Genomic DNA, 72089 nt, shown 5'->3' on the forward strand with positions numbered 1-72089 from the left:
AATTTTCAGCCTTTCTGAACAAATCTCCAGGAATGGTCTCCAGAAATATGGTTGATATATATGGCGTAAAGATACTACGACAAATGTTCTGATGCTGTTGTTTTATGCATAAAAAGAGACACAATTTAATCATTTTTGAATGTTTTAGTTTAATACAAATTAATTTCAGGAAATCACCTTAAATCCTGGTCCACAGTGCTTCGGACGCTGCGTATTTTTTCATCACAATAATAGCAAGAACAACAGAAACGCAGATTATTTGTTCAGCCTTAATTAATTACAGCGATATTTCGCAATACTAAATTTCTTTGTTATTTGGCAATATGTACTGCTATATATACATATATCTATATGTGAAAAATATTTTGAAATAGTTATGTACATGGAAATTTAACTTTAAGCTCTTGTACAGTAAATATTGAACAAAATCCATGCATTACGAAATAGTTTTAAACAATATATACATTGGTGATTTTAAGTCCTGATATTAATTTAAATACCCATAACCCCATACTTTGACCGTTTTGACAGTTTGTTCCCCATGGGCGCCCCCATTCAACAGCGTGACGTCACGAGCACTCGTCTGATTTTATTTATGGAATAGATTTAAGGTCAAAGGTAAAGCATACGGGCAATTTAGTTCTTTGCTGAAAGATGGCGTCCACAGCAGGCAGCACGGCCGTTGATACTCAAGTTTCTGGACCACAGAATGGAGGAATATCGCAAAGATTCAGTGATTTTTGTACCTTCTTATACAATTCTGAAGAAGGGAAAGTTCTTGGACGTACAGGGAAAAGTTGGGGTAAGTTTAAACAGTTTTCGCGGCTATAATTAATTTAACCTTTTGCCGGTCAATGTTTTTGGCCACGCTTGGATTACCTGTTAATTGAAATCTTTGCAAATGATCATACACAATTTAAACTACACTTACTATACTATAAGTGTCGCTATTGGAGGCATTCCATAGCTCTATCATTATTATACACCTTTCGTCAAAAAATTACCCCACCACAAACCAGAATATTCGGAATTTCTGTTCATAAATTGTTGTTTTAGAAGTTCGAATTCAACTGTTCATGTTCCTTTATTGTGGTTTAGTGTCTCTTAAAGCGTTGAACTGTTTTTGATGACACTGTTTGGTTGCTTAGGCTCTGAATTTATATTAATTCAGTTAGAAAAGTTAGTTTCACTTTTGGTTGTTTGCCTAGTTAGGAAAATGGAGCTAGCTAGGTCACCTTGAGTTGATGCCCTGAAGCATTTAGTGTTGTAAGTAAAGGTGAGCTCTTAATATCAAGCGTGTCTTCACTTTGAGGTTACTTTATGACTAGAGATTGAAATTTGGTTCTGTGGATGCACATAGACAACACAAGGGATTTAAATGGTTTGGTGACTAGCTTTAAGAACATTTATTAAAATGCAGTTATGATTAAGGGAGCCTGCATTCATATTTCGCTACATTGAGGTGTTCAAATAATAAAACTTATGATTATAGAATGAAAAATTTGTCCTTCTAAATTAATGTCCAGTAATTGAGATGACCAGGAAAGCATTGTACAAGGGCATGACTTTCTGACTCGTGCTAATTTTGACTACATACTTGGGGTCATCTTTTAAGGCTCAGTATAACTATTATCAGTTATCAAAATACAAACTTTTTGATCAAGAAACTGTACCTGCTTTTTTACTACCACTTTAAACATTCATATAAGTTTAGGGATTGTGAACAACAAGGCTATTTTTTCAGTGCAGGGTGCTTAAAAGATGATGTTATTTTTATGTATCTGAAGGACTTTAATTCAGTTGGCCATTTTGAAATTAAAGATCCAAGGATAAACCTGCTCATGATATGCTGTCAAAAATTCTTGATCTCAGACATGTTGACTCTGGCATAATGAACAAAATAAATATAAAAACATGTGACAAGTTATTGAACAAAATACCGGTATGACTAAAATACTTTTGGGCGAAAATAAGATTCTGATATAAATATGAAAATAGGATAAGTTTTGGCGAAAATAACAATGTGACAAAAATTTAGTAATTTGGGCTAAATTAAGTTATTTTCGCAGAAATAAGATTTTGATAAAAAATCTGAACATATGGTTAGTTTTGGCGAATTTTACCAAACTTATTTCACCCCCAAAAAATATTTTATCCTAAAACTAACTACTTTTTGGTCAAAAATGTTATTTTCGTCAAAACTTTCCCTATTTTCAGAGTTTTACCCCCCTCCCCCGACTTTTTTTTTTTATCCAACAACTAACTACATTTTTGTCAAATGTTATTTTCGTCAAATTTGCCAGATTTTTTTTATCAAAATCTTACTTTCGCGAAAATAACTTAATTTTCATAAAAAATAACCTTATTTTCGTATTTTAGTCATACCCCAAATACCATTCACCCAAAAATTTGAAAATTTTGCAAGAAATATTTCTGATCCTTTGTGTTGGGCCAATTGTTTATCTTTCCGCTTGAGGTCACTGTATTAGGTAGATAAGTGTTCTGCTAGAGTAAAGATGACATAACATTATCTAATGATAGTTGCCCCATAGGGGCAAATGGATAAAAGGCTGTCAAAACTGTTGACCTTGTCATTGACTGGTTACCTAATATGTTGCACATTATTTGCTAATACCTTTTAAGTAACCTGTGTTTGCAGTTATTGATGTGCTGTCAAGTATTCAGACTTGAGAAATAAGGATTTGGTGATAACCTTATGCAACAATTTAACAAAAAACATCTCAGCAATGTTAAATTAATTAATCTTATAACTTGATTGTATGGTTTTATGTCACATTTGAATGTGTTCAATAACTAAATACAAATTTATATGCTTAAAGGTTTCCCTTTCAATAAATCAAAAACCTTTGTACCTTAAAGTGATTAAAGTACACAACTTTTTCTATGGTGGATGGATAGCTAAACATTCTATTCAAATTATCAAATACTTATTAAAACCAGTCCTTATTTGTTATTGATTCTGAATTAGATAAAGAGTATTCATGTATGACCTGTTGTAAACAGCTAGTTGAATGAAGATGTAATACATGATAACCCAATTTCTGCTTCAGTTCTTTTTGTCAATTTCAAAATTGTATTAAAAAAGAAGTTTAATGTTATGATTCTTTCAGTAGTATGATTCTAATCATTCATTTTGTCTATTTAACATGGATGCTTTCTATGAAATAATGTCATTATAAGGTGGTGAAGATTTCAGTCAGTTTGATATTTTAAATTAAATTACCACTAATAAATATTCTATGCTTAGCTGCATCTAGCTTGTTCTTTTTCATTGCCATGACAGATATTTCCTTTCTAGCTTGTGTTTTAAATGGTAACTGCATACATAATATACTGCCAGATATGACATGGGGAAATGACTGTTTTCCTTATTCCTGAATAATTGTATTCAGTACTTCTACTCCTAATTAAGCTTGTCCTTAAGGTATACCTTCATTTATTTAAGGTCAATGTGACAGCTATTTAGATTCATTTACCCTAAGGCTTTGCAGTGTTAGACACTAACTGTATTTTGAACTGGAGTCTGTCAAACTACCTATTTACACATTTAAGGAGTCAGAGACATAATGGAGCCCAGGAGTTACAGATCAATAAATGATTATACAGAACATGTGAAATGATTAAATAGAATTTATTCAGTAAGCAATATTTATGTCATGACATGGTTCCCTGCCGGATACATACATAGTAAAATATCAACGACTATAAAGGGCTCATCACTCGCTTCATCCATGATCCTTTTAAATCATTAAGGTTTTACATAATATGTTCTTACTTTAATTACATTCTTACATGTATTTGCATAAGCTGGAGTCTGACTGACTAGCATGCCTCAGCCAAAATTTAAGAGTCTTGGGCTAAATAGCATTCTCTTTTGTTTTGTTTCATCATCTTCTGGGTGTATTACGATATCATATTCATGTAGATTTTAGTGAGCAAAATATATGCATATTTTTTTTTTGCATTGATAGAATTTGATTATGAATAGGAATGCCGTTCTCAGTTTATAATATTTTATGGGAGGCCTGACCAGGTGAAGTGGCATAATGTGCTTATTGCAGTCCATTTTATCTCTTTTATCACCTGAAATTGTCGATAAATTTTAACAAATAATTGAACAGCTATTTCAATAAAAGTTTACGGTTATTGAATTTCCCCGAGCCAGTTGCTGAGCAATTGAGTACCTTGCTCTGGCATGCACTAAGTGAATGTGCCTTTCCCAGAATGTGAAAGTAAATATAGGACCAGAGGTAAATAGTTATGCGCTTCTCGTATTTATAAAAATGTGGCAGTGAATGGATTTTAATTATTGAATATTGAAGTGAAGTGTTAAAATTTCCTGATTTTCAATAGTCCTGCTGTGGCTGCAATTTTGTCTACAGGTTTCCGTATGCGTCCTGGATGAAAGGTCCTAGTGATGCACAGTAGGTTGTCAATGGGGGTCCTTTGCCTAAAATGGTGTCTAGGGTCTAGATGCGTTAAGGAAATAGCTGTAATCACATTATCAAAACTTTTAATGGTAAAAAAATGATGTATGGTAGGGGTTGGTAAGGATGAGATTCTAAAAATAATTATTCTCTGGCCGAAGTATGTATTGCGTACATTTATGGAGATGTCAAACACTTGTGGGGGAATGGCTGTAGGTCAATACTTTCCCATGCAGTTAGTTTACCAGGGATATCAGGTGAAACGATTTACTGCACAACTGGCCAAGTGAAAATCAATCCAATTGATTGGAATTTGTGCCTGTTGCTATTTTTCAGTTAAACATAGTTTTTGTTCATAATGATATCTTATTGTGTAAGGATTATTACAAGAAAATATGTACTCTTGAGCCAGTTAGAGATTAAAAGTTTTGTCAATATGACCATCATGTTTCCATTTTTCTAAAAAAAAATAATTAACTAGCAAAAGCAATTCTAACTTTCAACATATGAAATTGGGATTTGTATTTTCACATTGTAGATAAAAGAATGTGGTAGCTGAATTTTGGCCCAATATTGGGCAGAAAAAAAACTGAAAAAATATGTTATGATATGTGTGATGAATCAAAGTATGCAGTACTCAAGCTGACGAGGACATTTTCATTTTAGTATTGCGAGGGAGGCTTTTTAATGAAAGGTTCATTTCCACTAATTGATTGTGTGCTCAATCAAGATGGCTTGGTTACTTAATTAATGAAATGTTGCTGGATGTTCACAGCATTATGCTACATTCTGCTTGGCAAGAGATAAATTAAGAAAACACCAGATGACAGGAACTGAACTCCCCTTGATTTTTTTTTTTCAATATTGAAACCTCTCATTCAATTTTGTAGTGCGGATAAGTCTTGCACTGGTAAAATGTTAGTGGCTTGCTGAATTCTAGATATTATAAATAAAGCCTTGTTGAAGTAATGATGCCAATAAGTGTTTGATTTTTCCATCTTGTTTATCCGAGTCTATTTTTGATGCTTAATTGTTTTCTATGATTTTTTTTAAAGAACAGACATTAACAATGTTTAAACCAGAGCTAGAAAAGGTATTGCTGGACCGATTTTAGCAGTATATTTGCTGGAACCCTTGTACTGCTTCCTGTTCGGAGAAGTCTCCTAATAATGTTTAATTCAACGGAATGCTATTTGTTCTGGACTCTTGTCTGGCTTTCATTGATGAAATAAGGGTACTCCCCGGTAACACTGTTGCTTGAAGATTAACTGTGTAAGAAGTCTGATGACAGAGAATGCCTTGACCAGATTGTACTTTCACATTTTTTGGAAGGAAAGCCTAGTTGGAAGTAGTTCTGGAAATATCAGCGGTACTTTCATACCAAATACATGAAGATAAAAGATGTTTCTTGCATTCATTGTGGCAATTATTCATACAGAAGTATGTTTCGGATACAGCCCAGCATGGTTAAGTGCTACTGGAAGGCCTGGAAATGAATGAAATCAGGAATGGATACAGCCCAGTATGGGTAAGTGTTACTTGGAGACCTGGAAAGGAATGAAATCAAGAATTTGATACCAACTGAATTTCTTGAATGATTTAGTAAATGGCCAAGGTTAGACGCCCACAACAGCATCAATAAGCTATGACCTATATTGGCCAAGGTTAAAGACCCATAACAGCATCAATAAGCTATGACCTATACATAATTTAAAAGATATTTGAAAAACAGATAAAAATCATTTAAAAAAAACAATATTAACAAAGCTTACCTAAGATTCCTGTCCCCAATATAGTTGCAATTGTGACAAAATCTGAAAAAATACATCACATTATAAACTTAACATTAACTTTTCACATCAAAACAAGGCACAGTTTTTTCCAAAATAGAATATCTTGTACTGGAAAAATAAATAAAAGAATTCTGACATGAAGCAGTTCTCATCATTGACAAAGCTCAGAGTAGGGATCAAATCCTGGACCTTAAGATCCAGTATGTCACTCGGCCATAGGCACACCAGATTCTACATTCAGTACAGAATTTGGTTGGTTCTGTCAGTTGAAAGTGCCTCGTTAGTTTTCAGTTTTTACATAAGGCATTACTACATTGCTGGAAATGTGAGTTCAGGAAACCAAGTCTGATTCACTGGCCAAAGCTGTGTGTTATACAACTTACAAAGCTGTCTTTACAAATATACAATGTTGAATAAAAATCTTTGACCCCTCCCAGATTTTATGACTGGACACAGGGTCCTACAATATCAGTGTACTGGCGCCAGGTCCAGCTTACTTTCTTAGAGACTGTGTACTAGCAGTTGTTGGTCAGAGCTCCATACCAGGCATGTGTACATTAATTGAATCAGAAATAAAACCTTTAAAGCCAAGAGTGCTTGGATCGGGGGTTGGGGGGAGGGGTGCTATTTTCTATCGGGGGTACGTCTTAATAATGGCAATGTTTAAAGTAGTAAGTTACAGTTGTGAGACTTGCATAAGATCTGAGTCGTAAGCTATATATTAAAGTTATCAACATTAAGTCTATTTAGATCTGTCTGATAAACAGGAAAATAATTCTTTTTAATAACTTACAACATTGCAAGTAAACTAAAATCATGGACTTGTGGGGCTTGTTTGTTTCAAGCGTCATCTTTCTGCAAAATTCCTTGAATTAAACCAAAATAGATTGATAAACATTCGCAAACGTCTTCAAAGTATGTTGTGTTTTGTTTTCGTGTCAAAACTCCATGGGCGCAGCCATCTTGGAACTATTTTTCAACTTATGCGCATTAAATGGAATCTTTAGCTTAACAACTGACAATTTGACAAAATTTCAATACATTATTACTAACATCGTCTGAAAATTTCGACAAAGATGGAATTTGTAAATGTCTTTGCTTCCAAGTTCAGTATTCATGCTGGTCTACTTTGCAGCGCATATATATCTGCTGGATGTTGTTTGGTCGTGGCAAAGTCCAAATCGTTGTCGGCGTCAATACTTTTGCTAACTTCTCTTTAAGTACGTAATGTCATCGTAAGATATATATACAGAATGTTAGAGCTTATTATCATTATAATGTTGTATTTATATCAAGTGGATATTATTTTAAATATTTGATAAAACTGCGAATATGTTCATGATTGTAATAGTCGGTGTCAGAAAATATCATAACCTCATGGAATTAGTCCTAGTGGTACTCAAATTTTGAGGGTTTGGAGGAGTTTCTTAAGCAGTTCCCCGTAGCGTTCCGTATTCCGATCCTATGCGACGCTTCTTTACTAGAATACTTCTATAAATTTGTTACTGGAAATATTTATTGCTCCCTTGTTTCCAATGTATTTTCATGCACTCATGTAAGTACACTACCAACTTCCTTGTGTATTTTGCTAATAACACGTTGCCTTCGAGGGAGAGATTGCGTCATTATGTTGAATTGCAGGTATATTCCGCATAAGGAAATACAGTGATAAGCATATCACAGTGTTCATCTGCTACCACCTATCACTTCCGAAAACATGCAAGCAGCATATCAAGGCTAGGCGGCTTACTGTGACATGCAGATATTTTAACAGCTGTTCGGGTACAAAAAAAAGATTGTTAGTTGTACCATGCTTGCAGAATGGGTTTCACTCGATTTTAAGGGAAAACAATCTTATTCTTCACACTTCATAATTAGGTCGCTGGAATATTGAGTGTTTGTTTTAAAGCAATTTTGAAATTGACAACTAAATATATCTGTGAAGAGCTTTCATGTCTTTAGTTAGAGTTTGCACCAGTAGCTCCTTTCATTTTCTTGCGTCTTTGTTGGAAGAGCAGAGGTTATTGTACTTTTTTTGTAAGTGTCAAAACTGATAAAAAAAAAACATAATTGAATTAAAGCTGCACTCTCACAGATATACTGTTTTTACAACTTTTTTTTTTTGTCTTGGAAAGAGCAAATCTTTGCATAAATATTTGCAAACCAATGATAAAAGATTGCTGACAAAAGATCAGATTGCAGATTTCATATTTACGTTCGAAAATTAATGTTTTATGGCTTAAACCGTAACTAATGGTTTCAGAAAAAAGCATAAATTAATTTTTGAAATATATAAATCTGTGATCTAATTTTTTGTCAGCAGTCTTTTATAACTGGTTTCCATGCATTTTCGCAAAAATTGGCTCATTCCGAGATAAAAACTAAAAAAGTTGTCAAAACATTCAATCTATGAGAGTACAGCTTTAAGTTTTCATGTAAAAAGTTGCCATTGCGCAAAGTGTTAGTTAAACTGTGATTTGTTATGTATATATTTTAAATATTAAACAGCATTGTGTTGTTTAACAGCTGTAAACATTAACAAAATTGCAGACTTTTTATTCAGAATGGTCATGCCATTATAAATTGTGCGAAAATATTCCCAGTACTCTGTATTGTGTGTAGTTAATGAGGGTGGATTTGTCAGGAAAATGGTCTGAAGTGTGGCAACATTTCACTAAATTAGGAAAGGATAGTTGTACGAAGGTTAAGTGCAACTTCTATGGAACGGAATTGTCCTATTCAGAGGTAAATACAGGGACAATGACAAATTATTTGAAGCATGTCCACAAATCTCTTAAACAAGAAACCGTAGTATTTGTTAATACAGAACAGTCACTAATAATTCTATAACATGCTGATATATGATAATTTGCTTTATTCCTGAAGTTAAAATAGTGAACAAGAGTTTCGAAATAAATATTATTTAACACTACTTCCCTTGAGAGGACCCCCTGATAAAGATAGATAAAAACAGAAATTTTCAACGTAACAACATGTGAGAATACGGTGTAAATACGAATGAAAAAACAGTAAATAAAAAAAGACATTGGTTTAATTGGCGCAAATATTTATAATATACCTGTAAATAGAACATTCAATTTTGTTAGACTATAAATATATGCAGACTAGAATACTATGAAACATGTTCATATCTACTGTATAATAAACTGCATTGTTTGTTTTTTATGTCCCATGTACATGTTAACAAAATCTGTAAACATGGGAGCTGACTTCTTGCCTAGTTTTCGTGTGGAAAATTTCCTTTAACGTCACTAGCTATTATACACTACATTGTTTTCAATATAGGTACCTTAATAACCATTTATAAATTTACACTTCTTAGCACTGCATATAGGGTTGAAAGGACGCGGGGCAAATTATAGTAATGAAGGCAGTGTGCAAAATGCTTATATCGGAGGGGGTAAAGTGAAAAATAGATTAAAAAGATAACATCCGCAGTATGGAAAAATCATGGCAATCAGCAAAATCGAGAAAAGATGAGTGGTTGGTAGTGTAACATAATTATTATACTGGATAACTTCTACTATTATGGTATGGCTTCATAGTTTTATTGGTACAATCTTTCTTGTTTTCTGTGCTTAGTTAATAATTCCCTTTACTTTCAAATATTTTTCTCACACACAATCTATACAACATGAAGAGTGGAAATTGAATTTTATAAGTACCCCCAGGATGTGTAGTATGAATTAAAAGATGAACTAAAAAATCACTTAACTTCATCAAGACACATTTCGCCATACTGATATATGTGAAAATTGATATGATTTTAGGATTCCTGAGTACATACAACAGCAAGATGGCAGCTTTAACTGAAGTATCTAGCAACAAAATGTTTGGTGGCCTTCAGAAGGTGTTCAGCCATGAAAGGTAAAAGCTGAACAAATTTGTTTCTTTTGTCGAAAATTAGTTCATGGAATTGCAATAACTATCAAATGCATCTGAGTTCAAATTTAAAGTATTTTAAATATTTTTCTTTTAAAAATGAAGGGCAAGGGTTAGAACTAAGCTTAATTTTATGTTAGTCTGAATTCTGCCATATTGTTTTCATTGATAATCATGTAGATTTTCATAGGGCAGTAACCCATGATGCTGTATTGCCTGCCAAAAATCCAAGCTTATAACCGAGTCATGATTAAGAACAATTGTGATAAAATGTTTCCAAAATAAATCTAACTCTCATTGATATATTTGGAACAAAGATTTTATTCCCTATTTGCTAATTCCCATGACAGAGGGGTAAAGCACCTTTCTCACAGAGTTATATGAGGGCCCTGTAAATGATATGATTAGGCCTAAAAACAACACATTTGGTTCAGGTTACTCGACCCTGCCTACGAAATGAACCCTTGCCCTACCTTTTTTAAAGTCAGTTGTTAAAAAAATAAAAATATAACTATTTTGTTTAAGTGTGTGTTTTAATACGTACTTTAACACCTTGAAAGCTTTATACAGAAGATTACTTTAGCACCATTCTCCAATGATGTAAATTACAATCTTATATGAAGTCTAATGAAGAAATAAATAAATAAAAAGCCTACCTACCCTACCTGTTTTTGAAAAAGGATTTAACCCATCCCAACTGGCTTTTTTTTCTTATAATGATATATGAATATATATTGACTTGGTTATTTTTGACAGTTCAGAGTGCAAGTGTGCCATGAAATTTGGCATCTACCTTCCATCCCAAGTGGCGAACAAGAAACTGCCGGTTATATACTGGCTCTCAGGTATTGCGGATTTTTTAATTTGGCATGGTTTCATATTCTTGATTTTTTGCTTACAGACGAGCAGCCAAATTGAATCAGATTTATGTAAGTTTACCATGGGTTATCTTTACCCTAGCTTGCACATTTAAATCATATGATTGGTTCATAATAGTTATTTTAATATATTGACCAATCAATTAACATTTTGGCTTTCTTTTGCATACATGCCATATCCCCCGGCGGGGGGAAAAATCCCCCGGAATTTCGATCCATCCCCCGGTCTCCCGGCGGGAGATAAAAATCCCCCGGAATTTAAAAAAAAAAAACATTTTTTTTTTTTTTTGTTTGAAATTTTACATCAGGCAATAATGACAAAGTGAAACCACAGTATGTGAGTGAAACTCTCCAAAAGGAAACTTTTACAACAAGTGATCAATTAATTTGTAGTAATTATCAAAGGCAAAGAAATATTACCCTTTTGGAAGGAAGAAATTAATAATATTTATTCTATTCTCTTATTGTCTGAAATCATCAAAGCTGATAGAATTAAGCATAAGTTTTTTTTAAAGACTTTGGAGGAAGGTAAATTTAATTTAATTGTCTCGAAAACATATTTTTCCAATGACATATTTTGTTCTGCAAGTGCATTACAGTATGACATGACAGTGTATCATAAAAATATGATAAACCATGACATAAAATAATTCTGTATGATGAAAAAGTTAAGAGGTTTTCAAAGCAAACTATATGTGAATACATTTTTTCATACTTGCGTCTAAAAATACTTTAAAATTTCGCCAACTTAGACCTGCTAAAAAAATCCCCCTGAATACAACCAAAATCCCCCTGAATTTTCAGCCTTTTGAACAAATCCCCCTGAATGGTCTCCAGAAAATATGGCATGTATGCTTTTGACCAAACCAAAAATAAACAGTTTTATACAACTGGCTGGTGGATGCAAATTTTAACCTTCTGAAAATTTATATGAATTTAAGTACATATGCCCAAAATTAAATAATTGCTTCCGGCTGTGATATTGCTGCAACAATGTACCAAATGCTGTATTGCAGTATATGCCCAGCCCTTCACAATTCATCATTTTGATAGAGTTGTACATAATCCATCCACTATATGCCTTTAGGTAGAAACCTTTTTTAATAATAAAGGTTTAATAAAACAAACCAGAATGGATAGCTAAAAATGAACAGATGATTAATTAATACTTATTCTTTGTTACCACCTGAGAGTAACTGAACTGTAACAGAACATGTTAATCTCAGAAGCACTCAAAAATACATCAGTGTATTAAGACCATAAAGGGTTCTTTGAGTTTTATATGTTTAAAGCAGAAAGTCGAGGCAAAGGTGACAATATGATAAAGTTTGTCATAAATGCTCTTATCTTCCAGGGCTGACATGTACAGAGCAGAATTTTGTTACAAAGGCCGGAGCCCAGCGAGTGGCAGCTGAGAAAGGAGTGATCCTCGTTGCCCCGGATACAAGCCCACGTAGGTCTACCGTTACTTTTGGCTAGTTGTCTTGGGGAGAATTATCCGATAAATGGCAGTAAATTACACCAAGAAAGCACTGTCCATTTAATGTGTAAAGCAGTATTGAAAACAGTGGTCTGAGATAATCATCAGTTCAGAGTTGTCTAGGACAGCACTGCGTGGTTACCTAAAACGTTAAAAAAAAAACAAGTTATTACTTTATATTTGATAACTTCTGACATACTTTATTTTAACAATAATTTACTTTTTTGAAAATACAGTTTAATGTTTTTTAATGTTTGAAAAAGCCTTCATATATGCTTGTTAATTTGACAAAATAAAATCTGAAAAGAAGTTATGGAATGACTTAATATGTTTTATGAATAGTAGTCCTGGTCTAAATTGTAAAGCAAATTTAATTTAGCATAACAGCAATAAAAAGGATTATTGGTAGTAATGTGAGTGTAATTGATGTAGGTCTCCGGTATCAAAGTACGAGAGTAGTGGCTGTGAATTACTGTAATAGATACTGGTAAATGATATCAATTGATTGGTAATTCAATATTTTGAAATGATTCAAGTACAATCTACTGGTCGTCAATAGGAGTGAGGTGACAAGCAAAAAAGAACTTAAAATATTTTAAGCTTCAACAGTCTGTAAACTAGAGAACAGAACTAGATCATTATTATCATATTTTTAGACATACCAAAAAAAAATGTTTTCGTTTTCCCGACCTACCATTATTTTTTCTGCAAAACCCTTATATATTTATTGCCATAAGACAATATCTTTCTGACATATTTTGACCTCCTGTTGGGTACAGAGGAATTTTCATTAATGTTTTTACCTGATATATATATTATAAAGTCTTTATAAAATATAAAGGGTAAAACAAATCGAAAGAAACCCCTGTGGTTTGGTACCCATGGGCAATGAAATCAGACACATCTTGTTATTTTTTTTTCTTATCAAAGTGACATTTTTTTGCTTTCTTATTTTGTGTTTACTTTGACTTTTGAGATTTTTTTCCATCATGAATTTGAGGTTATAAAAAGGTGTTTTTAGCTGGTCTGTTTTTACCTTGGTGTCATTAGTGGTGGTGTTGCTGTAGGGCAAAAAATTGACCATTACTTACCGGTAAATTATTAAAATGGTTAACATGTAATATCAATGACCATAACTCTGTCTTTAACCATTGTTGAGTTATGTCCCTTGTTTGGTTGGAAAACAACAACAACAACATATGATATGAGAATTGGTTTTCGCTCCATGGTGAACTTGGTACATACAATATTCTTCAGGAGGTGTAAACATTGAGGGAGAAGATGATTCCTATGATTTTGGGTCTGGTGCTGGATTTTATGTTGACGCTACAGAAGAGAAGTGGAAGACGAACTACCGAATGTATTCCTATATAACAAAAGAGGTATTTGTATAAATGAGAAAGAACATGTGTTATCAGCATGTTTTTCAAAAAAAATGTTGAGGTATTGCCATAGCCTAGGTGTCTTTGTTGTTATGTGGTTATAATGCAATCAACATTGATGATATTTAATAGAAACTAAAATATGTTCGTTTAAGAAAGGCACTTAACTCTGACTAGAATAGTTATTGAATTTTCCCCCTTGTTTGACAACTGACAACCCTATATTTCTAGGTAGTTTCTGCAAGTAATTATTTCGTATCACAGCTTTTAAGATATATGTGTCATATTTTGATAAGGCCTAAAAAAAGTTATGTCTGTTTCCTGTAACATGCTGAAAAAAAGATGGGTCGGTATTGTCAGTATGTTCACCAGGGAAGCAGTTCATATTTCCACTTTGCAAATATATTAACCCAGTGAAAAAGTGAATCAAATAACATTTAGACAATTTATTTTTGGCAAATGTTTTAAACAAAATTTTCAAAATGCATACATTTTGTAGTATTAAAACATGATATTATTGCACAAACTATTTTAAAATAGACTGTGTAATAATATCAAGTTGTATTACAATTATATGTACATGACAACTATAATAAAATAAAATGCTGTTACAACAAGAACTGGCAAGAATCTCCACAAAAGATAGACCCATGGTCTTCGCTGTTCACTGCTTGGACACTTAAACATTAGCTACTGACTCGGCAGCGAACAGTGTAAAATGATAGATTGGACTGGAATATGTTTAAATAGACTAGAATTAGTATCAAAAAAGCTTAGATTTTTATGACTGATCAAAAATTAATACCATTTTCTTTTTTAAACAGTAACACAGCAAAACTAGTAAACATACAGTACCTTCATTAAATAGTTTCCACAACTTATTTTTTTTTAACAATTTCCAGTATTTTAAAAAGATCTGCTGTTAAAGATCCACTGTTCATTCTCTAAGAATCTCAAGCACGATGAAAAATAATCAATATAACTTTTAATAGAAGACCTTGTCTTATTTCCTTTTCTGGACTTCACTGGACTACGGTGGTAACCCAGTGCATCCTTGTCAAATTCCAATATGCACCAGCAATTGTTTAGTTACAACGACATCTTTCTTACTTTAACTTTCAGTTTCACGTTTAACTTTTTTTCCTGAAGTAAACAAAAACATTCAATGTTCCTATTGCCAATATTGCAACATAGTATTTTTCATAAATGGCATAACCATAACAATACAATACTTTTTTGTTTTAGAGCTTAACTATAACACTGACAACGATCTAAGCAGTTCTCCTTTCATTTTCATTAAAATTGACAGGAAGTTAGCGTGCACCTGTTTCCTGCGCTTTTTAGTCCATGTGGTACGAAAAATGTTTATTTTTCTGTCAACTCATTAAAAACTTATAAGAATTCTTTTTTAATAATCGGAGATATAATAAAACAAATTAAAATAATTGAACAAAATATATCTTAATAGCATTGTTGTTTTTCAAAACAATCGCACTTAGTGAAAAAGTGGAAGGTATCCGTTAATTTGCATAATGGGCGGAGTTAATATTACGTCATTGGGTTTGAGTGCTGCTAATATTGAATGGTTACCGTTCAGATTCCAGATCGATAGTCACTTGTCACTTCGGGTGTTAATTGCTCTTGCGGGTTAAACAAACATACAGATCATGCATTGCGGCTCCTTTCAGATGATACTGACTCTCACACCGAAATACCCCGGGTCAAAACTGACGCATACTACAAATGTATGATGCGTCGATTTCGGGTCATTTACGATTTCTGTGCGTCAAAACCCGGGAGCTCGGGTCAATTGCCATTGTTTCAACTTGTCAAACCGGAAACGTTTGTAACTATGCAACGATTCGGACACCACTAAATTATTTAAATTATCGTTGTCATCACAGGCCAGAGAACGCTAAAAATCTGACTTTTCTAATTTTGGGGCATGAAAAAATTGCGGTCGGTGGTAAAAAATTACGGTCGGTCGGGTTACAGGAAACAGACATATTTTTTTTTTTAGGCCTAATTGTCATGTAGAGGTTTATTCATACATTCTTGCAGAATGCTCTCATGTAAAGCAGGACATATACATGTACCTTAAATGCATGATGTATTATGATGTTAACATATTGGTTCACTAAACAAAAATATGAAGATCTGGAGTACATGTATACAAAGATAAGATGGAAATATGAGACAATATTTACTGCAACTATGATATATTTACATGGGTGATGGAAACACATTTAACCTTAAAAATATTCTGTTGAAACTTTATCATATAGTTTTAAATCTGGATGAAAATGAACAGATTTTTCTGTTTTAGCTTCCGGCCATAATCAACAGTAATTTCAACACCGATGCAGACAAGATCTCCATATTTGGACACAGGTTTGCAACTTACATGTGTTTGTAATAGGTAGTTTTACAATGTTATCTTATGTTTTGTTCCATTCAAGTTAAAAAATATGTAAGCAAGTTCCATAACTCTGGCTTTGATAATTGTTGAGTTGCACCCATTATTCAATTCTAAAACACAACAGCAGAGGAGCATTGGAGATTGCTCCACTTCTATATATAGGTACTTTTTATTATTTCATAGTACAAGTTTAGTGGTAGGTGTTGTATCTTTTGATAATTGCCCCTTTTTTACTGAAAATAATAGAGAAAAATTTGTTTGGTTGGTCAATGTTATACCGTAAATGACTGGGTATAAGACGATAGGGGGTATTAGACGCAGGAAATAAAATCTGTGAAAAATCCGAGAAAAAACTTTTAATCTATGTTTTTGGTTAAAAGACGCATAGAAAAAATGTCAAAATCGTCCGGCATTTTCAGCCACCATGTTTGTTGACAGTGACAAAAAAATTTTTTTCGTGAAAATGGCGATGGTTATCTTTAAAACCATACAACCATACTGTCGAGAATGAAGTTATGTTATGCAAAAAATATTTTGACAGTGCCCAACTTTGCTTTTTTATATGTAAGTTTGATTATTGTTTAATTCAATTTATTATTCAAAATAATATTGAATACCGTAATTCACAAGAGTTCGGACACCATAAATTAATTATTTTTTTCGCTCTCCGAATACATAGAAAATTATCATTTTTACATTTTATTTACATGTTTGCTTAACCTGCCTTTTTTCTTCATGTTTGCTTTTTACCACTTATTAATTTATCCGTAGTAATCAATGGTCATAAACTTATTTATTACGCCTATAAGTGTAAATCCTTCATGAAGTTAATTAAAACACCATTTTATATATGCACTGAATTGAATAAACACATTCTATCGGCTTCAGATCAAAGAGTCACACTGTGTGACGTCACATAACTTACAGTTATACCCACGAGGATCTCGTGGAGAGCATGGCCATTGCTATGCAGGATTAATGTATAACTGTACGATTATTGATTCTTACAGTCTATAAGTGAGGTACAAGTTTAAAAGCTTATTGGCAGATCGTTTTACAAACATGCCATGTCGATGTTTTCTTAATCCCTTGATTGCCCTTGTTGTTTGTTTAATCCTCAAATAAATATATCACACTTGCTTTTCAACAGGCAATAAATCGTTTAGGATGGGTAGTAACTAATCAAATTGTCTCAGTGGTGTATACGGTTAGGTAATCTAGCCAGGCATTGTAAAGATAAAAATCAATAATCTTCGTCTGTGAAACTTGGTAACTATGAAAGTTGTGATTGATGCCCTTTGGGTGCCCGAAAATTAGGTACGCAAAATAAATTATTTTGGGAAATAATTATGGGTGTCCAAATATTTAGAGTGTCCGAACTCTTAGGTGAATTACGGTAACTTTAATCGAAAAATATTTTTGTTGAAATTATAAACGTCTTACGATATACCGTATCCCGATCTTCAACTGCCGTTTTAACCCGTATATACTCGATCAATATGACGCGAGTAACATCCCTTTCTACATAAATCTAAACAAACTCTCGGCTTGAAATAGACCTCAGAAAAAAAGTTCAAAAAATTGTTACTGGGTATTATACGCAGGTATTTTTTTGCATCAAAATCTGAGGAAAAAACGTGCGTCTAATACCCAGTCATTTACGGTAATTGTTGATATCAGCTGTGACATGTAAACACTTTGCATATTTGTAGTCTTGTTCGTTTACATGAGGTCATCTGTTTTTCAAAGAATAAGTGTAGTGGTATTGTAATAGCCTTCAAAGTGTCATTGTCTTCATCTTGCCGGTGTTCTGAAATTTTAGCCTCTGCAATATCTCAATAAATCAAAATTTGTTCAACATATTTAAATGAAACTTGGTACACATATAACCAGAAACAATCCACACATGTGTAGCAAGGCCCGTATCTCTGCCAATAATAATTAAGGTTATGCCCCTCTTTAACTGACAAAACAACAAAAGATGAGCAATGTCATCCTCTTGTGGAGCTCTTCTCTTGGACTGTGGTAATACTCATTTGCACATTGCTTACATTTCAGAAACTGGAATTGCAAAACAAATGTAAACTTCCAAGATTTATAATCTTTTTTTTTTATTGGTTCCCATTAAATCCCACATACCTTGTTGTTAATATACGGTATGCTTAAAATAGAAAGTTGTAGTTCTATTCCCTTACTGATGATCTTAGTAATTGTATAGCCATTTGAATTTAAATCCAACATATGTACTTCTTTTGGGTTCATTTCCTGGGTAAAAAGCAGTACTGGTGGCCTTCTAGAGTTCATTTGAAAGTACCCCTGGTTGGCATCAATTCCAAAACCGTGTGGATGTGGTGGACTGCCTTACCACTTGACTGCTCTGACAATCTTTATAAGTCGTCCATTGATTGTCAGTTATCAGCATTTAAAAAAAAGGATGATTGTATCTGACAAAATGAAAGATATCTTTTTATTGCCTCTGAAATGAGACAATTTGTTGAGAAAAATGTAAATATAAAAAAAAAATCACAGGTGATCATCACATATCTTGGATATATACCTTTGATATTGTTTACAAAGTAATAATGTCATTTCAATAAAATTCTAAGAGTTTTACTTGACAAATATCCTTACATAGAAATATAGATATAATGATATTCATTCAAGTAAAACTAAAGGACCATAAATTATTATAGTGTCCGAGCTAAAATTGTTTAAAATCAGTGTTTTTGTTTGTCCCCAAGGTATCAATGTTTGGTAAAGAACTTCTAAATGAACAGATAAATGCATATTTCATATATAGATACTATTTACAATTAATCAGTCATTATTTACAACTGAATCTTGACATTTCCAGTATGGGTGGCCATGGAGCCCTAATCTGTGCTCTGAAAAACCCGGGCAAGTTCAAGTCTGTGAGTGCATTCGCCCCGATATCCAACCCCATCAAGGCTCCATGGGGCATCAAGGCATTCACTGGATACCTGGGACCGGAACAGGCAAAATGGAAGGTTGGTGGAGATATCTAGTACCTATCAATGTTTTCCCACCATCAGTCTGGCGGCTTCACCAAGGGGATTTAGACAAACTGGCAAAATTGTTGTCTAAAGCCCTCCCCAAGAGAACAGAAATTTGTTAAAATACCGGAGGTCTGAGGTGTTGCAAGTATCGGAAATCTTTGAAAACAATCCATACAAGTATATTTCTGTGGTGGCGGACTCCCACCTGTTTGAAATCATTGATGTCTAAAATCCTCTATATACTCACCACAACAAACATGAAGAACTGTTACTTGCCAAACAATTATCGTACATAATAATAAGTTAAACACATTGTGTCAGGATATATAATGAATACTGTGTGTTGTCTTTCAACTACCTATCTAGTTAAGTGGTACAAAGGGCCAAAACTCTGTATTATTGTGGACCAGGGCAAGGGAACTTCTGCTTTGAGGCCCAGCTCTTTTCACAAACAAATTTAGGTTAACTGTGTATTGCTTTTCAGAAATATGATGCTACAACACAAGCTAAGCAGTGCAAGGGGACAGAACTCCATATTTTTTTCAGGATGGGTCAAGGTAGATAACTTTAACAATGAGAACCAGCTCTTCTAACAGACAAATATAGGCTGACTGGGTATTGTCTTTCAGGAGTAGGATGCTACTGAGCTAGCTAAGCAGTACAAGAAACCAGAACTCAATATCCTTGTTAACAAGATCAAGGCAGATAACTTTGACATGGAGGACTGACTCTTTCAACAGACAAATTCACCATTGTATTGTCTTTCAGGAATATGATGCTACTTAGCTAGCCAAGCAGTACAAAGGGCCAGAACTCAATATCCTTGTTATCTAGGGGATATAACTTCAACATTGAGGACCAAATCTTTCAACAGACAAATTCACCACTGTTTTGTCTTTCAGGAATATGATGCTACAGAGTTAGCTAAGCAGTACAAAGGGCCAGAACTCAATATCCTTGTAGACCAGGGACAGGCAGACAACTTCTACACTGAGGGCCAACTACTGCCTGACAACCTGTCTGCTGCCTGTGCTGAGAATAATGTCCCCATTACATTGAGAATACAGGAGGTAAACATTTTAGTTGAAGGGTTTTTTTATGTTGTTTTTTTTATGCTGTGTAAAAAAAGTGGAAGTATCACCGTCATGTTGTCATGTTAAATAATTTGTAAAATACATGTGTCAGACTTAAAATCTGTAAAATGATTTCACTTGAAACTTGATGGACATGAAGCAATGACAATAGGCTTGGTTTTTGGAAATTGCTCTTAAGTTATCTGAGTTAACAGAGAAGGACTGACAAGTGTTTGCCGTATGTAACTGTTTAAAGGTGGCAAGTGTATTTGCTTATGTTCATGAATGAAATAAAACAAAAACAGGTTGAATCATCTATAACATTATTTTAACACGTTTTTCTAGAATTCCATTAATGTGTTATATTTGAGACCATTAAAATTGCATTACTTAAATTAATACTTCTTTCTTTTATTTCCATTTTGACAAAATTTTATTATAAGCTTATTGAATCACTCTCCTGTCTGTTTCCTGGGAAGAAACTGTTAATGGTGTCCATTTTGAGAGGCCGTGAGAAAGCAACACTGGTGGGGTTTGAACCCTCAGCCTCTTGGGTGAACAGACATATATACTACTACACCCAATGGCCCTGTAAAGCTGCACTCTCACAGATTCAATGTTTTACAACTTTTTTTAAATATTTTGTCTAAGAATGAGCCAATTATTGTGTAAAAGCCAGGAAACCAGTGATATAAGACCTCAATTTTTCATAATTTTCATTTGATAATTGATGTTTTATGACTAAAAATGTTACTAGGGCTTTAAGAACTTCCAAGTTTTCGGCAGTTTTCCTTGAGTTCTGTTCCATAGTGAGTTATCTTATATGCCTAATTGAAGGCATTAAGGCCAAAATCAGCTGATTCTGAGACAAAATATTAAAAACAATGTAAAAACCGTCAATCTGTGAAAGTGCAGCTTGAAAATATTATACTGTGATGCAACTACATGTACCAATTCTGGTTTTTCAGGGCTACGACCACAGTTACTTCTTCATTGCCTCATTTGTGGAGGAGCACATCAAGCACCATGTGAAATACCTGACCCAGTGACTAGAACAGCCCGTTGTGTCCAATAAACTATAGAGATATAAACTCAAACCTTAGATAGTATTACAAAATATTCGAAAATGTTGAAATAGATGTTATTGGTATACACCCTTTACCAAAACACTATGTTGAACCTTTTTGGAAAAGAGTATGCTCGATTTAATTGCAACATGATCTTGTATGAATATTATCATTTACTCTAGAAATTCATGTACATTATCATTTTTTTTTAGGAATTCATGTAAGAGAAAGATTAACTGGTTGTTTTTCTATAATGGCATTTATTAAAAACTACTTGAAAAGTGTTATTACTTTTCATAATCAATCTTTATTGTTGTTGAAATCCATATAAAAAGATGGGCACCTGTTTTTAATTGACACCTCCACTAACCAGCCATTCCTTATTCCTCCTGTACCAATTTTCTTTATAAATTACATGTATTAAGTTGACAAGGTTACACCTGTATTATTTAATTATTACATTAAATTCTTCTCTATTTGAAGGTTTTACAATTATAAAAGAAATACACGAATCTTAAATAAGTGATCTGTCACTTGTATTGTTCATAAATTGTGGCCAAACCTGTTTGCATATTAGGATATCTTTTAAATCTGGAATATTAATCAAAGTGGATAGGTATTGTAATGTATGCATGTGATTAATTTTGTATTGTTTTGGATTTAGTGCTGGATATAGTCATTATTAAGTGTACAGTCATGTAGTCACTATTGTATGATTGTTATATGTTTTATAATCATTGCCTTACCCTATCCTTTTTTAGAGTTTGTCTAGCTTCTGTCTAATACTGTGATTTGTAAATGACTGCATTTTGTGATCATGAATGCTAGTTTGCTATTTGTTTCACAATTAACAGAATAAAAGTTAAACAACAAATTGTTTTTATTCCACCTTATCCGGGAGTATTTTTATCATTGGTCCCAGACTGTACAGAACAGTATAATATTGAAGAACTACATAAAAGAATATTTACCTACTAACATGAAGACTACATGCTCATGTGGAAAACATACACACTTAATGTGTCTTGAATCTTGAAATAGTATTTCATTCCTAAACTCCAATTTCTGTGAGTCTTGGGACTACTACTGACAACTCTAAATGTCCCGGCCTATAATTTATAATATATTTAGACTGTGATTAGTAAATGTTTGCACTTAAAAAAGTTAATGCTCTTTCCATGTATATACAGAACATATAAATGAAAAACATGTAACATTTGGGGCTTGCAGATGTCCCAACTTGGTTCTAGAAAGACCCTCTAAAGACACACCCATCTATAAGCTAGAAATGGTGGGCTCATGTTGACTTTAAATATTGCAAGGTGTTTATTCATTTTTAAATGACCAGGTAAATTTTATATGGTATCGACAGATTTTTATATTATTTTTGTAACCGTTTCTCTCATGCCGTTTTGACTAATTGCAAAGCTATACGGTATAGATATTTGTCAACGGAACAGTTCCGGTCAAATCTGTGGAAAGGAAATCGGTTAGTAATTAAAAATTCAACTTGTCAGAAGATTGCAAACTACTAAGAATAAAAGATTAAACAAATAAATGCTTTGTGATTGAATACTCATTTTAGTCTATACTTCAATAAAAATATAAATGGTTTCAAGACAGTGAAACTGTAAACGAGTAAATGATCATAAACAACAGAAAAGGGAGGGGTCTTGTTTTTATTTTTTTGTTTAAATAACAATTGTGCCATCTGAACATACTCGATAAAATTGCTATTCCAGGCAAACAATGATAATTGTGTTGGTAATGAGGGCACTATTTGGTCACAAGGTTTCCAATGTAGATAGTTTTCCAAGAATTTAGAAGATGAAAGGGGGAAATTGGTCGGGTCTCAACTCTGCACTTATTTTATTCTTTTAAGTGCATTTTTTTATAAAAACAAGAATATATATATGATTGAATTGAACTTATTTCATGAGAGAAATCAACTTAACACTTTAGTGGTGTACTCAGTACTGGTTTAACCCAGGAAAATTGTACCCCGTGTATCGGTGCTTTACACCAAGCACGTAAAAGAACCAAGGGGTCTCTTCGAAAAAGAGCTAGGGTATCGCACCCAGACTTCCTTGTATCCCACCACTGTCTCTTCAGCCTGCTGTCCCTTCAGCAAAAACAAAGGACCCCGTTGGAAATAAGTGCTTGCACTTTCACGGGTTATCCTTGACCGCAAGGTCTAAAGAAATACATACATACATACAAACAATGACTTATTAGATAAACTTACATATATAGAATTGGGATGTCAATGTTTATCTTTGCATAGACTTGCGAATGAAAATTATGGAATTATTGTATAGACTAATGTCATAGTTAATGGTTCTTTAAACTGCAATACATGTCCTCAGATGGGTAGTCTAAAATAATAGACATGTTATATGGGATTCTTCCAATCCCTAACGTCTAAACGGGAATGTGCAAAAAACGGGGGTGTTTTAAAAATATTGAAATTGTTTAAAGTGAAGTATTTTATGGTTGAAATTGATCATAAAGAGTTATATTAATATTTTACCATGTAAGTGATATGTTATTTTGCACTAAACAAGCATTTAATGCATTAAAACAAGTTGTTTACCTTTCCAATAAAAGAAAGTTGACTGACACAGAAAACAATTATGCGAAGGGGAACAACTCGATACAATCGTAATAACTCGGCCTCCTCCGACAAAGCTTCGAGATATACCTCGTTATACAATCTTAACAACTCGGCCATGGCCGAAATGTTCCGAGCGACTGAAAACTGTGCCCTGAAGCCTTGCAGGCGCCCTTCATGTATAAATCGTTATGTTTTGACAGAATGAAATGAAGAAAAGCCGTCAAACTCATAATCATAAGTTGGATATTTATTTTTTGTGTACGGAACTAATATAAAATAACATTATCTGGTAATTTTTTTTTTATATTTTATAGACTCTATATGCTTTAACCCGGAATCCTGATCGGAACAACTACCCACTTTTGATACTAAACAATTTGAACGTGAAGGATTTGCCATATCAAAAATCTAAAAAAATCCACCAACGTACAATTATTTGGACTACTCAGATGGGTATTCACATTTGTATATAGACAATTCACATTGCAAAACAATGGAAGAAGTGTTGCTGTAACACTTAACTTTTCAACTTTGTTCAAACAATTACTTTCCAAGTGACTTTCCCCATCCCTAGGGCACACCCTTAAGCCGGTTATGTGACTTGCGGAGTTATCGGCCATGCAGCGTGCCTGAGGGTTAGATTTTTCAGTGGAAAAACATGATTCATATTTTTTCTTGCATATATCTAAAATTATCAATTTGTGGAAAAATGGATGTAGAAAACACACTTTTGTACATTTCACCAATAATTGTGAGCTTTGTTTACTGAGGAACGTCACAAAGCGCAGTAATTTAAAATCATGATATGAAATATTTCCTCTAAAATCATTTTTTTAAGATTATTTATTATCAATATTAATTAAAAGTCTTGCATATATATATATATATTTGATTGTGCTTTATTGAAATGGCATAATATATTTTTCATAAACCATACAATAAAAGAAATAAGAAGTGACGCATTGTTGTGCGTGACTCATTTAACATAGGGGTTGTAAGGTGGGTTTTTCCAGCTCTGGTCACATGACCGGAAACAAATGTTTGATAGGTAAGAAAAAGTAGGTCATGCGGTCTCTTGAAAGGCATAGAACTGTATAATCTTATGGAAGTGACATGAATATGTGATTATTTCCTGATGTCAATTTAGAATAACAATATGAACAGGTTATATTTTAAGAGCAGACACAACATGACTTGCACAGGGAAGTATTAATTTTATTTGTTTGTTTGGTTTTAAAAAAATAAAAAAATAAAAATTGTGACACTTCTATGGACAAGTAAACCTTTGTGATTTACCATTGAATGAGACCACATGGTCCAATGTTTCCCACATTTTTGTAACTGAGAGTGGGCATAACTGCTGAACCAATAAACAAAACCTGTTTTATGCAGCAAATTGCCTCTGAAATTTTATTTATAATTATCCAAGCTTTCAAAAATGTATATTTCTTAATATTGTGTTGTAAAATGTATTTAAAGTTCCTTTATAGATAGACAGCATAATTTAAATACATATACCGGTATCTAGAAACAACATCAGATATAACCATTGTTTTCTTGATTAAAAATTCTTTTGTTGTTCACACAATTTTATTCTTACAAGAAGTTAATCTTTTCACATTTTTTACTATAATTGTAACATAGTAGATTGTTTACCACTCTGATATAATTTCATGTTCAGCTAGAGACAATATGCTTCAATTCTAGACTTTGAACGGAACTTAAAAGGGGTAACTTAATTTGAACTGACTTAACTTGTGTTACATGTACATGACTTTAAATATGTGGATTTATTTGATTGAAAATTGTGTTGTTACAGGTGTAGTAATATTTAAATCAATAAAACATCAATGACAATTATTATTAGAGTTATAATTATTATAAGTTGTTTCAACATGTATGGCATTGAACAAATTCTCCATCCAGTAATGAATAACATTATTCAGTGAGGAACATGAGAAATCCCAAGGATTAATCAATTGGAGCAATACTATGCTGATCCCACTCTTTTTTTGTTGCCATTGGAGACCAGACTTATTTTGCCCAATGAATAATAGTTATTATTTCAGGGTTTACATACATGCCATATCCCCCCGGAGGGGGATAAAATCCCCCGGAATTTCGACCCATCCCCCGGTCTCCCGGAGGGGGATGAAAATCCCCCGAAATTAAAAGAAGTGTTTAAAATTACGCAAATTTATCACAGGGTTAAATTATATATGCCTGTTTACAGTTATAATGCCCTTCCTGTCCTGAAGCTTAATTGGATTATCAACTGATGGTGTGTTTTAACAACACCTAATGGGTGACACTTAATAAATCAGCAGGGCACATTTCATGCATTGTTTTCATTGAAACTGACAGAATTTGCGTAAGAAATGTCAATTAGACTGGTCAGATAAAAGGTCGATTTTCATTGGTTAAAACTATAATTTTTATCCAATCAGAGAGGATGTAACAAATTAAAGCGTTCTTCATAACATGTGTCATTGTCATCAAAGGATTAATAAGTAAATATAAAGCGTTTATATTTACTTGCATTAAATAGACCAAAGACAATTATAAAGCCTGATTTGAAAATTTACTCTTCATTTAAAAATTGTATTAGACTGAAAGTGTCATAAAGTGTCAAATAAATGAATAGTTGTAATGTGAAATACATGTACTAGAACGGCATTTAATTAACTATCTGATTTCTTTTATTTTTTGGTTGCTGTTTAATCAATATAACATTTGTAGACAGTTACACAGGTACACCTTGACACAATTTAAAACAGTATTTTAAACAGCTTTTGTATTCTCAATGTAATTTCTTTCAGATGGGACTTTAAGTTTGACCATTCTTACCTAAAAACCGTGAACCAAGAAGCTATGTCATCTAGTTCTGTCACAGTTGCTCCTCGGCACAGGACCGCCCAGTCCCCACCGCCCGGTCAGAAATCAGCAGGGCAGTCTAAAAGCACTGAAACAGTATTACTGAGGAACCCTCTACCAAAATACAGCTTCGACCAAAAACCAAAGAAGAAATCAACGGCTGAAAAAGCAGATAGAACAGAAAAGAAAGACTCTGAGCATGTGATTGTTAAAACATCTGAGCAGTTAACTGGAAAGGCAAGTTTGCGGGATGTAAAAAATGAAACTGACCTACAAGACTCCTTTAGAATTGGAAAACTGGTGAATTCATTTCCACAACAGCCAGTAAAAACAGAGACTACTACTGACAACCCCAGGACTGAAAGTAATGGTAATGGGAATGCATCTTCTATCAAAGACAAACCAGTCAACAAAGTTTGTCCACTAAGTAAAAACTCTGCAAAATCACTTACCCACTCAGTAAGCGACTCACTACTTGGCTTACAGACCAACCAACCATTAATACCTCTATCAACTTCTAGTCAAAACACACAGACATTGTCATCTGGCAACAAAACTGTTATTCCCTTACCTGTTCACGAGGAAAGTCACATGCTAACTGAGTCAGCAAATCATGTTCACAGTGAAACCAGTCCGGATGAGGAGGGCTCATTCACTGAGCTCGGGACAGAGATCAACCAATCAAGTGCAGGTGTTCAGGCTTGTTACAGGTGCTCAGAGAAAGTGAATCACCTGCAGGAAGAGAAGCAGATGCTCAAAAATCAGCTTGAGGTCCAATTGCAGGTGAGCTTTTAATTGACTCTAATTTGAATTTCGAGCCTAAAAATACAGCCACGTTGCAGTTGCATGGGATCATAACTATTTTTTGCTTTGTTTATTTTCAAAGCCAAGCTTTATGTACATGTAGTCCAGTAAAGAAATGATATGTCTTTGGCAAAAGTGACATAGCATTCAACATAAGCATTACAATTTGAAGGTGAAATGGGGTTTTTAAGACCTCTCTTTTACTTTGTTGTTTCTGCTTAGCATTTCTACTTAAGCCATTATAGTGATAATCTAACTTAAATGTTACATGGTTGTTTCAGGTGAATCAGGAGTTGAAGAAATTGTTGGTGGCATCAGTAGGGGAGGACTTGCAGCACCGGGTGGAGAGACTCACCAGGTACATAAATACATGTACATGAGTGTCCTTAATTGCTTTTGCAACATTATTTCATTCAAATAATCATCCCCTCCGGCAATCACCATTGGCACCAATAAATTGCCTGTCAATGAGATTGACTGTCACCTTATACACAATTATTTAGAACTTTTGACTTTGTACATATAATTACCATGTCATGTAGGAAAAGTGAACAATATGGCTCATTGCTGATATGGCCTAGTTTGCAGACAATGTGACATAAATTTAAAAAAATATATAATTAAACTGTATAGTCCACCAATTAAGGTCGTTTTAGTGAAAGACTGTATCATCCTTACACTTAATGCAGTTCATCTAGGAAAACATTTAGTAAATTTATAAAAGGACTTATTATTAGAATAGATGTTTTAAGAATACTCTCTGTTTAACCAGGGATAAGGCGCTGATGTCAGTTGAGCTTGGTGACTTTACCAGGAAGATCAGTGATGACTATGAGCATCTTGACCAGATCTCCATACAGGCAGATATGTGGCGTAGCAAGTACCTCGCATGCAGGTAGGTGCTGTACAACCATACAGAAATTATTTTAACACCATTCTTCAATGATTACAATAACGTTCTTCCATAGAGGATAATATTTTACTGTTTTTAAAGAGTAAGATTTATATTAAGAAGAATGTCTTATCTTTTAACTTGTCACTGCATTAAATGGCAAGTATCAGAGCTTATTTCATTTTTATGAGGAACCATAATATGATATTGGTCCTTGAATTTGTTGTCAAACTCTTCTGTTTAAAATTTAAATGTTTCTATGTAAGTCAGACTTTAATAATTGATTCAGTCACTGTCCCATGTATCTACCTAACAAACATACGAAGTATATAATATGACATCATGGTTATACACTTTGACAATGGCCTGTATCATACCGAGTATGGTGTATAGTTAAAACATGTGCCCTTAGAGAATGAGCAGCCTATGAAAAGTGTGTGATTTTTACCTTCAGGGTGATGTCGGATGAGGTGGCAGCCTCCAAGGCGTTCTATGCCACACAGCTTCATGAGTGTCAGATTGCCATTGAGAAACTGCTGAACGAGAGGCACCAGCTACGGGCAAATCTTTACGATACTTACAGGTAATAACACAGTTGTCAAGATTATCACAAGCCTTCAATGTACACACAAAAAATATTTGTCAGACAAAAGTTACTCATCACCCAGCTTGTTTTGTCTTTTAAATTATAATGTAGAAGTGTAAAGAAATAACGCTGTATTAGTGTTTATTTTAGAATCACTTTAATGAGTCAATTGGGCATTTTGATCATGTTGTGTATTTAAGCAGGAATTTTTTGTATTTAGGTCAGGAAACGCTAAACAAACTATTAATTAAAGCCTAATACTAGACTAAAAGAAATTCCAAAACTAAATTTGTTTTGAGAAATGTTAATAAAAAACATTATAATTCAATTTTACAGAGGTTTACAGCAGGTACAAGAAGCCTTTGACCCGTTCAACTCTCATAACTGTGGACCACGCCTTCTAGCAGGCGGAAACAACATTCAACTTGCATCTACAAATCAGCACCTTACCGAGGCCATCAAGTACCGCCTCCTGCCCAGTCATGTGACCTCAACTATAAATAGTAACATGGATACAGACTGGCATGATTATCTCACTCAGGCAGAATCACATGCAAAACAGGTAAGTGCTCTCATTGTGGAAATAGATATAGCTTTTATTCTATAGATATAAAAGAATGGGAATGCTACTTTGTGAGTGTATTATTTTTGCTTTTCTGTTTTTTGAAGAAAAGAAGTTTATGTACTATCATGGCCTTTTAGTGGTCTGCGGTCTGAATTTTTTAATTTGGCCAGAACTCCAAAACTGAAACTTGGTACAAAACTTGCTAGACACAATACACACATGTCAATCAAGGCCTACAACTCTGATTCAAATAATTGTCAAGTTATGCCTTTTTTAACTGAAAATGAACAGACAAGCGTTGGGTTTAGCCCCACGGCATTCCTGTTAACTTTGAGTAATGTATAATCCAGGTATGTGTAGAATGTGTGTTGTAAAATTCATATTAAAATATGATATGTATTCATTTAACTCCTCAGGCGCAACAACATGTAACTAGTAGGTTTATTAGTGTTATCAATTGTATAAAAAAAAGGAAAATAAGATACTACTGTCAATCTACATATCAAATACCATATCACCAAAGCAATCTTCTACTTCTAACTTTCTTCCAGCTCCTGTCCCGTGAGATGCGGCCCGAGGATTTCCGGTACCTCACGACCCAGACTTACCAGCTGCAAGCCCCCACTGGGTGTGCGGTGGACCGGTTCCACCCGTGTACCAACTTTGATAACCTCACCATGAATGTGTGCTGTAAGTGTAAGGGAGATATCAGGATTGTGTAAGAATACTCAATTTCAAGTGTTAGAAGGTGGATTACATACTTCGGATTGCCTTTCACCCCCAAAAATCACATTTTACACCGTTGGATTTTTCAATACTATTTTTCCACACACAGCATATAGCAAACAACACAAATAGGAAAAAATCGTTTCTGTGCATTTTTTTCATTTTTTTACATTTTAGCCTCAGTGGTTTCATCTGAGTTGGTCATAGCCTTAGGCTATATTCCTGATATCCAAATGAAACTTGGTACTCATGTTAAAGATAGTTGCAAATGTATATCAGGTCTCATAACCCTGACTTTACTATTTATTGATAATGCCCCTTTTTTGATTGAAAAACAACAGGCAAGCTTGGCATTTCTCTTTAAGCACTCTTGCTTTTGTGAATAATCAAGTGTTTAGTATTTTATGGTGATAATTAAAGAAGACCAACTTCAACACAAATTATTTATTAATGAAACAACGTTTTGGCCATTTTGTGAAGTATCTTACAAATTCAAGTCTTAACATGATAATATTTGAAAATTTACAATATAAACATTTTATGGAAGTGATTCATATGATGATTGCATTGCGAATACATTGGGGTCAATATCAAAACTCTTACCATACCTTTGAATTTGTACCATTGATGGTTGTTGTTCTACTCTTTTAAAATATATGTTCATTAACTTTTATTATGTGTTATATTATAGTAAGATTGAAGAAGAATTTGCAATAGTAGACTTATGTATGAGGTTTTTATAGCACCATATTGTGTATTCAAAGCTTATATGTCAGAGGTACATTATTTATAATGTTAAATCAAAACTTTGCTGATATTCTTTTTAACAAGATGGCACTGAAATAGAGGATTTAATTGTTTGTTGCAGTGTAAGATCTAATATATATTTCACAAATTAGCACCTAAGGTAAAAGTAAAATAATTTCTTTTGAGTGTTCACAAGTTGAAATATATGGCGATCTTACACTGAAACAAATAAAAAATATATTATATGCCTTAAAAAGATTTAAAATGACACTTTATTGTACCGGTAGTTTTTCCAAAACACTGCGCCAAATTGACTTTGAAGACAGCGTTTGATTTTAAAGTGCGAGCAGACTAAAATTTCAAAACAGTGAAAAATATTTTTCAACTGATAAATCACTAAACCAGAAAGCATATAATAAAATGAATTTTCCTCCATTTCATTGTTTATCTATGTTCATTTGATTACAATGAAACCTGTTACTTGTTATTCCCACTATATTGGAAAATATCTAAACATTCCTATTAATGTCTTAATCAAAGTAATCATTCATTTAAATCTGATTTGATGAATGCATGCACATTTACTGTAGCTTAGGCAGAAAGCTGGTTCTTTCTGTTCCTTTATATATATATAAGTGGGTCACTTTGGACACATACATTGATGGCAGAAAGTGGATGACGTTATCTGAACTCCGAGCCTTAATTAAATGTATTTGAGTCATTCCCATCACCCCTTCCTGAGTTGAGTACTGACGCCACTATTGTTATTTAAGGATGTCGAAAGTCTGTAGGATCAAATCTATTAACAAACTCCGTCATGCTATATCCAATACGCCTTTGGTGCAAAAATGAAATGGCATAGAGTCCGCATATGCTCGAGTCATTGTTTGGTATTTGGATATGATTATATGTAAATGTTTTCGCGTGACCATTAAGCCATTGCCTAAAATAAACACCATTGGCACTTGGAGCCTTTCCATTAAACACAGACATTTTTTTAATTATTTTCTTATTTCGAATATGTCCTTCTTTCTGTTTCCTGATTTATCTTTACTACGCTCCTTGATGTCCTTCTTTCGTCGTTTAAACGGTAAATTAGCCGGTCTTTGCTTGCGTTTGATCCCGCGCCGTGAACTGCTAGCGGAAGACTGAAGGTTTTCCACGACAGCGCCTTGTTTTATAACATTTCTTTCGAGCTCAGATTTGGCTCTCGCCATGGTTTGCTCAGCCAGTAAAACCGCATTTAAAGGGTAGGTCTTATCGTCATTTACTGTCGCGTATTCCATGGGTATCACCGACAAATGCCGTCCACCTCCGGTTTGATTTAACGACGTTTTACCGCTGCTAACGCGATAAAAAAAGTCCACCCACTTTTGCGGATTCGGCAAATATAATTTCATTTTTTTCAGTAAAAAGGATAGCGTTTTAAGTGAAGCGTTAACCGCACTGGTTTTATTAAATCTGGCGAATCCGTCCCATCGTCTTGCCTTATGTAGATCCTGAATTCTCTAACTTCTTTTCGTCTCACTGGTACGTAGTAAGGACTATCTAACACGTAATCCCATTGGCTCTTTTTGTTTTTTTCCAGACGCTTTAACAGAGGCCTTTCTTCGCCCTTCACCAAGCTTTCCCCGCAAATATCCGAATACACGTAAAGTCCGGCGTCTGCTTTCGATTTGCTTTTTTCTGTTGCGTTGAAATCGACAAGGGCCATTTTCCAGGTACCCTCCAAACACAAAGGTACCTTTAACTGAATTTTAAAATCGGCTGTTGAGTTTTCCGAGAAATAGGTGTCGCTGTCGTCGCTTTGAACGTAGATATACTTTTCGCTGGTCATGCTTTCTTTAACATGCTCACCACCGGTTTTAACACTAACGGCAATATATCGCTATGTTTGTTTAATAACCGTCTTTGCTGTCTCGCGGTGATTTCTTTAGACACCAATCGACGAATGACCGCGCTTTTGGTCTCCAATTTCTTTTTATCTCATGTCGGTATCTGACACGTACCGTGTACCACAATCCGAATTTATACTTTTCCAGCATGTCGGGTTTGATCACCTCTTCCAACGTTTTTCCGGATATGGCCATGTTCGCGCTGTCCGTGTCCATCTCGCAGTATTCGAAGTCCCGGCGGTCGACGTAGACGTCCATAAAATCGTAATAAAACTCCAGCATGCGAAGCTTAGCGTACTGGAGAATAAAATATCCCAACTGAATCGGCAAGTCCAGCTTTATTTTTCGTTTGGACATCTCAATTTCATAGTACTGTTCTTCTTGGTCTAAACACTCTAGTTTGCTGAAGCGAGGGTCGTTGACTTGCAGACATGTTTCGTTTTCGCCTTGAACGTATTGGACGCCGCTATGCTTGGTTTTATCCATGATTAGCGAGCCGTAGCTGGAGTTACCTATCACTTACTGGTCTCGGCGATAATGGCCGTGTCTGGATCCGCGTCCCCCTGTCGTCGTGCCTCACTCACCTCGCGCTCAAACTCTTTAAAACAACGTTGCTCCTGAAACTCGACCACCTGATATATTTTGCTCACTACGAGACCGTGGTTGATGTACCATCGTAACAGCGGCGTGGCTAGCAACATTTGTTTGGCCTTCATGCCGCCTACTAGCAATCGTCGGGGTTTGTCAGACAGTTGATGTTAAACTTGAATGAGATACAACGTACAACAGATAACTAACTAACAGCGGTGAACGATAGTAAAGCTACCAGCGTGGTCATGTTAACACTTCATTGCTCAGGAATTTACATACGTGAGAACTAGGCTAAAACTCATTCATAGTATTGTTGGTGGTGTTTATTATTGTATTGAGGTCAAATGAGGTGTAACCTGTTTCTGTTTTACGCGCTTAGAATATTATATCGACCTACATTTTAACGTTCGGTTCTCGGCTTACTATATGTAATATAGTATCGTCATCGGTAGTCAAACAGCGAACGGTCCTTGAAAATAGGTCACCTAAAATGTAAACAAATAGCTAAATCGTTATTTTAACACTGAAATGGAGTGAAATAGTGGTTTATAAAATAGTGTTCTTCGATCGGATTCAATTAAGTAAAGTCTCGCTTACTCAGAAAGCGAGCAAACTTGGGTAAATTGGTTACGGATTTGTGACAAAATAAACGTTTCAACAGAACGTAAAAGTGCACCTTATTTCGGATATCACAGACCATTGGCGCCAATTCAGTTTTGCGTGCTTTGGAATTAAAGAAATGAACAAAATATTAGTATTTAATAATTAAAACAGTTACCTTTGGCTGGGTGTATACTCCTCGGGTTTTTTATCCTTACTGATAATATATATTATATTATAATTTCAAACTAGATGGATGGCCCAGAGACATTATCACTGCTCAATTTCATTTCGACTGTTAATAATTATATTCCACATTCTGAAAAATTCGTTACAACCACATTGGATTAACAAGGTCTATATTATTTGTGCGTTTCTTCTCGGAACATAACAAACAAGTTTCAACAGATAAATATTTCACACAAACGTTGCATACACGAAAACAATGAAGACATTGTTTACATCCGATTATCTCGTCTATTTGTCTTGGAATTTTATCACAATTATCACAAATCCGACATTTAATTGACTTTCCGAGTGACAAATATTTTGCTTTCGAGAAGGGTAGTTTCATTTTGTTTAAAAAGTATACCGTCGACCGGTATTATATAGTAGTAAATATTTCACATCAGAACCAGTCACTGTTATTATAGTTTCGTGTAATAAGTTTACAAGCTCTATAATATTATCAACTCGGGTATAAAAGAGCATCATAGGTATAAAACATTAAGATAATTAGGACATAGAATTCATAAATGTGTTCAACTGTCTTCGCACGAAGTTTCTAGCGATTTGTCTGTCTTGGCAAACGCCAGCTTCAGTCACATCTTGAAAAGACCCTGTCCTTAAAATCCTGTGTATTTCATCATGATTAAATAGTTGCGTGATGTGTGGTCTCATTATGCTTAATCCATGATAAAAATCGAACCAATGATTCCAGTTTCTTTTCGCTCGCAGAGAATTTGATCGATCGAGTAAAGTTGATGGGAAATATCCAGCGGGTGGAATAATCGCCCTTACATCAGAAATGTCCGGCTAAAAACAAATTGAAAACTGGAACAGTTGAAAACGTTAATGGCAATGCAGTTGAGACTGGTGGTGGTAAATCCCAATTAAAATTTTTCATACAAAAAGGACATCTTTTTAATTGTGAGAAACAATCCTGACACACTAAGTTAGTGCATTGACAAGTATTTATAAAATAAAATTTGACGTCCTTATAACAAATTCCGCACTCTTCTCCCCATAATTCTTGAAACATATTTTATCATAATTTTTTTAACTGAAGCACCGTAGACAAAACAAATAACAACATCAAAAAAGAAGTTAATCCAATATAAAATTACGATTTTTTTAATGATCAACACTGCGAAATCGGCCGGGTTAAATAGCGTCTTGGCCACCCTCGAACGGCGGTTGGAATGTTAACACTGTCATAACAAAACTATTAAATTTGATGGATCGGGTCGTTTACCTAATTTATATTGCTCGAGGACACGTTTCGCCATCCTAATTTGATCGATGTACTTGTTTACGCTATTTAGTGGTCACCGACCTAACGGGGTCACAGACCTGACGGGGTCACCGACCTGACGGGTCACCGACCTGACGTTCAGCGTACTTAGAGATACAACCGAAAGATAGGCAACCAAAACATATGCTTATTATGCTCTAACTATTACGACTATTAAAGCATAAACCACTGCCCTATAGTTGAAAGGTCATTTTGGAAGAACTGTCATGGCGGACGGTGCAATTTTTAGAGTTTGTTTTTCAAGTGGAGTGATTTTTCTTAGGAATAACTTGACCCCCCTTTTTTATTGGCTTAAAATGTAATTTAAAGCTTGTACTTTAAGAATATATGTGGTTATCATAGCCTGCATTCGCTCGAAATGCCTTTAAATGTTGTCTAAAAATTATAATTTTACATTTAATTATATATATGGAAAAACAATGGTGGTGTGTAACCTTCAACCCGAAAAGAAACCAGAAGTTCCTATGCCGCAAAGGATTATGGTATATTGAAAAGTTGCTATCAAGGAATAAAACGGAAGTATTCCACAAAATATAAACAATTCAAGGGAGGTAACACGAATTAACTGTTCAATCAGTCTGAAGGGATTTTCACCCTTACGTCATATGCGATTTAATTTTTAAATTTCGATACCCCCCCATCAGAAGCAAATTTCACAATTTGGCAACCACCTACAGGTGCAAATTAGTGAAAACGACTCCCTACCATATATGATGAAAAAAATTGCCGTCCCCCCACTTGATTCCACTTCTGCTGCCCGGATGGTATTTAACATCCCGTTGTTCACTAGGACTTGGAACAGAACACTGTCCTGCTTTTAGCAGGGTGGAGGTAGTGAATGTAAATTACCAGCTGGCTGTGCGTGGCGATGTCAGTCGTCTTGTTGATCATTACTGAGTAGAGGGGTGACTGTTTCACATCATCAATAATGTTCCTTAATATAACGTTCCAAAACATAACCACTGTTTTGTTGATAAAGTCATTACTAGTATACTTTGCGTTCTCACCTTGACACAGCATCTTCAGAATATCAAGACGTAGGCCCTTGATAGTAGCAACCAGGGACTCAAATTTTATGTTGTTTGGACTCTCATCCTCCACTAGCCAGTACATAAGAGTCATGGCGTCTTGCATTGCTTCTCTGTAAACGTCCCATTCACACACGAATCTGGCCTGAATGCCACCGGCAGTTGTTGCTGCAGTAGCTTTCAACCATGTCAAAAGCTGACTTGGAACGGGTCAAAAGTTTATCGGTACTTAATAATAAAAAACAAAATAGTACATATCTGGTCTGTTTGTTTGTACGTCGGACATTTCACTCGTACTTTCTTTTATAATTATTTGCTGACTTTTCAGCACGCTTCAACTGCCCAGCCTCAAGTTTAATATCTCAGCTGGAACATTTATTCTAACTTACAATCACATTCAACTTGTAATAGTTTTTCTTTAAATTGCTGGTCCGTCTGATGTAATTCACAGATTATGGCTTTCAGACTAGAGACTTTATTTATTTTAGAAAAATCTTTAGAAATGAATCACATATTAACTGTTTGTGTTATAAAAGATTAATCACTTCTTGGTTAGCCTTAACCATGTCAAAAGCTAACTTGAACGTGTGAAAAGTTTGTCAGTACTTGAAAAAAACAATATATATCATCTATCAATGTACCCCATTAAGACTAGATTATGAGGACTTAAATTTCACATGATATATTTTAATTCAATCTCATTTCTCAATATCTTCAATCAACAGTTTCAAAACTGCACGAAACCAGATGTTTTGTGACCCTCAAATTGTTGTTGTACAATTGCCTGTTGCAATAATCCCAGAACCTGTTAATAAGCCTTTGGATACTCTAAGTCTGTAAGATAATACACTCCCAGCATTATCAGCATGGCCTCGGCTGTGTCCGCTGTATCCAGGGGATTGTAAGATAGTGTCACACACAATAGCCATGTTCACGATTTTTTCCTCTTTACTGATGGCAATCAACCTTGGTGTAGACATTTGGGATGAAGAAAGTAGTCGCTCCATATTCTCACCTTCAAGCTGAAATAAACATTAATAAATTAACCATGCTGGACTATATGGTATTTCTGGCCAAGAAGAAACCTATGTCAGTAGATAAACAAGGAGTTCCAACATCGAAGAATTTTATGTTCTATTGTTTCCGGAGTAATGGACAACCTGGTTTCACTATGTATGGAAATAATAACAACATGTGTTTGAATTGAATTAACCCTTTACTTCATAGATACGCAATTTTACTTATCTATCCATAGCTTCATAGATACGGATCTTAACGTTTTATCCATAGCTTCATAGATACGTAATCCTACGTATTCGTAATGTAGGGGCATTTATTTTCATACCTGATACTTGTTTATGCGCTATAAATTCATATTCATGAAGTATAAACATCGATAAATACAATGCACTAAAAAAAACACTATGTTACTATTTAAAGAATTTCGGAAAATCGCGAAATAAGGTCACTGGTATCAAAGATGCGTAAAACGTTGACTGCGCAGGTTTGTGGGCATTTCTGTCTCGTTTTCCTCGTGGAAATTTACACAATACTGCAAGTTATAATTAACTACCAATAATACAACTATATTTTATTGATCACGCGCCTGACGTCACAGGTCATGGTTCGAAAACGTGTCAAAATGTCGGCCATGTTGGATAAACAAAAAATCATCTGGCTTGTATAAACAAAGGCCATAAATCATTATATGGGACATATGTGTCACTTCTGTTTCGCTAATCCGGTCATAAAAATGCGCATCTGCTTCTACAAATTGAAAGTAAGTACAAATGTGTTATAAAATAATGACTATCCCTATTGTTAAACTTTGACATGACCCAATTTAACATCGATCAGCTGTTGAAACACGTGTTTTCGAATACACAAGAATGCAATGTAGAGCTAATTTCTGCCCTTGTTAACTTCAGTTTAAAACAACATTCCTGAATAATGTCATTTATATTTCAGTGTTTGTCTGACGAATCGGAACATTCTGGCTTCAATTAAAATGAGTTTGAGACATTGCGTACGACGTCGAGAATTCAGACCTCGGCGTCACGCACACAAGGATACGAGAAATGAGGATTTTTAAAATCAAACCCAAATGACAATACATGGACATGCAATAAACGATATAAATTTAGTAAACAATAACATGCAGGCCTCATTTAGTAGTTGAATAATAACTTTATTTGTTCATTGTAGTGTTAAATAACCGAAAGTTATACGTACTGTGACTGTTGATCAACTTTTTTTTTCTTCTGTATCATATATATAAATATACCGTGCTTCTTTGTTGTGAACTATTTTTTAATTCTGTCCATCTTTGTTTCAATTCAGGTTGCATTAAATGAATTATAAAAATATGTTGTTTATATAATATTTCGTGTTGTGTTTGATAAATAAAAGTGTAATAAAAATTAATTTTCATCAAATTTGACATATTTTTCTGTTTGTTTATGAATATCATGCGGAAATAATTTAGATAACAAAATAAAATTTATATGACTGGATTGGAAATTTAATTCTCTATAAACTTTACATTGATGACTTATTGATTAAACCAAAAGAAATACTAAGAAAATAGGTTTGTAATACATTAGGGTTAAAATTCCAATAATATCAATAATCTCCTATGAAGTAGGGGTACTGATATGAACTGATAAGCCATGAACTGGCAGCCTGAAATGGCTTAGGTTTACATGAAGTAAAGGGTTAAGGGCATTTATTCTAGAGTGCCATAAGTTTAAAGTTATTTTTCCATATCTGGACAGCTAATAAACCGCCACAAGGAACGCTGCCAGATTGAATATCCAACAGGTATTCTTAAGAAACCGATTTTGTTGCCATTGAAATTGCTTGGGTTGTCCAGCGGAGGGACTCGGGCCTGATGGAAAGGACCGGTTTGACCTGTCAGATGAGCTTGGGTTGTGACCATTACCCAAAACTCTGTGTAACCTATCCCAAGGAATGACCTGATGTTCTCATAACAGACCATGTTTTTGGGCAAGGTCCCTGACAATTTCAGCATATTTCATTAATGCAGGGGTTATATGAGGGTAATGTGTGGCATATATGGCTACAAAATGGTGAAAATAGATAGATGTGATCTTCTTAGGCCTATGAGATGGAACAAGACTGACTTGTGAAAACCTATCAAATTGTAAGGTGAATTTGCTGTTGGACCACAATGTTGGAGTGGCAATAACAACGCAAAGTCAACAAATCTATTTTGTATAATCTTCCTCTGGATGGACTTTTTTTACTTGCACAACAATCGGTGTAGAAATAGGATTCACAAATTGGAGGCCATTACTAATGTCCTGAGCGTGGTGGGCTATGGGACCATCCAAAGTACAATCTTCTTCGGAAGACAGATCACTACCAGAATCATCGCTGTCATCCCAGGATATTGACACGAAATTGTTGAGTGGTATGGGGTGGACAGCAGGTGCCTCAGGATCCATTTGCCCATGTGTACTACCTTCCAGGTGCTCCACATGATTTGTATGGGAAACACTGGACTGGCCACTACCGGTAGTGTTGGCGCGCCTGTGACCCACGGTTTTTCTTGTGGCAACCTCATGGGAAATCTGCTGTCGGGATTTCTTTCGAGGTGGCACCTCAACTGGATGGCCACTTGTACTTGTGGCTGACTTGTTAGTTGGAGCAGGTGAAGCATGGCAGCACGAACATGATGCCTTAGTTGACGAAGCTGACTGCTTCGGCCTCATCGTATAAAATAAATCCAATAAGCGGTAGAAAAATGTGCAAAAATAACGGAAATCTTTCCAAACATTTTAGCGTGGTTCCGCTTTGAATCTGAACAAAGAGTGATGAAATAGGAGTGCCTTGATTGGCTGATATTAGTCACATGGTTTAAAGTTTCGGTCACATGATTTAAGACGATAAGACAATTGGCTCTGACGTCATTGGTCTAAATATACATCTAATTAATATCAAACAAAGACATAAATACTTTCATATGTTTATAAAATTCATAAATGTGCCAATGATGATTGACAACATCCAATAATGTACCATGGTATTCCCCTGGTTTGCTTAATAATTAAAGGGAAGAGACCTGTTAACGGATGAATGATATTCATCCATATACAAAACAATTTTTTTAGCATTTAACCTGTAACTGAATACTATGCATACTGACTACGAAATAGGACAAAATGGATGCTTTGGGCTATGGGGCATAAGTAGGTTATACTGCACACTGCAAATAAGCAGCTTATCCTGGTATAACATACCTTAACTATCTGAACTATAGACCTCGTCATTTGGCCCTTTCCTGATCTGTAGCCTGTTTCGGTCTCCAAGGCTTTAAGCACTGCCAAATTAGTATCATCCTGAAAGGCAAAAAGGGCTGCTTGTATGTATATGATGAGTGGTAAATCTTTTATTTGGATGTTCTAAATTCAAGATGATCTACCTAAATTGTCTAACCCTTTTTCACTCTTAAAATTGTCTGTTAATGTGCTGTTCCGTCTGACGTATTTCATGGATTTCGGCTTTCAGACTAGAAATTTGATTTATTTTAGAAAAACTCGCATATTTACTGTAATGTTCTAAAAGATTAATGATTCTTGGTTAGCCTTAACCATAAGCATGTCAAAAGCTGACTTGAACTGTTAAATGTTTGTCAGTACTACATAAATAATACATATCTTGTCTGTTTGTTTGTACATCGAACAATTCTCTCATACTATATTTTATAAGTGTTTGCTGACTTTTCAGCATGCTTTAAGTGCCCAACTGCAATTTAAATATCACAGCTGGATCAAACTTTTTTTTATTTACAAGCACATTAAACTCGTTGTAGTTTTTCTTTTAATTGCTGTTCTGTCTGACCACAACTTGGTGACCGAAATTTTCCATGGCTTCAAAATGCGTGTTATGACATGTCAATTGGCAGATTGGTCATTTATTCTAAATTCTATTTAATTTTAGGTCTGAACAAGAGGAAGTAAGATTCTTTCAATAAATATTGGATCATCGTCATCAAAGAATTTTAAATAAAAAATACGTAGAAATAAAGAAAATATATGTCTAATGAACAAGGATTCTAATGTCCGATGGAGTCATTTGTATCCTTTTATAAGATCAGGTAAAATTAATATATGTAACATCCCATGTATTCATAGTGTCACTTTTTAGATTTATAGTAATTTCAAAAAAAGAGACCATTCTTGTTTTATAATGTAGACCACATATTTGCATATCTACCGACATCAAAATGTCTTACTATGCAGTCTTACTATGGTCTAAAGCATGCACAGATAATCATTAATTACACCTTAAATGCAATAGAGATGATGTAGTTCACACACAGAACATATTTTCAATTAGAGAGACATTTCTGAACTCATATACAGCACATTTCCAAACAGCGGTTAATACGCTTGCAGTGTGTCAGTAAGATGAGCGTAAAGGACAAAATTTTCTTTTAATCTTTAATTCTAGACTAGTACAAGTTCAAGTTACTTCCCTCTCACGGATTTTACCTTAACCTAGGTTTTCGCTTGTATCAGCGAAAGTTATGACTGACAGCAAACCAAGTATTCACGCATCTCATAACAATTGACCTTTTATTTTGCTATAAGGAAATGTAAACTGCATGATCTTCAGCCAATTTCAAACCAGTCTTAGAGCAGGAAAAGTTTATACTTGATCTACCCGGTACTTTTCACTTTTACGACTGACCAGCGTTCGCTAAGCTGTACGATAAGGTTGTCCAAAAAAGCATGTGCTTGTTCAATTTCTTTTCATTAGGTTTTTTGGTCAAAGAAGATAGTTCTTTTTCACTTTCTGATGTATTTGCTCTAACTAGAAAATCATTGAATTCTTGATAAATGATAGCGTTAGCATTGCATGATTTTAACAGTTCTTTCTTTCTTGAGGTGATTTCCTTCAAGTCAGTTTTATTTACTTTACCCCAGGGCTCGAATTTAAACTTTTTACCTACTTGCAATTTTTCGCAAGTGGGTAAATTTTCAACTCGCATTTACATAGAGTTACTTGCTTTTTTCCAAAGTATTAAATTAGGTTAATTAAGCATGCTATGCCATATAATAAATATAGTAACAAATGTCAATACAAATGTATTACGATTTATTAGTCTGCTAGTTTCTTCATTTTTATCAGTTCTGAAAGTGCTAACAGTGCGTTTTAGAAATTTGTCCATTCTGACAGTAACAAATGATTTATATCTGCAGACGACACATTCGGGAAAACCCGAAAGGGTATCGAACGCACACACAAAAGTGGTTTCTTTCCTTTGCTGTACTTCTCTGCTGGTCAAGGGAGATCACTGCATTGGAATTTTGTGTACTACAAATGTGTACTATGTCATCAAAATTGGCACTCGCAATCAGTGTCTGTGTCTCAAAAGCGTTTAATGCTTTTCTGTTATGCATCGTAAAGCGTCTAAGCGACATGATATTCGTTGCATACTCATTAGCGTTTGTTCTCTGGTATTTTGTTTTGAAATATGGGACTCGCGAATTTTAGCAAGTAGATTTTTTATCAGGTCGCTATCGGCAAAACTGACTCGCATTTAGCGAGTAATTGCGAGCTTAAATTCGAGCCCTGTTGGTAACCCTGTACAATAGATGTAAACAAGACTGGAATGTAACATAAATGAGTAAGCTTATGGAATTTAACAATGGTTCCATTAAGCCTCAAATTACTAACGTGAAATAATGTGTAAAATTGATGTACTTTGTGACCTTGAGCGAATAGGAAGTATTTTGTGACCTTGAGCGAATAGGAAGAGCATAAATTAATGATAACAACAAGATTGCTGAGGCAGTGTTACATTACAATGGAGTTTACATGCAATAAGCGAATAATAGTGGGTAAAACAAATAGTGATATAAGTATAGTAAACCAATAAGCCTTACTGTTGATGCTTATAATGATGAATTAACTTATTAGTCAGTCAACACATAGAAAATAGTAAAACTTCTGTGAAACTTACATAAAATGTCATCGGGTTGGGTAATGCAATAAGATGTTTTCATGTCTGTAAAGTTTGTGCGACCCCACCTGTGTTTCAAAGTAATCGAGGATATTATATATCACAGGTCCCATTTCACTTCATAAATATAAATGATTTGTAAAATGTAACTGTAAGAACATTTAATTAAAGAACGCAAATTAATGTCCTGGCCTGGGGCTTATCAACACCCCCATCTTAAGAAGGCGAGCTCCTGCTGCCTTTAATATTAAAGACAACTTGACAGGAAAAGTAAACAAAGAACTCTTCGACCGGAGTGGTATCTAAATGTTACCATATATATAAAATAGCATTTAACACAAATTTGAACATTTTAAATAACAGTTTTTACTCAGAAAGTTAGTTATAATTTATTTTATCTTTGGCTTTACCACCATGCTTTTTGTGCTTTTCTCCATTCTATCCGCATCCCAGAACGCTGTTAGCAAGTTGTTGGATATATGATTCACCCCCCGGTACAGTTTGTTTCTTAACATGTCAACAGTGGTTTTGACCACAGGCATCTGAATCATTGTTTGTCACTAAAATGTTGTTTAAAACCATTTTGGGTACATACAATGAGATAAACAACACATCTGAAGATATTTAGTGTCTTTGATATACAAAAAACTCAGATGTTTCTGATCAACCTCCAAAGAAGAGTATTTGACCCATCCAAGCTTGTGTGGCTCACATTCAAGCCGGTACAAAGATGTTAAATGTACATGTCAATGACATCATCTGGGCGCTTGTGGGTAAAATGGCCAGCTGCCTAAGAAATTTAAAGAGGATTTAGTTTAAAGACTGATACAGTTGTTTCTAACATTGTGATGTTAGGGTTTTCGTGATATTATGGAATGGAATTAATTTATCTGTACACTAAAGCATAAAATAACTTCAATAGGTCTGTTTTTAGTACTGTTTACACAGGGAAAATTGACGATCTGAATTTGCTGTACTCTTTCCGACTAAAGAAAAACATGAGAATTGGACATTGAATTATGCTTGTTTGTCTAAAGACAATATAGTTACACCAACATATCGCACACCATTTTAAAGGTAATTGACTCTTCTTTCCATGTCACTTATTTAAAAATGGATTGTTTTTTATGTTGGTTGAGAAATTTGCATAAAACTGGACTCTACCGTGAAATCGGGTAAGTTTGAGTTACATACCTTGTTTCTTTTTTGTATATCAAAGACACTAAATATCTTCAGATGTGTTGTTTATCTCATTGTATGTACCCAAAATGGTTTTAAACAACATTTTAGTGACAAACAATGATTCAGATGCCTGTGGTTTTGACAGTTCGGAGGACGTTAGTGTTTTCCTGGATTGCGGCCACAATCAGTTGTTAATACTGTCTCCGCAAGCTCATTCAATCATGTTTTTGTGACATTAATTTTTTCAGCAGTTTCTTTTGCCACTTCAGTGAAGCAAAGGCTCATAACTACACCTGAATCTAATGTCACTGAAGTGTCTGAAATTTTCTCTTTCTTGCGAGTTGTTCTGTCACGACTTATTCCAATAATCCAGCTTTCTCAATCTTGTGAGCGATGTAACGTTTTGCTAGGTAATGTCCTTCATCAATTATATTTCTGATTGTTGTTGCTGTTGGTAAATCTGGGTTTTTTTTCAAAATTATATGTGAAAACAAGTGTTGACTGACTGTTTCAATTGCTCTTTATTTTTTTACATTCCCAACTCGAATGCAAAAAGTTCCATCACACTGTCTCACATTGTTACTAAATGACCCATCACTTTTCTTTGTTAACACATGAAAATGTTGATGATGATTTTATTGTGTATGCTTCGCTGCTCCTTCATATAGCTTTGGGGTTTTACCAGTAGACTCAAGCAGATAGGATGATTCAAATATGGTTTTGCAACAACAGGTTAGCCTTCGTCTTAACATCCCTCTGTACAAACCATGGGGCAAGACTTTGATTAATTTTGGCACATGTTGGAGCAGTGTGGCACACAGTCCCACAACAGTCCCACAAACGTATACAAACAAAAAACAAATACTTTATGTAAATACTTTAACAACACTGTAAAGTTCGAACATACTGTTCCATTCTGTCTGCATTTTGACGGCACATCCGGCACATGCCCTGATTAAACCTGTAGACTACCAGGTATCAACAATAACAAATTTTTACAATGTTACTCTGTGTCTATTAATTCTTACTAATAGAGATACAGATTTGATTATATATCCTTCATAAGAATGGCAGCCGCCCATGAGAAACATCCGTTGGATGAAGTTTTAACTAAAACAGATAACCCCTAATTCATTCCTTAGAATGTCCATCACAGCCATCAATAACTTTACAAGGATTGCTAATCTAGTACAGCACTGTTCTTTTAGGGTGTCTGAAATATATTTACCCTGATAAATAATTCTTGAAGTTTGATTAATGACATTTGAAAAATATTCTTCCCTGTAATGGCGTCGGTACTTGACGGAGATGGGCTAAATGACTCGTGGCCACCTTTAGGGGTGAACATTACTCCTATGTGACATATCCACTTATAAAGTGAGGTATGATACAATGACGTTATCGATCAATTAATCCATGGTGTCCCACATGTAGTCTTATATTTTTTTTAAATTGTCAAACCTATGTTCATTACTGATTTTGGATTTGAGTATCATATTCTTTCACCATTATTCATTTACTTTATCACCTTTATTGGGGTTTTCTGTTATACATTGTACATGTTCTGTATAACATTTTTGAGTACATGACACATTTTTTATCATTGGAATATAATTTATAATGTATGTAAACTTAGTATATAAGTGTTCGCATAATCATAATCACTTGTAATTTGGGTTGTTTTTTTAGAATCTATATATTTATATTTTTGATTCTGATTAGATTTATGTTAATATTTTTCCAGCTAATATCAAAATGATTTCTGGTTACAAAAAGTATATGCCATACAATTTTAGTTTACTTTTATAATCTACACTTACAAGTCCTTTGTACAATTGCAATTGTTAAAAAAAAATGTGACTTACTCTGTAAACTAATTGCAAGGAAATTAAATAGTTATAATAAATGTTGTGCTTTTATCCTCCAAATATTGGAATTGTCATAATAGTTAAATTTGCTTTACCTATTTTTTATTTGGATTTCACCTTAACACAATATGTGTGGACATTTCTTGAGCACTTAAATTATTTGTTTTATTAGTTTACTGAAGTGCACACTTTAAAAAGTCTGTTATTCAACATTCCTGTGTAATAGTGTGTACTTTTTAAATGTATATTTTCATTTATATCTTTATCTATTTAAATACAATGTTGTGGACTATTAGTTATATGCCATTTACAGGTATGTTTGTAAATATTTTGAATTTTATAATAAGTTGTGCATGCTTACATCGAAATGAAGTTTATGTGTATGTTCAATTATGTTATGTAAATTATAGTTTGACTTTCAGTTAAATTCAGTCTCATAGCTAGTTTAAAACTTACATTGAGATTTTTTATGGAGAATTTTTATTCGAGATTGATTGTTATTATGTGTAACATGTGTATGAATCAACTTGATTAAAGATAAGACTTTCTAATTGTATGGTTTTGTTATATGCTGAATGTATTATGATATTATTGTTGGTTCTGGTTAACTATACTCTAGGATTAAATCAAGAGAAATTGCTTTCGTGTTCGTGTTTACTTTTTATGTTGCATGCATTGAACATGGAAATCAAGTTGTCTAGCGCCATTACCTTCCATGGCCTCAGATGGCCATCATCTGCTCTTATTAAGTATTTTTGTTGTCAAACTCGGTTAATGTGTTATTGGCATACTATCTAGAGGGGGTACATTGCTTTGCACAAATCGGTCCGTCTGTCCAAGTGATAACTCAACAATGCCTGAACCTACTATGGTCATCAAACTTGACATGGAGGCTGGGCCTGACCAGTAAATGACCCCTATTGATTTTAGGGGTCATCGGTCAAAGTGACCTTGAATGTGAAAAGCTTGTCTGATAGATAACTGGACAATGCCTGCCTCAAAGGCATCCAATGTCAATGACAAATCAGATGTTAATGATTAACTAGAACTTCGCGAGTCGGATGTGTCGCCTGACGAATTATTTACTGTCGACATTATAGCTGTTAGATTGGCATTTTATTCATTTATAGACAATGATGTTGCCATTTAACTTTCAAGTGTAGGTGGCATTTGAACCCTCATTCAGATATACCTACAGAATAAGTTTCAGGTTGAAACCTCCTACAGTTTACGAGATATGCCACGGACAAAACTTAAGCAAGAAAATTAACAAAGGGCAATAACTCTAAAAATATGGCAGCAAGAGTAACGGTTCTTGTGCACTGCACTTGCCCTCAATGAGATCTATCTAGCTATGAAGTTTCAAGTTGATACCTCTTATATTCTTCAAGATATGCCCCGGACAAAACTTTAAGCATGAAAATTAACAAAGGGCAATAACTTTAAAACTAAGAAAGCAAGAGTTACTGTTATTGTGCACTGCACTTGCCCTCAATGAGATCTATCTAGCTATGAAGTTTCAAGTTAATACCTCTTATATTCTTCAAGATATGCCCCGGACAAAACTTTTAGCATGAAAATTAACAAAGGGCAATAACTTTAAAACTAAGAAAGCAAGAGTTACTGTTATTGTGCACTGCACTTGCCCTCAATGAGATCTATCTAGCTATAAAGTTTCAAGTTGATACCTCTTATATTCTTCAAGATATGCCCCGGACAAAACTTTAAGCATGAAAATTAACAAAGGGCAATAACTTTAAAACTAAGAAAGCAAGAGTTACTGTTATTGTGCACTGCACTTGCCCTCCATGAGATCTATCTACATATGAAGTTTCAAGTTGATAACTCTTATATTCTACAAGATATGCCCCGGACAAAACTTTAAGCATGAAAAATAACAAAGGGCAATAACTCTAAAAAATATGGAAGCAAGAGCAACAGTTCTTGTGCACTGCACTTGCCCTCAATTAGATCTATGTACATATGAAGTTTCAAGTTGATACCACTAATAGTTTAGGAGATATACCCCGGACAAGCGAAAATGGGACGCGGACGCCGCCGCCGCCGACGCCGCCACCGCCGCCGCCGCCGACGCCGCCGACAAAAGTAACCCCTATATGTCGTCTTTTCAGGCGACACAAAAACTGTACCTACAATCCTCACACTTTGAATGGTCATACTCTTAAAACTGCCTCAACGGCATCCAATGTCAATGATAAATCAGCTGTCATTTCGGTCCATGCATATTTCATTCAATTCTCCAAACATTCCTGACAACAAGAGTCTCAGAGGGGATTAGGGGTACCATTTGGCAAGCATCTCTTGTTATGCCACCCTTCGAAAAAAAGGGGTATATTGCTTTGCACATGTCGGTCAGACGGTCGGTCCGTAGGTAGGCCAAAGCTTGTCCGAGTGATAATTCCCTGACTCCTATTGATACTGGGGTTCATTGGGCTAAAGGTCAAGGTCACATTGACCTTGAATGATAAAAAGTTGTATGAGTGATAACTTGACAATGCCTGCACCCATGGCCCTCAGACTCGACTTGGAGGTTCGACCTGACCAGTAGATTACCCCTATTGATTTTGGGGGTCATCGGGCCAAAGGTCAAGGTCACATTGACCTTGAATGATAAAAGGTCCGAGTGATAACTCGTAAATTCCTGGACTTATGGTCATCAAACTTTACTAGGGGGTTGGGCCTGACCTATAGATGACCCCTTTTAATTTAAGGGGTCATCGGGTCAAGGTCACAGTGAGCTTGAACGCAAAAAGCTTGTCTGTGTGATAACTTGAAAATGCCTGCAACCATGGCCCTAAAACTTGACTTGGATGTCCATGCATATTTCAGTCAACTGTCCATGTAATCCTGACAACATGGCGCTCGGGGGTGGGGGCATAATGAATGACAAACATCTCTTGTTATGCCCCCCTTCAAAGTAGAGGGGTATATTGCTTTGCACATGTAAGTCGGTCGGTCCGTCGGTAGACCAAAGCTTGTCCGAGTGATAATTGAACAATCCAGGACGTATTGTCATCAAACTTGACATGAAGGTTGGGCCTGACCAGTAGATGACCCTTATTGACTTTAGGGCTCATCGGGTCAAAGGTCAAGGTCACAGTGACCTTTAATGGTAGAAGAATTTTAAAGCTTTTCCGAGTAATAACACAACAATGCCAAGACATATGGTCATCAAACTTGATATGGAAGTTGGGCCTGACCAGTTGATGACCCCTATTGTTTTGGGGGGTCATCGGGCCAAAGGTCAAGGTCACAGTGACCTTGAATGGTAAAAGGTTGTCCGAGTGATAACTCGACAATGCCTGCACCCATGGTCCTCAAACTTGACTTGGAGGATGGGCCTGACCAGTAGATGACCTCTAGATTTTAGAAGTCAAGGTGACTGAGACCTTGAAAGCAAACTCGACAATTTCTGGACCTTTGGTCATCAAACTTGACATGAAGGTTGGGCCTGACCAGTAGATGACCCTTATTTATTTTAGGAGTCATCGGGTCAAAGGTCAAGTTCACAGTGACTTTGAATGCGAAAATGTTTTGAGTGATACTAGTAACTCGACAATGCCTGCACCCATGGCCCTCAAACTTGACTTGGAGTTGCGTCTGACCTGTAGATATCCTCTTATGATTTAAGGGGTCATCGGGTCAAAGGTCAAGGTCACAGTGACCTTGAACGAAAAAAGCTTGTCTGTGTGATAACTTGTAAATGCCTGCACCCATGGCCCTCAAACTTGACATTTAAATTTTTGGTGACGACTCATGGATTTTGAGGTCAGAGAATCAAATGTCATGGTCATAACACACTCTATCCTCACACTTTGAATGGTCATACTCTTAAAACTGCCTCAACGGCATCCAATGTCAGTGACAAATCAGCTGTCATTTCGGTCCATTCATATTTCATTCAATTGTCCATATAATCATGAAAACATGGCGCTCAAGGGGGGGGGGGCATAATGTTGAACAAACATCTCTTGTTTACTTTTGACTTTTTTGTCCAAGCCTTTATTTTCTAGCAGTTTTCAAAACTAAATTTACCTTTTCTACTCTTTCACGAACTGTTGTCGCAATTAATGAATTCTCTACTGATTTAAAGTCTTTCCGTACGAAAAAAACTCATATATTATGCAATACCAGACGAGCAGTTTGTTATGTACCCCCCCCCCCCCCCCCCAAATAAATGGAAGAAACATAGTGTTTTTTGCCCTTTCCATCCGTCAATCAGTCAGTCAGTCCATACGTCACACTTGGTTTCCGCTCAACAACTTGAGAACGATAAGACCAAGGAACCTCATACTTGGTATGCAGGTTGTTCATGACCAGTAGATGATCGTTATTGAGTTTAAGATCAGTAGGTCAGGGTCACAGTGATTTTAGTTAAAGAACAATAGGCGGTGACTTAAAGCTGAGAAATGGTTTCCGCTCAATAACTTATATTATAAGTCCTAGTGATGATTTGTTTAGCCTTGCAGTGAACGTAATAGTAAAGGATTACTCATCTTTTGAAAACCACCTAATTCCGCCTACATGCGGTAGTGGTATAATTCCATCCCTGACCTTTCCATTTCATAGACCTATCAAACAAACTATGCCTGTTTACACGGACATTATGCACCAGTCAATTGTAACCACGCCCCCCAGGTCCGGGGAATAGCGGGGACTTTGACTTTCGGTCCAGCCAACCCCGGGTAAAATCCCCGCCCTTCGGGGACAAACTGATGGTAAAATCCCCGCCAAATGCCCCTGCACCCCAGGGACCCTAGGTAAGGCCCATTCCCCGCTGTATTTTGCGGGAAGACAAAACCACCGCATTCACCCGGCACTGCGGGGCTACCTGAAAGGTTAAAACACGGCCAATTTCCCCGGTTGTCCCCGGTATACCCCCCGGAACTGGGGGATAGGGCGTGTTTACAATTGTAAAAAGTATGTCTTCTTTCATTCTTACATCCTATATTGTCCGTCTTAAATATCTTGAAACACAAACATTTTAATTTAATCATTTTAGTCTAGTTAAAATTATTTGGTTTATACCTATCTAATGTGACTGCGCTTGCGTACGGATTTTTCCTCAATTTCAGCGTCTTAAATACCAGTGTAACGTTGTATTTTAAATGTTTAAACTCGGCGCTCTAGCCTTTTTTGTGTCAAAGGTTTGGCCAAGAACGATTATTTGTACTTAAACAAACAAATACATCGTATTTTTAATTCCAACATGTATGTACAGTAGTTGTTTTCAAGTAGATTCTAGATTCAATCATGTTACCGCTTCATTTGTTTTGTTTTCAGAATGTCAACAAACAACACTGTATAAAAACGCCGCCGTATAGTCCACATCTATCTATTTTACAGTCGCCATATTGGATTTAAAGTCGAAAATTTAATTCACGTGCGTACGTTCTACGGGCCGCAAAATGATAATCGGCCCGGGCCGCAAAACTGATACTCGCTAAGTCATGCAAATGATCGCGGAATCCCTGCACAAATGTGTTACTATATATAGTAACATATATATTAATATGTATAACAATAATGCGTTCCTATAGCAAATAAAAATTAAAAGCAACTATTTAAGTCACATTTAAAAGCCTGCTCAAAACACGTATTCGTCTGGCAAAAGTGGCGTGATTCTTTCCTGTTTTAAGGAAAATAAATGTCTTATTTATTAGAGTAAATAACAATCATATTGCGAACTTATATATTGTCTGTGTATTAAAAAGTGAAATATGAAATATTTCTTCAATTTAAAAGGGTCCCAAAAAATAAGGTAAATATAAGTCAAATTTATGATTTTTATGCAATGAAAATTCTGCGCAAGAACTTTTAAAGTATTTTCATATATATATTATTTTTCAATACCAGCTGGGATCAAAACAAAATATTATAAGTAAAATCAATGCATAATATTTTGGGGTGATAATTTGTGCACTATGGTTCTATTTCGTGTTTGAAGCCTGTTGACGTTTCGCACGTAACTGACGTCACTCGCGCGCTTTTGTATGCTATCAAAAGTAAATAACCCACTGAGGAAATTATTTGAACTTCAACGCTGAAACATATGAGTTTTATATTAAAGAGCCAATATACTAAGTATTTGGCTATTTTGCGAGCCATTTTCGACCCTTTATAAGATGCTTTAAATTATAATAAATCCAATAGTTACCTTTTACATGTTACCGGTTTGATGATGCCTTTATTGGGACAACCTGATATGATAACCTATCATCGAATATTATCATCAACAGCTTTTTTTATAAATACGCAAATACATAGAACAATTGAGAATAATCTTCCTTTTTGGGTATAAGATATTGTCATGATCATTTATTACATTTAATTTCCACATTTTAGTACTTAAAAGTAACTCTTAGTAGCTCTTAGCAGCTCTTAGTAGGTCTTTGTAGCTCTTAGTGAATCTTATTAGCTCTTAGTATATCTTAGTGACTTTCAAAGCTCTGAACAAATCTGAAGAATTGTATGTGTTACCTTAGGGATATATTGAACCTTAAAAATACATTGAACTTTCCTTTTGAAAATCTGATGTGTGGATATTTTACATTGAGGCGTTCCCTTAAAAGGTGCATTTTCATTTATTTCTTGTTATTATTGATGATATTACCGTGTGCATTTAATAATCTTCTAATTTTCCTTATCCAGCAGAACAGTTCCTTTTCGAGATTCAAACCAGAATTGTGTCAAGTATGCAACACTTGTATTTCATTCATTATGTTCTTATATACACGAATAACAAAGGCAAACTTCGGTCTGTTGATTTTATTTTGAAAACAATGAATGGAGATTAGCACATATGTTGGGTACACAAATTGATCAGTCAACATTCTATAACATGGAAATACTTTAAAAGAATGGATTGGACAAATGCTTATATGAAAATGGATAGCAGGGGTCGATTGAAGATCTGAAATAAAAAAGAAAGGAAATATTTAAAGAAAATAGATAAAAAAAATTAACAAATGTTGTAGAAAAGGAACAGTATAATTGAATAATTTGAACATTGATATATTGAAAAATTCATTGAACTAAAAACAACGTGAAAAAGTGGCATTCGAAACAAATCAGTGGTATATTTGCATAAAAGGACGGTAACTCACCATTTAACCCTGGACGATGGTGATGGGGGTCACAGTTGAGCCCGAGGTGCTATTGAAGAAGCTGTTGTTGCTGAACAACAAGACGACGACAAAGAGAAGACCAATCAGCATCACTAGAAGAGAGAAATAGAAATTGTTTTGTAAGTTTTGTATTTTAATGATATTTTATTATGTTTTGTTCAATATAGGAAGTGGCGTCGTATCGCCTTAAATGAAGTGCATGGACCGAAGGGCAGTAATTCGTTACATAAGAAAGAAAATGAACTCATTTCATATAATATCTTATAGAAATACTTTAAAAGGAAACGAATTTTCGATGAAAGAAATGCTTATGTCAGTGCAGATCATTTTTCCATGAAAGATGTTTGACGTACATTTGGCACAATAGAAGTGTCAATGACGATTAACCAATTGGAGTATTCAGAACTATACCATTTGGACGGAGGGAAACATAAATGATTTAATTTATACATTCACTGCAGAATTTAATACGAAACTGGAAAGTGTAAGAAAATAAACTTACAAATGCCGCCATCGCCGGCACCACCGGCACCGCCAGCGCCGCCGTAGTATGGCATGTACGAATAACCGTAACCGGCACCGCCGAGGCCACCCCCGTAGCTGCTTCCGTAATCGCTACCGTATCCGTAATCGGCCAGAGCGGCTCCCAAAACTCCCATGAGGGCAATAACGGCAATGGCGGAGATCTTCATGGTTGCTGAAAGTAAGAGGTAAATTAAGAACAGGTAAAGGGTGCTTATTTGTTTTGCAATGTTGCAATTATATTTCACCAGATAAGCATAAAATGACCAAGAGTTAAAATATACAAGTTATCCCATGATTAATTTTCGACGGTTTCGAAACAGTTAGGTTCGTGTTTTATATGATTCTATTCATATGATAAAAAACACACGTCGCATTCAATTTTGCAAAATTGTTCGATGAACTCATTTTTTTTATGTAAATCGTAAAACTGAAATAAACAAATAATTAAAAAAACACTCGGGAATTGCATGAATACAAAAATAATCGCCTAAGGTCGCTATTAAATAAGAAAAGCATGAGATGTTTTCTTACCTTGTTGGTTGTTGAGCTGACTACCGGAGAATAGTAAAGAATATTTGAACACGCCACTAATTATAGTCCTATATTATATAATTTCCTGGTGCACCCTTCACTACATCATTCTACCCTTCCGCTTAGATCGGAGATGGCGGAAACAATCGATCCGTTCGTAAACTGTCGGGTTCACTTTGTTTGCTTTTGACGGAAAAAGACGAAGAGCTCTCGGCTTGTCGAGTATTGCAGACTAAAAATGGCCGACGGGTACAACATATCATTGAAGTTTATTCGGTAATGTGTTGATAAATTGATTTTCTTGACATAGTTCGGTAAAACTATCTTACTGAAATTCAGACGACTTTTTCTCCATACTTGGAATATACTGCAAGAACTGTTGATAATAACAATACCATTCCGCTGTGTCTTATTACTTCATATTTCCCTGCTGTTGTTTGGAAAAGTGATTATGTTTGATATGCTTGTTAACTATTTCATTTAGCGTTGATAAAATATATCTTTCATTGTTTTGTGATATTACATGCATATTGTATGCAATGATGAAGAAAAAACCGTCAAAATCTTACATAAACTTACATGAAATTTATTTCGTTATGTACAAAGCATTAAATTTTATATGCCGATGAATCACATCGTATATGACAAATGTATCTTTCGTAGTTTTTGCGTATTTTTTATAATTCAAAAATTTACTGGGTTTGTCTACCACGTTACTCTCAATAATTAAATAATAGCGACGGCATATACATCTGTACTAATAACGTGACTTTCACATGCTAAACACCCACACTTTAAACTCAACTGGAAAACCATTATGGGCTATTGTAAAACGGGAAAACGCAGCTGAGGCAGCGTCAAAATATTATTCTAATAATGTAAAATGATGTATTATCGGCCTCATACTAGGTCGTATTGACAATTATAGACGTGTATTTGTCGATTTTAAAACCAACTCGTGTCTAGTCCCTTCGATAAACAACTTGTGTATTAACTTCGATACATCTTAGTTATAAAGTGACAGCTACTTTATAAAGTCAAAACGACCTTAGTGCTGCGTTTCAAAAATGGGAATAACGTTAGTAAGATAATACTATTATGACCACTTAGCTTACATGTTACATGCGATTGTGTGTTTTTTTTCAAATAAAATTTTAATACCTAAACTAAACATATACGAGAGTATATCTTGAGTCTCTGTAAAACGGCTTACATGTACCCACCCTCTTGAGACCCGAGTACTCCGTTTAAAAATCTTCATGTATACTCTTGAAACCAGAGTATTCCGTTTAAACCTGCCCTGTATACTCCTGAGACCCGAGTACTCCGTCAAAACAGCCCTACCCACCCGAGTACTCCGTTAAAACCCAACCTTTATACTCCTGAGACCCGAGTACACCGTTAAAACCGCCCTGTATACTCTTTAAGAACCGAGTACTCCGTTATAAACCGCCCTTTATACTCTTTAAGACCCGAGTACTCCGTTATAAACCGCCCTTTATACTCTTGAGACCCGAGTACTCCGTTATAAACCGCCCTGTATACTCTTGAGACCCGAGTACTCCGTTATAAACCGCCCTGTGTACTCTTGAGACCCGAGTACTCCGTTATAAACCGCCCTGTATACTCTTTAAGACCCGAGTACTCCGCTATAAACCGCCCTGTATACTCTTTAAGACCCGAGTACTCCGCTATAAACCGCCCTGTATACTCTTTAAGACCCGAGTACTCCGCTATAAACCGCCCTTTATACTCTTTAAGACCCGAGTACTCCGCTATAAACCGCCCTGTATACTCTTTAAGACCCGCGTACTCCGCTATAAACCGCCCTGTATACTCTTTAAGACCCGAGTACTCCGTTATAAACCGCCCTGTATACTCTTTAAGACCCGAGTACTCCGCTATAAACCGCCCTGTATACTCTTTAAGACCCGAGTACTCCGCTATAAACCGCCCTGTATACTCTTTAAGACCCGAGTACTCCGTTATAAACCGCCCTGTATACTCTTTAAGACCCGAGTACTCCGTTATAAACCGCCCTGTATACTCTTTAAGACCCGAGTACTCCGTTATAAACCGCCCTGTATACTCTTTAAGACCCGAGTACTCCGTTATAAACCGCCCTTTATACTCTTTAAGACCCGAGTACTCCGCTATAAACCGCCCTTTATACTCTTTAAGACCCGAGTACTCCGCTATAAACCGCCCTTTATACTCTTTAAGACCCGAGTACTCCGCTATAAACCGCCCTTTATACTCTTTAAGACCCGAGTACTCCGCTATAAACCGCCCTTTATACTCTTTAAGACCCGAGTACTCCGCTATAATCCGCCCTGTATACTCTTTAAGACCCGCGTACTCCGCTATAATCCGCCCTGTATACTCTTTAAGACCCGCGTACTCCGCTATAATCCGCCCTGTATACTCTTTAAGACCCGAGTACTCCGCTATAAACCGCCCTGTATACTCTTTAAGACCCGAGTACTCCGTTATAAACCGCCCTGTATACTCTTTAAGACCCGAGTACTCCGCTATAAACCGCCCTTTATACTCTTTAAGACCCGAGTACTCCGCTATAAACCGCCCTTTATACTCTTTAAGACCCGAGTACTCCGCTATAAACCGCCCTTTATACTCTTTAAGACCCGAGTACTCCGCTATAATCCGCCCTGTATACTCTTTAAGACCCGAGTACTCCGCTATAAACCGCCCTGTATACTCTTTAAGACCCGAGTACTCCGCTATAAACCGCCCTGTATACTCTTTAAGACCCGAGTGCTCCGCTATAAACCGCCCTGTATACTCTTTATGACCCGAGTGCTCCGCTATAAACCGCCCTGTATACTCTTTAAGACCCGAGTGCTCCGCTAAAAACCGCCCTGTATACTCTTTAAGACCCGAGTACTCCGTTATAAACCGCCCTGTATACTCTTTAAGACCCGAGTACTCCGTTATAAACCGCCCTGTATACTCTTTAAGACCCGAGTACTCCGTTATAAACCGCCCTGTATACTCTTTAAGACCCGAGTACTCCGTTATAAACCGCCCTGTATACTCTTTAAGACCCGAGTACTCCGTTATAAACCGCCCTGTATACTCTTTTTTAAGACCCGAGTACTCCGTTATAAACCGCCCTGTATACTCTTTTTTAAGACCCGAGTACTCCGTTATAAACCGCCCTGTATACTCTTTAAGACCCGAGTACTCCGTTATAAACCGCCCTGTATACTCTTTAAGACCCGAGTACTCCTTTATAAACCGCCCTGTATACTCTTTAAGGCCCGAGTACTCCTTTATAAACCGCCCTGTATACTCTTTAAGACCCGAGTACTCCTTTATAAACCGCCCTGTATACTCTTTAAGACCCGAGTACTCCTTTATAAACCGCCCTGTATACTCTTTAAGACCCGAGTACTCCGTTATAAACCGCCCTGTATACTCTTTAAGACCCGAGTACTCCGTTATAAACCGCCCTGTATACTCTTTAAGACCCGAGTACTCCGTTATAAACCGCCCTGTATACTCTTTAAGACCCGAGTACTCCGTTATAAACCGCCCTGTATACTCTTTAAGACCCGCGTACTCCGTTATAAATCGCCCTGTATACTCTTTAAGACCCGAGTACTCCGTTATAAACCGCCCTGTATACTCTTTAAGACCCGAGTACTCCGCTATAAAACGCCCTTTATACTCTTTAAGACCCGAGTACTCCGCTATAAACCGCCCTTTATACTCTTTAAGACCCGAGTACTCCGTTATAAACCTCTTTAAGACCCGAGTACTCCGTTATAAACCGCCCTGTATACTCTTTAAGACCCGAGTACTCCGTTATAAACCGCCCTTTATACTCTTTAAGACCCGAGTACTCCGTTATAAACCGCCCTTTATACTCTTTAAGACCCGAGTACTCCGTTATAAACCGCCCTGTATACTCTTTAAGACCCAAGTACTCCGTTATAAACCGTCCTGTATACTCTTGAGATCCGAGTACTCCGTTAAAACCCGCCCTTTATACACACGGTGGAGAACCCACATGACTTATTTGATCAAGTGCACGGCAACAAGTCTCGACAATGTCAACAAGTCTCGATTCAGGTAAGGTTTTTAAAGATAAGTTTTTAAATATTTGGATAATTTTTGTGAAATAAAGACCATAAAACCCACATTTAAGAGCTCTATCTAATATCCTAAAGTTTTCCTGAAAATCTTGACAAACTGATTTCTCGGAGTTTAAATTTAAGGCAAAGTACTCGGCTATTGACAAATATATCGTTTTACTTCGTGCAAGCCGTAAATAATTCATACAATAATTATATTTTAAGCAAATTGTATGTATTTTATAGGTTTTGTCTTGTATTTTTTAACTTCGTATAGTTATTTCGAAGGTAAAAATGAACTTAAACCAAATTGATAAAGTACACGGACATTTCAGGTTTGATAAAGTACACGGTCGTTTAGTTAATGTTTGAAAGAAGAGGCGATTTACAAACTAATAGTTATATAAGCATTTTCTATTCGTGAAGTTAGAATGTATAGTGTTTAGTTTTAATTTAAGTTGTATCAATAAATTTTGCATTATAACGCACACCTAAATAACTAAATACTTAACATTTATATTTAATAAGAAAATGAAAGATAGTCTATGGGATCAATTACATTTAGATATGCGGATCAATACAGAAACATACATACATCTCTTCAAAGATCAGATAGTTTTAGTTATAAATTATTATCTGGACTGACGGTGAATAAAACATGTCTGTAATTAGCGGCCCGCTTGTGGCGATTATAAATTTTATGAATGTTCCTATTTTGATGTGATATAAAACAATAAAATAGGCACATCACAATTAGTTTATATATATTTCAACATTTAAAGCATATTGTTCTTTCAGGTAACGCTGAATCTTTTATTTGGTTTAGTCTGCATAGATAGTGCCTGACCTACTTATATGGAATCCGACAATATATTGTGTTTATGTTTCATTTAAACAGTTAACACCTATTTGATGATCCGGTCAGAGCAAGACTTAAAGCAAAAAAGAAACTCGAGCGCATTAATACAGACAGGAACTCATTGTAAAGACGGAGCCCCGGAGTTAGATGGGAACAGCAAGGAGGAATGAGAGCGCACTATACTACCAACTTACAGGCTAGGACTAAAACTTGAACATCTAGATAAGAGCTGAGCATTGAACATTAGAATGTTCTAGACTGAAGGCTGAACTATGATTACAACATAATTGTGTTTCAAAGCTTGCTGAATCATATAAGATACATGCAGCTAAGAGTTTATAGGCCATCAATGGGAAAATGACAACAATGCATCTCTAAACCTTATGAAAATGTTCTATGCTCAATCCGTTTTCATACTAATTTTACACAGCATTTTTTCAGTACTGTAAGACAAACGATCATTTTGAAAGAACACTAATTGGTAACCGACGTTTTGCTATTTATCTTAATAAAATGTTAAACTCATCAACACGTTAGGTAAACTCGGCAAAATACTGGAATCCAGATTTTAATATGAATGCTGAGCGACACTGTAGACTTTGTGACATGTCATTTGCCGGTGTCTAGAAGAAATCTGGTCGCTGAGCTTGGACGTGTCACCTAATTTAAACCCACACACATCACAGTTTAGCTTCAATTGGCCGCTTTCGCGTCTTTCGTGTATCTTCATGTCTTGCAAGAGCAAATGCTTTGCCACACTTTTTGCAAACGTGCAACTTTATCTCGCCGTGATTGCTGCACCTATAAAAAATACATGTAATGTCACAAGTTAGTGAGAAATGCTCGCAATGTAGTACTGGAGTATAATTTATAAAAACACACTACTAGTATATTACTGCCATGCAATGAGTGCTTGATTGTGTGATCAGCATCATAAAACTAAACGACCCTGTCCACTTAAACACGGACCACATATTATGTGAGAAACGCAACCTCTCACAAACGTTGAAAACACAGCCAAACGAAGGCAAATCTTCACCTCTACACGAGGGGAATCATAATAAAGGTATAACTGTTAGTATATTTTTATAACTCTGCGAAAAAAATGAATCTTAAAATAACCTGTGTCTTGTAAGCGGGAAGTAAAAACTTTCCCGCAAAAACGATGGCAATAGACCAGAATGCCTTCTATCATGGTTATAAGATGTTGTTGTTTTTTATTTTGAAATGCCAGTCGGAATCTTCATATCCTGAAATGAAACAAATATCACAAAACTATAAGTCTATCAAATCAGCTGGCAATCGAAGACATTAAAAAGTACAAGAACACTTTGTTTTCTCAAAATTGTCAAAATGAAGAGTTATTAAGCGGTTATGTGTTACTGCATACCATGTATAATGCATACAAACACGTATTACATATACGATACGAAAAAGAAGTGGAACACCCTTTACAGCAAACTACAAGCCCTTTATATATCAATTGCGAGTATATTGTTAAAATTCGGAACTGAATTTTACTGTGATAACACATGATTTATGAAAAAGAGCCCATCATTTACGCAACTCCGTCGGTCTAACTGTTAAAACGCGTTCATTCTAACATTGCCACTCCATTAAAATGCGCCTTTTTCAAACAGGTAGCAAAGTTCAAAAATGAATTTGAAGAATATAAATATATATTTATAATAACTCATTTAAGCACCCGTCAGTGAAATAATGCGTATATATACTGAAGGTTGAAAACGACCGTGTACTTTATCAATCCTAAAATTTCCGTGTACTTTATCAATTTGATTTTAGCTCATTTTCGCCCTTGAAATAACTATAAGAAGTTAAACAACAAAAGAGTGTATGCTGCATTTATTGACTACTCTAAGTGTTATGATTTAATTAATCGCCAGGCACTGTGGTTTAAGTTAATTAAAGAAGGCATTGATGGTAAATTATTGAAAATTGTTCGGGCAATGTACAGTAATGTGAAATCGTGCGTGAAGCATATGAATACGCTGTCGGACTACTTTGATAGTGATGTGGGGCTATTCCAAGGGGAGATTACATCTCCGATATTATTTTCCCTCTTCATCAATGATCCGGAACACCACATGCAAGAAAACATAAATAACGGGTTAACACTTGACCAATTATCTATATTCCTGATCATGTTTGCAGACGATTGTGCATTGCTTAGTGACAGCGCTCAAGGATTACAATTACACCTCAATCAGCTCGACAGTTATTGTATGAAGTGGAAATTGACAGTGAATATAGAAAAGACTAAAATTATGATATTTAGGAAAGGTGGGCAACTGACTGGGCGTGAAATATTCACATTTAAAGGGAGCCAAATCGAAGTGGTAGAAAACTTTAATTATCTAGGTTTTGTAATGACCTCAAAGGGAACATATAGAAAGGGTATTGAAAACTTGGCCAATAAAGGACTTAAATCTGTATGTTCATTAAATAATATTATAAAAGATATGTGTATACCGTTAAAGATAACTTTTGATTTGTTTGATACTTATGTGACTTCAGTACTTAACTATTGCTGTGAACTGTGGGGATTATCTAGTGCTGATAATATTGAGAGACTGCATAGAAAGTTTTTAAAGCAAAAGTTAGGTGTTAAAATGGCAACCAGTAATAATGGACTGTATGGTGAAACTGGAAGGTTACCATTGATAATCAGCAGAAAGATACGCATTATTAAATATTGGTTTAAGCTTATAAGTTGCTATGATAACAATTGTATTTTGTATGCTATATATGTTAATATGTTACGAAAATGTGATAATAACGAAAGTAATTGGCTTTCAAATATTAAAGAAATGCTTCGGCAAACTGGTTTTAATGATGTGTGGTTATTTAGGGACTCGGTAATAAATGTTAAATGCTTTATTGCTCAATTAAGGTTAAGGCTTAAAGACATTTATACTACCCAATGGAGGGAAACAGTGAACACGTCAAGCGGATTATCGTTTTATCGTGAAATAAAGACTGTCTTTGAAATAAGTGATTATTTAGCAGTGTTAGACAACTTTAAGCACAGACAAGCTATTTCAAAAATGAGATTGAGCTCACATAAGCTAAATATTGAAAGGGGCAGATACACACGAATACCAAGACAAGATAGAAAATGTGAACTATGTAACAGGAACGATATTGAAGATGAATATCATTTTATGATTGTATGTGTTGTATATAGTGACTTAAGGAGAGACTATATCCCTCCGTATTATACAAACAGGCCTAGCATGTTCAAATTTGTTAAACTACTAAATGTAAAGAGTAAACAGCTCCTGCATAAAATAGCTGTATATATTATTAAAGCCTCTAAATTAAGAGATACTATTATTAATATTGTGCAATAGAATATTGTATCATTTCCTTCTCTCGTGTAATTATATGAGATGAAATGCATGTTTTGGTAATGGTATTGTATGCCATTCTTTGTGTATGTGTACATTTGTGATCTATTAGCATGTAAATGATGATAAGCTGTATATGCTTAATTCTTAATAAAATTATGTTACATGTTGTTACATGTTACATGTTACATGTGTTAAAAAATACACGCTGAAAACTATTAAATACATACAATTTGCTTAAAATAAAACTATTGTATGAATTAATTACGGCATACACGAAGTAAAGCGATATATTTGTCAAAAGCCGTGTACTTTGCCTTAAATTTCAACTCCGAGAAATCAGTTTGTCAAGATTTTCAGGAAAACTTTAGGATATTAGATAGAGCTCTTAAATGTGGGTTTTATGGTCTTTATTTCACAAAATTTCTCCAAATATTAAGAAAGTTATCTTTAAAAATCTTACCTGAATCGAGACTTGTTGACATTTGTTGCCGTGCACTTGACCAAATAAGTCACGTGGGTTCTCCACCCTGATACTCCTGAGACCGAGTATTCCGTTAAAACCACCCTATATACTCTTGGGACCCAAGAACACCGTTAAAACCCGCCCTGCATACTCTTGAGACCCGAGTATTTCGTTAAAACCCGCCCTGTATACTCTTTGAGATCCGGATACTCCGTAAAACCCGCATTTTATACTCTTGAGACCCGAGTACTCCTTTGAAACCGCCCTGTATACCGCGTACCCACCAAGGGTTTTCAGACTCTCATCAGAGCTGTTCAAGAAGTTTTTAGACTTAATTTCTTGACGTGTTTCTATATGTACATTATTTATCAAAACAAAGTGTTATTAGTGAATGAACTTAGTGCTAAAGTATATGCATACTATTTTGGGGTTTTATTTAGTGCTACATGTATGTGAATCGTGTCTGAAAATGAACATTTCGCTCATTGCTTTCGAATGTTGCCGACATCACTCGCGCGCTTCTATATCTTACATAGCCAGTTGAAAATATTAAAACTACGTCGCTTCAACAAATGAGTTAGAAATTATAGAGACACAAGAAATCTATAAGCAATATATTTAGTATTTGGTAATTTTGTGAGCCATTTTCGACCCTTATAAGATGCTTTAAATCTATTTTACCTTTATTACGATCCCTTTTCTATGAACAACTTTATTCACTACCAAAAAGCGTTGGAACCGCGGAAGAGATTGCATCATCGCGGATAAATCATGGCGATATATTCCGCGGTAGCCAACGCAGTGGTGCGGGTCATCGCTGCGTTCATCTGTTGCTATCGCGTACGACTTCCGAAAACATGCACTCGGCGTATCGCCGTGATGCCGGCTTACCGCGACGGGGAGGACGTAATTTCGTTTCTGGCAAACATTAAGTGAGAAAAATGTTTCATTGCAAACAAAATGGCGTATTTGGATTGATAAATACCGATTCTGGGACCATTTTTTGCCTGGTAAGTTGACTTTTTTTATAATTTTAAAACCAAATGCGTCTAGTGTGTGGGGAAAAAGATATTCCTCAATCGGCATCTTAGTTTGGTATCATAACTTTAAAGATAAAAAAGTTATTGAACAGATTATGGCTCGGTGGGCAATGTTTACAAATTAATGTGTTGAATTGGATATGCAGGTATTTTAAAAGGTGAAGGTGGTACTAATAGAAGATTGTACATGTAAACAAGGGGGAGGACGTAGTTTCGTTTCTGGCAAATATTAAGTGAGAAAAATGTTTCATGGCAAACAAAATGGCGTATTTGGATTGATAAATACCGATTCTGGGACCAACTTTTGCCTGGTAAGTTGACTTTTTTTATAATCGTGAAAAAATGAATGCGTCCAGTGTGTGGGGAAAACATATTCTTCAATCGACATCTTAGTTTGGTATCATAACTTTAAAGATAAAAAAGTTATTGAACAGATTGTGGCTCGGGAGGCAATGTTTACAAATAAATATGTTAAATTTATCCTCATTTTTCGTATTTTCTCGGCAAATATGGCATATCTCTGCATGTTTAACCGTGCTTTCATGTATATTTTCCTATCATCCAAACGTCATGGTTATTACTCGACTGTACACGTTTCCTGGTCGATTTTTTGTACCTTACCCCCTCCTTTTTTAGTGCAAGCATATTACCCACACTTTGGTGACAATGCAAACAACCTTTTGCATCATTTCAGTGTGTCCAACTGTTCATAATGTGCTGTAAAATTAACTACATACCTCTGACCAACTATAATAATAATAATAACAACTTTATTTAACGAAGGTTACATACTAAGTGTACAATCATTACATACTACTTATTTCCAGCATGGCCTTCACACAAAAAGTATTACAAAAACACATGTACTATACATATTAAGCAACATACAAAACATACAATCACACTATCACTATCATACATTTCTTCGACAAACACAACTCAGTTTAATATGATGATTATAAATTACAATAATTTCATACTGTAAATAATGTAGATATATTCAGTAAAACCACATTCAATCAATATATTTACATATTTGGTAGTATCCATTACAAGTTGTTGCAAGAATGTCATATACGTACATTAACACAATTCATGTAAACAATGAACTATTTATTATAATGTGATTTAAATAAAGTGTCAAGATTTTTGTTCATGTGATAAAATTATTTTGCCAATAAGTAGCCTTTTAATGCATGTTTAAAGGCTGGTAGCTTATCTTGACATTTTATGTATGTAGGAAGATTATTCCAAATTTTCATTGCTTTATAGGCAAATGTATTTTTGATATAGTTTGTTCTAGGTTTTACAACAAAAAGATCCTTGTTTTCAGAAGAACGCAAGTTATAGTGCTCATTTTTGGCAAATGTTAACAATTCTGTGAAGTACGAAGGAGTCAAACAATTCATGCTTTTGAAAACAAGTAATGAGAGATGATAATAGCACCTGTCTTCAAAAGATAGCAACCCAGACTGTTTGAACATGTTTCCACAGTGGCTAGTTCCCGACTTCATTATTAGCTTAATCGCTCTTTTCTGAATGTTAGTGATTTTTGTGGTATCTGAGGAATGTGTAAGTCCCCAGACACTACAACAGTACTCCATGTTTGACATGATATATGCATTATAATACAATGATTTCATCTCGTCTGTTAAATAATATGCTATTCTTCTTAAAAGTGCCAATTTTGAATTAAGCTTATTCACTACAGTCTTAACATGTGTATGCCATGACAATGTCTGATCAACATGCACCCCGAGGACCTTTTGACATTTCACGTTTTCTACTGACAATCCATCTATTGATAGTTCAAGTTGCAATGCATGTTTTGCCTTATAATTAGTACATAGAATCATACATTTGGTTTTTGATGGATGGATTGACATATTATTTGTCTCACACCAACAGCTCACACTATTAAGACTTTTTTGTAGATCTGACTGAATGCTCAATATACTTGGACCTATTTTGTATAACGTGGAATCATCTGCATATAAGTCAATACATGAATTGTAAGAAATTAAAGGCATATAATTGATGTATATTAGAAAAAGTAAGGGACCGAGTATTGATCCTTGAGGGACACCCGACATAGTTTTCATTTTCTCTGAATTTATGTTGTTCCCTTTCACAAATTGCATCCTGTTAGTCAGATAGGACCTAAATAACTTCATAGACCTTTCTGTGAAGTGATAAAGTTTAAGTTTGTGTAAGAGTATTTCATGGTCGACTAAGTCAAATGCTTTTCGGAGATCGAGATAAATGGCCCCTACATAATCACCACTGTCTATACCCTTCAACCAAGTATCTATAAGATGGGTTAATGCAGTCTGACAAGAGTGATTTGGACGGAAACCCGACTGATTTTTGTGTATAATATCCGTTCTCTTAAAAAACATTTGCAACTGAGACGCAATATGTCGTTCAAATATCTTTGATAAAGTATTGAGAATGGATATAGGGCGATAGTTTCCCGGTTCGTATTTATTTCCTGATTTGTGTATCGGGACAACAGAAGCTTCTTTCAATTTGTCAGGAAATATACCGCTTTCTATACTGTTATTGATGATGGAAGCTATTGTAGATGTTATGTAATCGCCACAATAGCGTAAAATGTTTGGTCCTATTCCATCAGGACCAGTGGACTTTGAAATGTCAAGTTCATCAATGATGTGCTTTACATCAAGGGCTGTAATATTTTCCACATTAAATTGATGATGTCGCAATTTTTCATCCAGATATTTCTGCAGAGTAGAAAAATGTTCCTTAGCAAATGGTTTTCTCTTAATTATATTAGATATATTGGTGAAGTGAGAATTTAAGGCTTCCAATATTTCCACTGTACCCTCAATATCTTTTTCATTTATTATAAGTTTATTTGGAATACTAAATTGGTGTGCTTTGTTGTTATTTGTGATATCATTCAGGTTTTGCCAAAGAAACTTTGAAGATTTATTATTTTTGATAGCATCGTTATAGAAGGATTTCTTGCTTTTGCGTATCATAGATGAAATTTTGTTTCGTGTTTTTTTTGTAATTTTCAAAATCTTTGTGCAAAAAATAATAATCCCTCAAAAAAATTGTTTGTTTTATTTGATCCGAGAACCAAAACGGTTGACTCGCATGTTTAATTCTCTTTTGCTTGATTGTCGTATTGTCAGAAAGAGCAGTATGAATTGTATCATAAAAAATGTCCAAAGCAAAGTTTGGATCTGCTATTGAATCGATAAGGATCAGATTCGAGTTAACTAAATCTGTTTTAAAAAGATCTTCATCGAAGCCTTTATAACATCGATATGTTATTGAATCGTGACTACAATTGTATGTATTTACGATTATACCATAGTTAAAAAGTAAAACAACATAAATTATTCTAGAATAACGTACCTCGATTATCATTCGAAACATTGTTTTGATGATATCTGTAACGATTAATACATAAATTAGCAAACGTAATACCTACCTACTTCTTCACGACAAAAGAACGTAAACACTTTTATCAAACAAATGTGCTTTTGTGTTACTTATAGAAATGGATGTAGACACATAATTAATGTACTGTACAACGCTTTCATTAAATACAGGTATCTTAAATTTCTTTCGCGGATACTTTCCATAATAAAAGCCCTGAGAGTCCAGAAGGACACTCAAGAAAGGAGTACAGATATCTTTTTAGACTATCTGCGCATGCGCGCATTTAGTCTTAAGACTGCAAACTCCAAAGAACTACTTCTATTCATGTCGTTTTAACCCATTTTTTTGTCTCAATGCGCTCTATGTTTAGTAGCAGAATGACGACGAAACCATAAAAATAGATTATCCGAGTATGAGTTCTTGCTTGTTCGGCTATTTCCGCGTTGTATTTCTGTATTCCGACGTTTTATTTTTAGCAGAATATAACTATTTATAGATCGTTATATTTATCAGATTAGTGTGGGTCAAAATGATAGATGCTCTGGTAGGAAGGTAACAAACTGATATTCACTCTGAGTTCAGACCAAGATGTTTTAGAAATTATTACCGACCGCAAGTGTACCATCGCCTGCAGGGTTTGTTATTATAACCCTGTGTGACCATGAAGCACGCTTATTTGTAAGGGTGTATTTCTAATGTAACTTTTATGAGATAAGAAACAAAAATGATTGTCTGAAAGTTAAAATAGTTGTATATCAGGTTTCGCGTTGCTAATGCTTCAAATACTATGATTTGCCTGCTATACAAAAACAAAATACTATTCATTCTATGATTTTTAGGCGTATACTTTTCTAATAAGATGTTCACATTTTTTGCGTAAAAGCTTCGTTCCGGTGTATTCTTGGCATAGTTTTGGACATTAGCCTTTCAATTTATTCTAACACACTTTCCCTGATACGACAGTGAGTTATGCATACTTTTGGTGAAGCAAAGTAGTTCGGATTTAACCTGTAAAACACCCAAAGAGTGCGAAGCATTCATAACAGCACTTGTATTATTTCTACACAGATACTTACATAAAACATAAATAACATTTATTTATCAATAATACTTGAAAAGGCACAATCATATTCCCATTCTTAGAACAGACAATTTCCGATAATCTAGAAATAGTTTCAACTACATTAACAGACTGATTTTCTAAAAATAGTTTCTACATACATTAACTGACCACATGTTTGCCCTCACCGCGGGAAAACGACCATCTGATAAGCTAGATGCATTTTCAATCGGATAGGAATTATTGCTCAAGTTATTCGTAAAAATAAAATCATTTTCCTTAAACAGTTAAAACGTGTATGTTCATAAAACTTGCATAACGTATGATATATAATCAAAGCACTGAAAATCTTTAGACGCGATTGAAAGGGGCATGCATTGTCAGGGGCGTAGCCAGCGTTACGCACTTACGCATGTGCGTAACATTAATTTGAACAATGGAAGGTCGACGGCTAAAAAATGATATCAGAATAAAAGGAAGAGCAGCCAAAGAAAACGTTGCTTCCCTGTGATAGATAGCTTTCTGAGCCGAAATCAATCACTTGGTGACTACTAAGTCGGCGGCCTCGAACCTATTAATCCCTCCAAATCCACCTCAGAGTTCAACATGTTCGTTCCATTTTCCATTGTTTTCCACTTGGTAGACCCCCCCCCCCCCCAATCCACAACCGGCTACAGGGATATTCCCCATCCCACACCCTCCCCCTTTAGTGCGTAACATTCGGTAAAGTCTGGCTACGCCTCTGATTGTATCTTTAAATACATGGGGATGCGTCGACTTAAGTGATAAGCTGTGCATCTTGAATGGAATTATTGCTGAAGTTGTTTGTAAAAAAATGATTTTCCTTAAACAAAACGTGTATGTTCATTAAAGGAAATGATATATGATGTATTGTATTTTCCTATCGTATGATATCTAATAAAAGCAACGAAATATCTTTAGCATGCATTGTCACATTAAATACATGGGGAGGGGGGTTTACGACGATTGAAGTGATATTTACATAAACAAAATGACACAAGACGCCATAAAATAGGTAAAAATGTTGTTGTTTCCTCGCCCAGTGTGGGCAAAAGCGCTCTTGGCCCTCGGCACATTTTTCACTTTTATCAATGTGCCCTTCACCCATTCCCATAGTTCAAATAAGATTTGCAGCTCTCACATATTTGCCCGCAGATAGTCTTTCAGCGCCTCGCGCTTTGATTTGTAATGGTAAACATAATTGTCAATTTGATATTGAATGATTAAAAATAGGTATATAAAATAATAGAAATAATGATTTGAACGGCGTCGTGTTTTGCTGAAAAAAGTGCGCCTGTCTCTTATTCTTGAAAAAAACTGCTCGTTTAATTTTGATTTTTTTTAAATACATGTATTCAATGTTTTATTACAAATCGCCTGATATCAAGAAAAGGGTACCTCACCGACTTCGTTTTTTCGCAGTATCAAATAATCTAACCCCTATACCTTTTCTTTTTCGATACGTATTGTATTAAAACGTTTAGTATTTAAATGAATACTTCGCAACGCCGCATGTAGCGGTGAATCGACGCGTTGGAACGCGGGGGGGGGGGAGGGGGGGTTATAGTAAAAATCGCGGCGATGTGCGAAATGTGCAAAAAACGCGTGGTTGGTTTGTTTGTCAACCTTTCATAAAATATTTCTATAAATACGCAAATACATAGACCAACTTGAGAATGAACTTTCTCTCTAAGTTATAACTTTTGTCATAATCATTTATTTCATTACATAACAACATTTCAAAGCACGTTAACGATACTCGAAGTAATTATTTTAGTCGTCCTTCGTAGTTCTTAGCAGCTCTTTGTCATCATTAGTAGCTCTACGAATTTCTAAGTAGCTCTTCCTGGTTTTTAGTAGTTCTGAGTGTTTTTATGTAGTTCTTGATAGTTCTCAGTAGCTCTAAGTTAATATTAGTAGGTCATAGTAACTCTAGTAATAGTTCTTAGTAGCTCTTAGCAGGTCTTAGTAGTTCTCAGTAGTTCTCAGTAGCTCTAAGTAGTTATAAGTAGCCCTTAGTAGCCTGAAGAAGCTCTTAATTGCTCTTAGTAGTTCTTTTTTAGGTCATAACTGCTCTGAGTAACTCTTGGTGGGTTTGATAAACCACTATTCTGTAAATTGTTCGTAGCTAAAAAAACCCATTTAAATCGACTTTTGAAAATTTGAATGCATACTTTTACATTGTGTCGATTCCTAAAAATGAGTTCTTACATTCATTTCTTGTATTATTGATGGCATTTATTTCCGGCGAAGTGCGTTTCATAGCCGTGAGCTGTAAGGTTCTACTTATTTGTTTTATCCAGCAAAACAGTTCGCTTTCGAGATCCATACTAGGATTTGGTCCAGTTTTCAATAATTGTATTTCATTCATTTAAGGTATTATATACATGAACAACAAATGCAAACTTCATTCTGATGATTTTATTTTGAAAACAATGGATGGAGATCAGCACATATGTTGGGTACACAAGATGATCAGTCAACATTAAACAACATGGAAATACATTAAAATAATGGATGGGACAAATGCATACATGATAATGGATAGCTGTGGTCGGTTTAAGATCTGAAATGAAAAAAGAAAGAAAATATTTAAATGTTTA

The 72089-nt window shown here is 35.1% G+C and overlaps 3 protein-coding genes across 3 annotated transcripts; 2 read left to right on the plus strand and 1 right to left on the minus strand.

The window, feature by feature from the left end:
- The first annotated feature begins 7395 nt into the window (after positions 1–7395).
- LOC128220724 (S-formylglutathione hydrolase-like) lies at positions 7396–22328 on the plus strand. The gene is made up of 9 exons (XM_052929225.1): positions 7396–7461; positions 10033–10129; positions 10901–10989; positions 12377–12475; positions 13760–13884; positions 16211–16275; positions 19158–19311; positions 20223–20390; positions 21362–22328. The coding sequence occupies exons 2-9, from the start codon at positions 10059–10061 to the stop codon at positions 21440–21442; spliced, it is 852 nt and encodes a 283-aa protein (XP_052785185.1). The 5' UTR covers positions 7396–7461; positions 10033–10058; the 3' UTR covers positions 21443–22328.
- A 597-nt stretch (positions 22329–22925) lies between these two features.
- On the plus strand, positions 22926–47597 carry LOC128219765 (golgin-45-like). Its single transcript, XM_052927731.1, has 8 exons — positions 22926–22949; positions 26894–27731; positions 28034–28110; positions 28525–28647; positions 29099–29227; positions 29567–29792; positions 30347–30485; positions 33311–47597. The coding sequence occupies exons 2-8, from the start codon at positions 26946–26948 to the stop codon at positions 33322–33324; spliced, it is 1494 nt and encodes a 497-aa protein (XP_052783691.1). The 5' UTR covers positions 22926–22949; positions 26894–26945; the 3' UTR covers positions 33325–47597.
- Positions 47598–53745: 6148 nt separating this feature from the next.
- On the minus strand, positions 53746–55201 carry LOC128219596 (ctenidin-3-like). The gene is made up of 4 exons (XM_052927427.1): positions 55162–55201; positions 54608–54802; positions 54085–54197; positions 53746–53891 (listed from the first exon to the last, which is right to left on the minus strand). Exons 2-3 carry the CDS (start codon positions 54795–54797, stop codon positions 54088–54090), a joined length of 300 nt encoding a protein of 99 aa, XP_052783387.1. The 5' UTR covers positions 54798–54802; positions 55162–55201; the 3' UTR covers positions 53746–53891; positions 54085–54087.
- Positions 55202–72089: the final 16888 nt, after the last annotated feature.

Source organism: Mya arenaria, chromosome 15, assembly GCF_026914265.1.
Source record: "Mya arenaria isolate MELC-2E11 chromosome 15, ASM2691426v1".
Lineage (NCBI taxonomy): Eukaryota > Metazoa > Mollusca > Bivalvia > Myida > Myidae > Mya > Mya arenaria.

Excerpts from the sequence above, each read along its gene's own strand:
- LOC128220724 (XM_052929225.1), top strand. The coding sequence starts at position 10,059 with ATGGCAGCTTTAACTGAAGTATCTAGCAACAAAATGTTTGGTGGCCTT. Across the intron at positions 16,276-19,157 it reads ATCTCCATATTTGGACACAG|TATGGGTGGCCATGGAGCCC; the intron begins GTTTGCAACTTA and ends TGACATTTCCAG. Across the intron at positions 20,391-21,361 it reads TTACATTGAGAATACAGGAG|GGCTACGACCACAGTTACTT; the intron begins GTAAACATTTTA and ends CTGGTTTTTCAG.
- LOC128219765 (XM_052927731.1), top strand. The coding sequence starts at position 26,946 with ATGTCATCTAGTTCTGTCACAGTTGCTCCTCGGCACAGGACCGCCCAG. Across the intron at positions 28,111-28,524 it reads CGGGTGGAGAGACTCACCAG|GGATAAGGCGCTGATGTCAG; the intron begins GTACATAAATAC and ends CTGTTTAACCAG. Across the intron at positions 29,793-30,346 it reads CAGAATCACATGCAAAACAG|CTCCTGTCCCGTGAGATGCG; the intron begins GTAAGTGCTCTC and ends ACTTTCTTCCAG.
- LOC128219596 (XM_052927427.1), bottom strand. The coding sequence starts at position 54,797 with ATGAAGATCTCCGCCATTGCCGTTATTGCCCTCATGGGAGTTTTGGGA. Across the intron at positions 54,198-54,607 it reads TGCCGGCGATGGCGGCATTT|TGATGCTGATTGGTCTTCTC; the intron begins GTAAGTTTATTT and ends TCTCTCTTCTAG.